The 72,089-nt window shown below is 32.4% G+C and overlaps 1 protein-coding gene across 1 annotated transcript; it reads right to left on the bottom strand.

Moving 5' to 3' along the window:
* Positions 1-15,897: 15,897 nt before the first annotated feature.
* LOC129981400 (transcriptional repressor scratch 2-like) lies at positions 15,898-63,896 on the bottom strand. The gene is made up of 2 exons (XM_056092232.1): positions 61,939-63,896; positions 15,898-25,149 (listed from the first exon to the last, which is right to left on the bottom strand). The coding sequence occupies exons 1-2, from the start codon at positions 62,063-62,065 to the stop codon at positions 24,425-24,427; spliced, it is 852 nt and encodes a 283-aa protein (XP_055948207.1). The 5' UTR covers positions 62,066-63,896; the 3' UTR covers positions 15,898-24,424.
* Positions 63,897-72,089: the final 8,193 nt, after the last annotated feature.

Here is a 72,089-nt window from a genome sequence, read left to right as displayed (position 1 = left end):
CAGATCGGAAAATGGACAGCTAATTGATATAAAAGTAAAAGAAATGTTTCTAGGCTCTTATAAAGCCATTAAACATGGCGCGGCAGATTTAGTCAACCAGGTGACTACATTATTTATCGAAAAAAATATAGACTTAAAAAAAGTGTGGGTCAAGGTTATGATGGAGCCAGTGTGATGAGCAGTGTACAAAAGGAGATTAAGGATATTCAGACTAACTCAAGATACGTACATTAATACTCAAAATACGAGCCGCTCATAATCTAAATTCGATGATAAATGATGCAATTAGCGTTTGTATGGAAATACTTTCGGAAAATTGCAAGATTTGTATAACTTTTTCAGAAATAGCATTAAGCATTGGCATCTGTTGTCAAAATTCATTTGCGAATCGGATAGCACTCTAAAAAAATAAATCCGACTAGATGGTCCAGTAGGGTCAATACGATATCTGGAATAAGACTTCAGTTGTTGTTTTTTATATATAATCAAAGCATTATCAGAAATAGTTATCTAGAGCCCCAGTAAAACAGAGATTAGTAAAACAAAAATGATAAACTTCGAGTTCATGTTGCTTTGCGAATTCTTGAACTGTGTATTGAATGACATTAATTATGCATCTAAAATTTTACAAAAGTGCGATATGATTTGGATGAGGTAAGTACAGCTTTTGTAGAGACAATAGCAAAGTTGCAAATTTATAAAATTGATTTCGAATCGTTCAAGTGCAAAGCCAGTGAAGCTGCAAGAAAATACAGTATAGATCTCCATTTTCAAGAAAAAGAGTGTAGTGATTGGGTTTTGAAGCGTAAGAAAATAAACGTTCATAGATGGCGCTAGGCAACTAGCGCGAGTGTAATTAAAAGAGTGAGGTCATTCGAGTGTTTGCTCTTGGAGGAGAAGGAGTTACTGAGCAGAGTAACTCGAACGAATCTGCAATAAATTTGTTAAGTTTTCTATTTGCCTAATTTTTTTCAAAGCACTCACGAACTAGCCACGACATTTGGCGCAGTCGACAGGATTGAGAATCGAGTGCTATTTTTGATGAACTTGAAATCGAACTTTATTCGATAAAGGTGTGTGCTTTCGGTATCGATATGGCCTTCCTAGGCAGTGCGAAAAAGGAAGATTTGAAGTTGTTGGCGGAAGAGCTGTGTGAAACTGTTTCATTAGAGATGAAAATTGTGGACTTAAAAAAATTAATTATTGGAAGTGAAAATTACGAGGAAGAGTTTGTGAAGAAACAAATGATAGTTATCATAGAGGATAGAAAAGAGAGAGAAGATCAAAAACGAAAGCAAGAAGAACGAGAATTTGAAGAAAGAAAAATTAAAGAAGAACGAGAATTTGAAGAAAGAAAAATTAAAGAAGAGTGGGAATTGCAGGAGAAAAAGGCACAAGAAGAACGAGAATTCGAACTTGAGAAACTGAAGCTGCAATATTCCAGTGTACCCGTGGATGTCGAATTACCAACTCTCAAGATAGAACTCAGGCACGTGATGCAAAAATTCGATGAAAAGAACAGTGATATCAGTTTATATTTGCTGTTGTTCGAGAGACAAGCCGAGTGGGCTCAAATAAAACGAGAAGATTACGTGTCGCATCTATTAGGATTATTGCCAACGGATATAACCCAACTCATCGCTCGAGAGCCTATCGAGAAAGTTAAGGACTATGACCACATCAAGAGTTTATTAGTGAAACGATTTAAACTCAGCCCGGAAAAATTCAGGCAAAAGTTTATGACTCATTTTAAAAGACCGGAGACTACCTGGTGCGATTTTACTTACGAACTTAAAAATTATTTTGAGCAATGGATTCAAGGATTGGAAATAACTACTTTTGAAAGTTTGTCGGGTTTAATCATAACAGAACAGATAAAGCGAAAAGTACCTACGGATATTAAAGAACATTTTATTGATGTTTGGTCACAATTCACGAATCCAAACGAAACTGCAAGCAAATTAGATGATTATGAAAATGTGCGATCAAACAGTGTGAGGAAAAAGAAAGAACTATATCAAGAGAATAACTGTTCTAAACATCAAACCTACGACGAAAGAGAAGAGAGACATTTTTCGGAACGGAAGTATGTACCCCCGCATCAACGAGAATTCAGAAACAAAAACTTCCATAAAAACGAAACTACAAATTCAAGAAAAGTAATAAGAGACTGTTACGTTTGTGGATTGTCACATTTTGCTAGAGACTGCCCAAATAGACATAAAAAATCGCAGTTGAGAGAATCTGCGGCAGAAAAGAAACGGGAAGACATTTTAACCGCGGAAATTCAGTCGGAATTAATTAATGGTGAAAAACGCTTAAATATCAACCCTTTACAATACGTTGATATTTGTGTGGACAATAGAGAACTGAAAACCCTAGTTGACTCAGGTGCTATGATACCAGTTTTAAATACTAAATATGTGTCAAGTGAACAAAAAGAAAAAGGAAAGATCATTTTAAAAAGTGCATTTGGAGAAAGGATTAACGCTACTCTTTCGAGTTTCCAAATATCATTAAAAGATAAAAACAACGAAGGATTTTCCAGACCTATTGAGATAGTTGCAGCTGTCACGGATAGAATTCAAGAGCAATTCATCATCCCCCCCTCTGTATTAAATTTATTGTGAGAAAGCATAAACCACAGCCTCACCCAAAACTCGTCTGCATTAGAGGCGCCGATGGAAGAGAGCTTTGATGAATTTATGATTTGTTGTGGAGTTAGTCAGAGCGAAGAACAACCGAGCGGAAATGAAAGCGATTCTTTGGATAAGAAAAACAAAATTAATGCGTTGAAAGAAGAACAAAGAAAATGTGATACTTTGCTGTCAGTAAGAAAAAATTTATCCCTTGGAAAAGAAAACTTTTTTATGAATGATGAATTAATATTCCACCGGGATAAAATATTAGGCGAAAAAGTGAATCAGTTGGTTTTGCCCAAAAATAAGAGACAGCAAGTTCTTAAATTAGCACATGAATCAATTTTCGGATGCCATATGGGATTAAAAAAGGACTAGTGAAAGAATTAAATACAGTTTTTATTGGCCAAATATAACAGATGATATCAAAAACTTTTGTAAATCCTGTAAAGAATGCCAGTTGAGGAGTCCGGAAAAAATGATTGATAAAATTCCTATTACTCCTGTTCTCCGTCCGGAATTGCCGTTTGAGATAGTAAATATAGACCTAATAGGACCCATTGAACCCCCTTCTGCTCGTCGGCATAAGTATGTATTATGTCTAATGGACCAGCATTCTCGATGGCCTGAGGCTATCCCTCTTCGTTCGTTAACGGCTAAAGCTACGTGTGATGCTTTATTGGAGATATTCATGCGGACTGGAATACCCAATGTTATTGCAAGTGATAATGGAACGAACTTTATTTCTAAGTTAACCCAGGAATTCATGAAAAGATTAGGTTGTGCTCCCAGATTTACGACGCCTAACCATCCAGCTGGGAATGGCCTTATAGAAAGATATAATAGGGTGTTCAAAAATTCACTCCATCACATTATCAGAACTGATCCGAGTAATTGGGATAAATACATTCCATATATGCTTTTTGCGTACAGGGAAGTTCCTAACTGTACGACGGGTGTTTCGCCATTCAAGTTGATGTATGGACGTGAAGCACGAGGACCTCTCAGTGTTCTAAAATCGAGCTGGTGTGGCGATATTGCCATTCCGTTAAACATGGAGAAATCAGTTGTGGATTATTTACAGGAGCAAAAAATAAACTTAGAAAGAGCTGCAGAGGAAGCATCTCTCATCGCTTCTGGTAAACAACAGGCATATGCAGAATATTTTAACCGCCGAACCGCTTCTAAGGAATTTAAGCCAGGTGACCAAGTTTATTTATTAATACCTGATTCATTGAACAAACTGTATGCCCGTTGGACTGGTCCTGGAGAAGTTATCGAGCATTGCCCTCCACATTCATATAAAGTAAAACTTAGCGATGGAAAAATTCGGCATTGTCATGCAAATAAAATGCGGAAATACTATCCAAGAATTAATGCTGTAGGCATGATCTTTGAAGATGATGCAGACTTTGGAGAAGTTTATTCATCCCCCAGTTATAAAAATGTATGTTACCGGAAAGAGATATTTGATCAAGTGGATTTGCGACATCTTTCTGAGGAAGTGAAATGTCAAATCCTGAACTTATTGCGGAATCATCATTCAATATTTACCGGACAAGTTAGAGTTGCAAAGGTTGGTCATCACAAGATAAAATTAGAGGATGATAAAGAAAGGAAAAAACCTTACGTGTACAGGATTCCTGAAGCGTTGAAACCTCAAATAGACTCCCAAATCGAAGAACTCCTAAAACTAGATCTAATCGAAGAGAGCTCAGCTGACATTGCTTATCCTATAGTCTGTGTAAACAAGAAGGATGGATCTATCAGGATGTGCGTGGATTATCGAGCTTTGAATGCAGTGACTAAAACCGACGATTTCCCCATGGAAGACGCAACGGAATTATTATATTCCATAGGACAGGCAAATGCGATTAGTGTGTTAGATCTTTTGAAGGGGTACTATTCGCTTCCCATGGAAGAAGATTCGCGGGATTATACATCTTTTAAGACCCATAGAGCACAATATCGTTTTAAGGTAATGCCTTTTGGGCTGAAAAATGCAGCTGCAACTTTTCAAAGGGAAATGAACAAAGCATTGTCGCCATACAGAGAATTTTGCCGTGCTTATATTGATGACATTGCTATATTCTCCAATGATATTTCCTCTCACTTGAAACATCTTCATTTGGTGCTGGATAGATTGGAAGAGCTGCAATTCACTGTTAATCTTTCAAAGTGTGCTTTCGCGAAATCTGAAATTTCATACCTGGGACATATAATTGGCTCAGGAAAGCATCAAGCTGATCCAGCTAAGTTAGAAACGATCTCTCGTTTTCCCGTACCTGAAACCAAGAAACAACTACGTAGTGCTCTTGGCCTGTTCAACTATTATCGTGATTATATTGCGAATTTCGCCGAGATTGCCTTTCCATTAACGGAACTAACAAAGAAAAGAAGCCCTGATGTATTACCGTGGTGTGAAATGCATAGTGTTGCTTTTGAAAAATTAAAATCAGCATTGTTACACGCTCCTACTCTACACACCCCGAATATGAGCAAACCCTTTGTGATTCATTGTGATGCCTCGTCAATCGGGATTGGCTCGTGTTTATCACAGAATGTTGATGGAAAAATGTGCCCTTATGCAAGTTAAAAATTAAACAAAAGCCAACAATCTTGGTCGACAATCGAACGGGAAGCATTTGCTATAGTTTGGAGCTTGAAAAAGTTTGAAACCCTTGTGTTTGGATCCGAGATCCACATTTTTACCGATCATAACCCCCTTCCTTATCTGACCAAGTGCGCTCCTCAGTCATCTCGACTACAAAGGTGGGTATTTGCCTTGCAGAGATTCAACATAACATTAAAACATTGCCCTGATTCTAAAATGCCGCATGCTGATGCTCTGTCACTTTTATTACCAAAATAGACTGAAAAACAGTTTTTTAGTACTAATATCATCTTTCTGTTTTATATATCAATATGGGATTAGTGACTATAAAATAATAATAATTTATGCTTGATATTATGTATATTTGTTTTAATGTTTTTTTTGTTATTATCATTTTCTTAATATGTTGAATAAATGGTATTCGCAAGTTTAAGAGTATAATGTGCAAAACTGTTTGAAATAGGATTGGTTACAGGAATATAACTTTTTCTAGTGTTTGTTATAAATTTTCATTCAGCAGTTTTGGTTATATTTGAAATAGTATTTGAGTAATGTTTATCAAGTGAAATCCTTTCTTAATTATGTATTAATGTTTACTAAGTGATTATATTCATTATAAATTTGTGTTTATTAGTTGATAAGTGATTATATACATCATTAAGTGTATATTAATGTATATTAACTGATAAGTGACTTTCTTATTATCAAGATGGTATTTATATTCCATTGTGCATTTCTTATTTTACCTCATTGCTTTCTTAAATGTTTGTTAGTAATTAGTTATTCATTCGAGTTAACTTTGCATTTGTGTTTATTTTTATTTGGATAATTTGATGTTATCAGATACGTTTTAAAATCCAATTCATAATTTTAATTCAGAGGTATGTTTATGTTTTCATATAAACACTACTCTTACGTTGGGGGTGTAGTGATTGGATTTTGAAGCGTAAGAAAATAAACGTTCATAGATGGCGCTAGGCAACTAGCGCGAGTGTAATTAAAAGAGTGAGGTCATTCGAGTGTTTGCTCTTGGAGGAGAAGGAGTTACTGAGCAGAGTAACTCGAACGAATCTGCAATAAATTTGTTAAGTTTTCTATTTGCCTAATTTTTTTCAAAGCACTCACGAACCAGCCACGACAAAGAGGAAAGGGAAAAAACATTTTAACGAATTAGCTTCTGTTGATCGATTTCGAAAACCGGAAGAAATATTTAAAATTGCTATTTTCAGTAAGGTGCTAGGCTCAGTTTTAGCTCAATTAAATTCATGTTTTACTGGTATAAGTGCAGTCTGTCAAATTTCAATTTTCTAACATTTCTACTAGATGTAGATGAGACAACTTTATTACAAAATTGTGACGAATTTTAAAATAAGTATTCTGATATAACAGGCCCAAACTTTCATCATCAATTTCTTAATATTTACCATCTAGTTCTCCCTAAAATTACTCAGGCGTGGACTGTTAGAACCATTTAACCATTTATGTAAAGAAATAATGAGCAAATATGGAGTACAGAAGTATTTACAGTAGTGTGATTATTTTGTACAATTCCTGTCATTTCTGCAGCAACTGAAAGATCATTTAACGAATTAAAAATTATTTAATAAACAGTGTGGACAAAGCTCGATTCCGACATTTATCGCTAACAGCAATTGAAAACAAAGTCGTATCAAGCCTGAATTTAACCGAAGCTATTGATACTTTTGCAAAAACAAAAGTTAGAAAAAGATAGTAAACTAAATTGTTAATTTGTTGCTAGTAGATGGGTCCGACCTTCATATAAAAAAAACCTTTATTCTTTATCTATTTCATTTTATTGCCTAATACCTTTGTTATTAATTGTGCGTTATTGTTTAATTTTTTATTATCTATTATATTGCTTCTCGTCTTCCGATTCCGAAGACGATTGCGCGTATCGCTCATAAAATGGTAAAATGTTAAAAGGAAAAATTCTGAAACAAATCTTTAAATGTATCTCGAATCTGTTTAACATTATGGTTTACATCACCTCTCCATTGTCTCACATTTTTTACTTGGAAATTAAGAAGTTTTGTATTGAAATTATTTTCCACATTTTAATGCAGAAAGAAAAAAGGTTATTTTTTAATTGTACATGCTGATACGCTTGCATATATGGATTTTGGTAATTAATCTTTTAAATTATAGAAAGAAAGAAAAATATCATGCAATATTAGAAATAAATAAAGTGAATAAATTTATACATAAAAAAGTTAAGTAAGGAGGAATTTCTTTATTCAATAAATAAACGTGTGTAGTCTTTGATCGGGAGAAAACGTTCCCGTTCAAAAATAGCCGATAAGCAACTCGTCTTTTTTTTCTGGCCTCCAAACGCATGTGTCGTTGACAAGTTGTTAAAAAGCGAAAAGAATTTCTTTAAAATTATTTTTAGCACATCTCCTGAAGCAAAAGAGGAAATTGTACATTTTTGACAAAGTTAAGACTAGTTAAGTTGGAATAGAAGCATGTGACTGATTTGTTTTAAAACGGTATTTCTTTTTCAATCACGTTGTGAAATTATCTGTACAAGGTTACGCTTTCATCCAGTTGAGGTGGAGGGGGTGATTATTCTCATTTTGAGATAAAATTATTTTTTGAAACTTATTAAAGAACTAAGGAAAATTTCAATCTACATTTGTACTTTTGTACAATCTACATTTGCACTTGCGAAATATGGGAAGAGAAAGTGCTATCATCGCAAACCACTTCGATTTAATTCAATTCTTCGATTTAATTCAAAAAATAAAATACTTTTCAATTTATATCTGAACACTGTGAACACGTTTAACTTAAGATTTCAACCAGCTGAATAAGAGAAATTTTGTGTATAGTTTCATCACCAAAATTGTAAATATATTTCAAATTTGTACTATATAAGTCAAAGTGCTTATTTCCCATGGATGCGATAGCTAACGAAACATACTAAAATAAATTCTGCCTTTGCCATCACAACTGTGAATCAGATTTCGTATCCTGATAGGAAAAAACACAGAAACATACTCTCCATTGTGATATGGACTTGTCCTTTGTAATCTTACATTTCAAGGACTTGCGATACGCGCAGCAATGCAGAGGGTGAAACTAAACAAAATTATTTTTTGCAAAATCTTTGATCCTTTGTTTGGCATACGAGAGAAGCGAGAGGTTTTATTCTTATTCAAGAAAGATGATATTCGAAAAAATCCAAAGATATGGCAACGCATGCTGTCTAAATCTTCTGGCAGTGATATTCTACGGAAGCTCATTTGGTAATCAGCTAAAGGATTCGGGCGAATCCTCTTTCAGAGTAATGACTTTCGATCGTTCGGTGCAGCTCTCTTTTGTTCTTAGCTCATTTTCTAAATGGAAGACCAAACAGGTGATCGTCCTTGATTACTTCCTTTCTGTAAAGATTTGAAATTGCAATTCAATCTCGGTTGTTTCTCACACAGCCAAACATCCAAAAATAACAGCAGCCCCTCCCCCTTCGTACAAATGCTAACATTTTATTGCTTTGTGATCCCCCACTTGGAAAAGAAATGTACCTGCAGATTGCTTTAATAACAGGTAAATAAAATGAACGCATTTTTATTACTACGCAGATTTAACAAATTTTACAATTATTTTAAGTAGGTTTGTTAAAAAAATGATGCATGATTTTGAAAAACAATACTTTAATTAGTTATAATTTTAATTAATAAAAATATCATGAGCAATAAATTAAATTTGTAATTGCAGCTAATAAAATACATTTTTTTTTCAAATGACTGAAAGTAAAACAAAATCTCCATCTTATTGCTTATGAGGATTGATATCTATTTGATGTATAACAATGAGCACCTTTTCTATCTGTCTTCTTCATTTTCTAGAGATCTCGTTATTGCTAATAGCTTGAAAATTTCTAAAAATTAATTCTCTAATCAATAAAATGTTACAATGTTATAAAATTTAAATTGAGGTTGCTTGAAACAATTAATCAGTATTGATAAATATAATGTGTCCAAGAATTTAATTTATGATGAATAAAATTTAGTAAATTAATATGAGCATTTAATAATCAAAAACTCTGACATAAATATTACGAACTGCATATATTATAAAAATTATTTAGAACGTAAGATAGAAATATAAATTTTAAATAATATTTAGGTGAATTCATAAATCCATAACCAGCGTACTGCAATTTAGAATGATACTGTTCCTTTGAGAATTTTTTAACCACAACAAGTTTCTCTTATAATTTGCTATACTCCCCAAAGTAATCTGTTTGAAATTTTTTAATTGTTTATAACTAGCCGCTATTAGAGACTAGCCTTTCCGCTCAGAATTTTGCCAATCTAGCTATAAAACAATTAATAAGAAATATGTTTTGCTGCAGAGCAGGTCTTGAGTCTCTAGAACATAATAGGAAAAGTGAGAATGCCCAACTGGAAGGTTTCATTTTAATTTTAAAATGATGAAAATTAAGCAAGAATATGTCATTTTGCAACTATAACTTCCGATATATTACCACACAAAAACAATTTTTACACCACCTAAAATTATTCGTAAATATTGCATTCTATTTTAAATATTTTTATGCAAAATTTTTAAATATATATTGTTGTAATGCAAATCTTAAAATCTTTAAAATTACAGTTTCCCTTTTGTTAAAAAGCTTAAACACTTAACTGAAAAATTTATATTTTAAATCCCACAAGTGTCCCCCTACCTTTTTATAAACCCAAGTGATGACGCATACACATGCCGAAAGCAATACAAAATAGTTGCATAGTAATTTTTGAAAAAAAATCAAAAGATTTCATTTTTATTGGATACAGATAATTCAAACCGACCGCCCTAAAATGATTAGAGTTGATGTGTATACACAATGTAAGCACTTAACTGATTAATATAAAATTTTATTTTGATTTCAAAATGCATAATATTCTTTATTTTTAAAAAATGCAATGCATTTTTTTTTTTGACTTGCCAATATTTTTTAACTTGATTTTTTTTTTTTTTTGCTTTAAATAAGTTGCTCTCGGATGAACAGATTTCCCATGAATGAATTTCTCCAAGAATTCGCAGCGAGTCCAAAAATAAATAAATTAATAAAATAAGGAAAGGGAAATTTTTTCAGAGATGGCGGGATTTTCGTAATGTGTTCTTTAGATTAAATGGACCATTCTGTAGATAAGGCTCTTTATGGTCACCCGTTAAGGCAGATCATGAAAACTTCACTTGCGACAGCGGTGCTAGACTTGGAAACAGTCCTCCCCGCCCCCATCTGATGCAATAGTAATCCGAAATTTGCTGGCATTGTGCCGACGTCCCATCGTTCCGAACTCGTATTCGTAGAAAAGAGAGTAGACTTAATCGCATTGAATAACATCTCTGCTGCGAAGGGTTTAGTCAAAGGCTTCTTGCACAAAAACGTATCATGAATCTTTCTTCGGAGACACGTGATATGATTTCATAAAAATTATCGCATGCATAAATTCCTAAGCATAGGCATTTTTCGGATATTTTAAAATTGTTCTGCATGTTACAGAACTCACTCAGTGAGGTCATTTGTTATCGCTAATATAACTTACAATATTTTGGTGTTGCCTTTAATTTGGTCTGGAAAAGAAGTTATAAGGCAAAGAAAGTAATATAATCTGGATACAAAAATATTATGGAAGAATACTTTTTATTAATTTATTAAGATACTAATTACACTTTTAGACAGCTGCTAAGGACGAATAGGCAGGTAAATGTGGAAGTTAGCAAATGCGGGATACAGTAAGTTTGTTGTGCGTATGCAAATTTTGGTTTGCCAAATTTGTTTGTCAGTTAATAGCGATGATAAGATATATAAAGGAATCGACACATATCGGCTGCTATGCTTCAAACGCAAAGTTTAACGGTAAAGAATCAGTTGGCGCATTTGTAGTTTTTGGTATGTCTACCCGACGCCACAGAGGATTTAACGCGTGGTCGTTTTAATGGTAAAATTGAAGAAGGACGGAAAATAACAGATGTTCCCAGGGTGTTTGACTTCAGCCACAATGCTGTTTTAAGGCTTTGGAAATTATTTCAAATAAATGGAATGTGTAGCAAACAACATGAGGAAAATCCTCTTCGCAGTACACCTGCACAAGATAAGTACAGAGCGCTATCAGCAGAAAGGAACAGATACAGCACAAATCCGTTTTTGGCTGCTACCAGAAAGCTGTTATGAAAAACTGTCGCTAGACGTTTGCAACAAGGAGGACTATATGCCCTCCAACCTGTTTCGTGATACCATTTTCCAGACGTCATCGTGTTGCCCTTTTACCATGGTGTCGTCAGCATCGCGATTGGAGCGAAGAGGACTGGGTTTGCATATTTTTCTCCGAGGGAATTAAGTTCAGCATCTCGTCTGATTGTCAACGACAATTGATCTGACGAGAAAGTCGTACTGCACATAGTATGGCAAGCATACAGGAAAGATACCAATATTCTAAAATGTAGTTTCATATTATGGCTGGCCTGATATCATGCGCAGTGATGACTGTATGTCCTTCCAGCTGGGACTATGAGTGGCGAACGAACATTATTGATGATCTGCTGCCTCTTGTTCGCATCTGTGGTGAAAGCTGATAAATTTCTATCCATGGACGACAGCACAATATTTCATCGAATAATCGCTGGCCATGAGTGTCATGTATACGAGAATATTCAACTTCTCGGTCAGCCAGCACATTCTCCATATCTGATTCCCTTTGAAAATGTTTTTGATGCTTTGGGTAGGAATCTTGCTGATCGACAGTGCTCTCCAATAAACAAGAATTTCCACATCAATGCACAAGCAGAGGAATGGTATAAATTACCCTAATACCTGCTGTATAAAATTGTGCAAAGCATGCTACGACATGTGGAATCTTTCATTGCCCTCTATAGTGACCATATCTCGTGCTGACACCTTCCGCCAGAATACCTTCAAATGGTAATTGCATTTTTTTACTTTTACGTAGCAAGTTTAAGATGACCATTTAGTCCCTTGAACACTTTTCAAATCATTCGGTATTTCAAACCAAATTATCGTTACTGTAATATTCCAACATTCTGGCATTTTATTTCACTTTGCATCTAGTTATGCGTACATTTTTATGCTCTATTTAGTAGCTTCTGATCCATTTTTAATATTTGTCTACCAGAGTATTAATATATGAAGAAAAGTATTAAGTGTACTAATATATGAAAATCTGTTTAATTTTTTTACCTCATATGAAATATTTAAAAATTTTCCAATTCAATTTGTGTTTCTTTTTCTATTTTTAATTTTTTTCCCTCTAAGCCCTTTTTTCTTTTTCCCCCCTCATTTTTTTTTATATTTTGTAATTCCGTGATTTTGATTTCAGCCGTAGTCTACTGTGGGAAATCTCTTGGGATGACGTCAGTTGTGGTTAGGATAGTAAATGAAGAGTATGAGCCCCTCGATTGCGTGTTTTCTCGCTTCAGTGCATATTGGACATTAGACGGCAACATTTGAAAGGATAATAAAGTATTAAATTTTAATTTTTGAGCCGATAACATATGGATAAAGGATTACAGTATGAAAAAAAGGACAGCGGAATTCGGACGTCAGTATTTTTGCAAGAATAAGTACCCATAACTCAATATATTTTTTTATATGAACTCAAATTTTTTGAAAATAACTTAGCTATAGAAGGAAAATTTTCCCATTAACTAATTGGCAAATCTGTATTTTTCGTAAAGTGAAAATGCCGATTCTGATTCACGTGAATACAGATTTCAAATTCATCAAAATTAATTTTTTTCTAAAAAATTTTTATAAAAAAAGTTATTTTTTATAATTAGAATATTAAAATTTATTTTCTGGAGTCAGTATATATAGATAGCATAATCGATCAAGAGCAATGAAATACCTTTAATATAGCAAGAATAAGTACCCAACTCAATGTGTCAAACTCTTCGAAAGAATATTCTAAAGGAAGCGGAAATTGAATGGATAGGCATTTTCTATGAATCGTGTCAAGATGCAGTGGCAAATCAGTGTGTTGTTACGCTGTCCCTATTGCTCCTAAAGTAATGAAACTTCTTGAATACATGCAGAGAGTCTCCTAATTTAGTGTATTAAGCCACTCTAAAGAACGCTTAAATTCGAGCAAAGTTTTTGGAATAGTTTTTTTTCCTATAAATCTTATCAAGACAAGGATAAAAAAATCGATATTTTGCTACAATAGATCTATTATAATTAATGTATTGAAAATTGCTTTATATAGTCAGAGCAGTCTCCCGCTTCATTGCGAGAAACTGCTCTAAAGAATTTTTTTAAAAATTTGTGTGAAATTTTTGAATGTCTCAGAGTAAATCTAATATTAATTTAGTTATTACAAATGATCTATTATACCAAAAGCACTGTAACTTCCACAATATCCAGAAAAAGCGTCTCAAATAATTCAAACTGGATAGTCAGAAGAGTCCTTTAAAGTTCAGGGAAATTTCTGGATTGATTATTTATTATAAAACTCTCCAAGATACAGTGAAGCATGGATATTTTGTTTATTATCACCAGAATAGACTCCTAATTGATTGCATCAAACAATTCTAAAGATTTCTTTAAAATGGCAAAAACATTTTGACTTGTAGATTAATTTTTTTTTTTTTTTGATTCTCGTCAAAATGCAGTGAAAAATCGATGTTTTGTTATAATCGATCTATTACTCATAATGCATTAAAAAGCTACTAGGCACCCAATTCATTATTCTGGAGATATCTTTAATAGAATTGTTTAATGTTGCCGATATATGGTGAGAAATACCGACGATTAAGTGCTATTTCTCCTAAATTCTTGAAATTTTTTTAAAAATAAAATCAAGGAAGGCTACCAATTTATTGTATAAAACTGTTCTAAAGAGTTTTTTAAAGTTGAGGAAAAACTTATGGAAAAGATATTTTCTAAGAATTTTACGATTTACAGTGAAAAATCAATTTTTTAAAAACATCAATACCTTATTCCTAAAGAATTGATGCTTAATATAACCAGTGTTGACTAAAATTCATTATATCAGCTTGACCAAAACAACTATATAAAATGTCGGTAAATTCATGCAATAATAATTATATAAGAATCGATGAGTATAATCGCAGTATATACTGGCCATAGAGTGAGAAGTACCGATATTTTAATCCACCTGTTGCTCTTAAAGTATTGAAACTTTTTAATATAACAGGAATAGGCTCCCAATGCATGGTGTCAATGTCTTCCAACGAGTTCTTTCAAATTGGGAGAAATTTCTGGAATACGTCGTACTCTCTATTAATCTCGTCAAAATAAATCGGAGTGTTGCTACACTGGATGTATCACTCCTAAAGAATTGAAACATGTTTAATACAATTAGTGTCATTCTATTTTATTATATCAAAGAGTTCTAAAGAAATGTTTAAATTCGAATGAAATTTTTGAAATGACATTTTTATATAAATCTCACCAAAAAACAGAGAAATTCATTGCTTTGTTGTTCCTAAAGAATAAATTTGTTTTACATATCCAGGGTGAGGAATGAGTTAAAATATAATGAAAAAGCTTTGTTTTGTTTCCAATTAATTTTTTGCTCCTACAGCATTGAAACTTATTTAACCCTTTTGGCTCGATTTTTTGCATGATTAAAATTTTAAATCCATGTAAGACTGGTTTTTTCTATAATAACCTATGCAATAAAAGTTTCTATTTACTCACTAGAGAAGTCTGATGTTTAAGACGTATTTGTCCTTTAGAGTCGAAATTATGAATATAATCAGAGAAGTTCATTTCATTATCTGAAGCTCTTCGAAAGCTTTTAAACTTTGTAGAAACTTATAGAATAAATTCTTTTAATGAATATCGGCGGGATACAATGAGGAATTGGTTATTTCTCGACAATGGAGCACCACACCCGTTTCTTTTAAATGATTGAAACATGTTTAATATGGCCGCATTGAAGAAAGGCAGTCGAATCTCCATGGCCGAATGGTCATGGCACTGGTCTTATGATCAAGAGACCTGGGTTCGAATCCCACTAGAGACAATGCGATTCATAGTATATGTAAATACTTAATTCCTTGATTTTATGTTTTCCTTTATTTCATGTTCCAGAAGATGCTGGACATTTCTTTAGTTTACCAGACAAGTGTTCTGGACTTTTCTTACTGTCTCCAGAATAGTATTCTGGAACTTTCCCTGCTAATATAAAAGCAGAGGATTTATCAGTCACTGTATTCTCAGTTCTGAGTTCATTTAATAAATCGGTTTAGCTCTATCTCTTGTTTGTGTCATTGAGTTCTATACCATAGTATCTACGTGACAATATAACCAAAGTAGAAGCATAAGTGAGTGCTTCTAGCTCTTCTTTAGAGTTGTTTTAAGGAAAGAGACACATCGCAAATGACTATTTTTTTTTACCAATTTCTTCCAATATACAGTGAGAAATTATTATTTTGTTTCAAACGATCGCACCTGAAACACTGAACCTTGTTTAATATACCTAAGTAGGCTCTGAAGGCATTATATTCGAGTTATACCTGAGTGCCTGCGGTTTTCGAAGTATTTTGTCATCAGCAAAAATCCAAACACAATACGAAAGAAAAGAAAGACGACATCAAAGATTTTTTTAAAAGATATCTTTATTTATTGCTAATTTGAAATTCTCTGTAGCTGGATGAAGACAGAACATCAGTGATATGAAACAGTCATGACTGATACAATTCAAACAGTTTATTGCTTTCGAATCGTTGAGCTATCACATTTGAAACGGTTTTATCTGCTACGAACCTACTTTCATCGACCATCTAAGTATCTGTATTACACGATGGAAATATTGTTCGAACAAACGATGTAAAACATGATTATAATGAATGTTATTATGGATGTAGTAGATAAGAAATTGTTTGGTACTTTTCGGTTATACAACCGGAGGAATACTTCAAATTTAATAATTTTGCACCCTTTAAATGTGGACATAGCGAAGGCAACAGTCTTGTCCCTGCGAACGACGTAGCAACTTCTACGAGGACTTTTCGCATCAACATTTGTGTTTATGACAACAGATGTCGGATTAACGGAAAAGTACCAAATGGGTTGAGGTTACTATTAACCATATTATTCGTTTCTTCCAAGTTAAAAAAATACATAAATAAAGATCAAAATCGTGTACATTCATTAGGTCTAAAAGAAACATGTTTCCTGCTGACAGCGATGGTTTCTTGGTAAAGGAGAAGTACGGAATCCTAGTTTTTCCAAGAAATAAAGTACTTCTGCCAAACCTAATTTAAAAATAAAATGAAGTGCTAATGCAATTTGGAGGTGCGTTTGTTTTTATACCGTTTCAGAATATTTTTCTGTTAATAATGATCGTATTTTATCTCAGGTTTTTCCAAGTTTAATTATGAAACGACAGATCATTATTATTTATTCATCAATTAAACAAAGTTTCATTAAAGTGATTTCTCTTTTTCCTGAAAATATAATTTTCATCAGCAATTTTCTTTAAATAGGCAATATTTTTTTAATTCATATAGTATATATTTTTGTATTTAAATAATTGCTTGCCTTTTATTTTTTAAAAGAATAACTGTATTTTTCAAAAACTATATGCCGTGAATTAAAAAAAAAAATTACTAGCTCATTGGTTGCAACTTAATGCAATGGAACCACCTCAGATTAGATCTGCACAGATGGTTCTGATAAAAAACTTTATTTTTTCAAGCAAGAATTCGGAATTTTTGTTTACCAAATTCTATGAATTTGGCAACAGTTTCACGCAATTAAGGTCTAATGGCCTTAACGGATGACGAAACTATCGCAAAGTTGCTAACAAGATAGTGTCATTTCAAATCTAATTAATATCTAATTAAAATATGTTGGATGCACCAAAATTTCTAGTTCTTCGTAAATTAAAGAAAAATTTAATGGCCATGAGTTAAGATAAAGTTAGAATATACCGAATAAAAAAAAATTTCAAAGTTATATGTTGGACTTGATATTTTGGAGTCTCTGTATAACGCTATTCTTTATTGCTTTCTTCAAAAGGATAAAGGTCGATCATACTACAGCAAACATTTTATTGCGAATAACAATTCATTCTTTCTTACAACCTCTACCACTAATGGAAATGTTATTGCTATTCATTGATTGTATGAAATTGTTGCGACAATGCCGCTGGTCTATATAAAAATTCAAACTCTACACTCAAAGACTTTGATTGGTTTTAATCTTATCTAATTTCTTCGTGAAATTTTTGCCGTGCTGTACATTTTTTTACGTAAGCTGTCCTAAACCCTCAGTCAGTAGTGCTCGTTCTTCAGAGCGTTTCTTGGCAGCGACTCAACAACGATCTAGGCGTGATGCTCAGTCCATAAGTATGTTACGCGATATCCAAATTGAAAATGAACTATTCAAATTTATTTTCTTACTTATCTCAATTATATGATCTATTACTTATCGGTCTTTCGATTAATGCTTCGGAATCTTTTAACACACCCAACGCATTTTTTCTTGCCATTTGATTCCTTTTCGAGTGAATTATGCACTACTGAAGATTTCAGCAACAATCTTCGTTCTTTCCGAAGTCTGTGCAACAAGATGTGTTTCCATATATATTCTAAAAATAGGGACAGTAAAAATTAATGCACTTTATTGCTTTCTCATGTACGAAATATACAAAGAGAATATGTTGTATTCGTCAAAAAATTTGACTATACTATTTTGACATTTTAGATTTCCCTAAATAAATAAATAAAAAAAAACTTACGGAATCTCTCAATCTATTTCTTAGTGGATGTCATAATTCAAAAAAGGAATAAACGAGACAGCGAAAATTTGGTATGAGGTTTCACACCAAAATTGCAAATGTCAGTCTTGACCCTATTCCCAAACTTTATCCAGTCAACGTGAATGAAGTTTGTCAAATGTGTATGTTGTTGCAAAATGACACAGAATAAATGGGAGGCATGTGCTTTTGTCAAGAGAAATATAAATATATATGAAATTTTTGGTCCAAACTGGAAGCATGCATATGCTCAGGATCACAACGTCCCAAATAAACGAAACTTGATTTGAGGTTTCACCCTTAAAATTGCATCAAATTTTAGAAGCCATACTCACCCCTCTTCATTGTATTTTCAAAGCAGAAAATTGAAAATTTTGAATAAAGAAAATTCAGATGTTTATATTTACATCCTTCCTCTTTAAATATAAAATGTAAAAATCTTTTTTGTGTTGCTAATCACCGTAGATGAATGAGCAAAACATTCCATGAGCGACCCTACGAGCTGATCATCCGCCTACATCGCTGTTCTGGAGCATGAATCCCTCCGGCGATGATAAAGTGCAGAATTTTTCCCGGAGGAACATGATTTTGTCTTTCTGCTAAAGAAACATTGCCGATGAAACAGCTTTTTTGCATGTCTTCAAGATAAAGTTTGCTCATTTTTCAACGGAACCTAATTAAAAGTATCTTGCTGCTTAAGATAAATAAAATATTATTCTTTAACTTTCATTAAACCAAATTCTTGAAATGCTATTTAAAGTAATTCTATTTAAAGCTGCATTGTCTTGACTTGCATCATGTTTTGTGAATATGGAACTTAGCGAATGATTTTTCACACGCTTCTTGACATTCTAATTTGTGCATTTTTGTGTTCTGGGGGTTATTACTCTATTTCAATATTTTCATAACTTAATTATAAATTAGCAAAATTTTGATTTCATATGAATTTCGAATGGTTCCATATGGATTTGGGAAAGAATTTTTAGGGGAATTTGTAAATTCAAGATTTAATAATCTTTAAACTAATGAATTATAAATTAAAAACAAAAAATATTTAATATTAATTAAAATGGAAAGGCATATAAATTGTACATATTTTAAAAAAAAGTGTGGCACAAAAACTATGTACATTTAATTTATTCTGTATTTTAAAACAGGCTTTTTTGCATAGGTGATAGTTTTATTGATATCCTACAAAATGACTCGATATGGGGAAATAAATTATCATGAAAGGAATAAAATATAACTTAAGAATAGAAAAGAAACAAATTGCAATGTAGATTTCAATTATTCAGGTGAGATCAAAATGACATCTGATATTTGTAAAAAGATCTATCAAGTCCAAAATTGAAACAAAAAGAAGAATAAAAAGTCCCACTCCATTTCCCACCAGCTGCAATGTTACTCAACGCAAATTTTTGATCGTCGATTAGCCAGATAATCCCATTTTTGTTGTGCCATCCTTGTGGTTTACACACAGAATAGAGACATTTTCATCAGCAGGTTCAAATGATGCTGCAGTTGAACAAAGTTCAGAAATTGATACTCAAAATTAACTTCTAAATTTTGTAATTCGACAATTACAGCAGCCTAATTGCCTGCAACATCCCACATTCATTCAATACTGAACATGTTTTTCTACTGAACTGTGTTTTCATTAAATTTCATGGGAATTCTTTTATAGTTTAAAATGCATTTCTTTGCAGGTTGCCACTGCCTTTTCTGGATATCAATCTCTCCAACTTTTGATTGTGGAGTCATCTAGAAAGGGTGTTTTAAAAAAAACGTTGGCAACCTAGAAGTGCTAAAGCTTCGCATAATACTGCAGGCTCAACAAATTAATATTAAACTTATGCAGCAGATCCTACTACTCAACTATTGGCTCTCTTAGAATATTTGGAAGGGTGACTCATTGAAATGCATAGGCCAATGATGCAAAAATAAAGTTTGAATAGAAATTATAATTGGGTCTTTCGTTTATGTCAGCTAGTTGCGTATCATATAACAGATGGTGGCGAAAACTGGAGGTTATATGTATGTATAATATGGTGGACTAACATTTGATAGATTTTTTTCTTTATAATTGGCTCCAAATACCTCACATCATTTTGTATCCACTGTGTACTTCACATTCACAAAGCAGAAGTACATGAAATAACTCAGAATTTTCTTGTTAGTTTTAACATTTTTAAAGCTTCGTAGCATTAAAAATGACTAGTTGTTTGGTAAAATACAAAATTGACTAGAAGTACTAACTTAATCTTACATAAAGCAAAATAAGATGATTTTCCGCCATCCGCACTCTTTAGTCACATATTAAGGCAAGAAATATCATTTTTCTTACTGTAGCAGTAGTTAAAATGTGTGTAGTTTAATGATATACAGCGCATGCGTTTGATTGCGTTTGAACAAAATTGCGCATGGCGAGCGCAATTTTGTTCAAATCTTCTGGCTAATGTTTAAAGAAATAGAGTAAAATGATGTCAAATAATATCGCAACATTTACGGCAAAAGAGTATAAAATGCAGAATGAAATTCAGCTAGAGGGTAAAACTTTTCTTAATAAATAATCTTGGTGTCAAATAATAAATAAACAAAAACAAAATCAGCATACTTTGTTTCATATGAACTCATGTCAGCTACAATTTTCTCTGCCACACACAGAATTCATTTTCATATTTCAGTTTTTGCAGAGGGGAACAATTTATATTGTCTGCATACAAAAACTCTATAATAGCAGACAATTTCCTTTCCAAATATGGAACTTTTTAATGCAGATTATTAAATTAATTTGAATAAATTAGAAATAAATCCTATTTTAAGCAATCACTTTGCAATTTTAAAACAAATGTTTCAAATCCAAAGGTTTAGAATTACAAAAGAACTGCCTTATCAAGGTTCAAATGATACCAAATTTAAGAGCCATTTTAATGGCATTTTTACAGCGTTGCCTATTATAAAGAGTTCCTTAAAATCATTTAATTTTTTCTGTTTTAAGTGAGTTCTCTACCAATAAACGTGAAAAGTTCTGCCATAGCACAGATTGTATGAAGCTCCAACTTCGTACAATTTATAACTTTAATTCGATGCTATCAAATCACACATGAGAAATAATTGAAGTCGTATATAATAATGAATATGAATACATTCTTTGGCTTAAAGCAGACAAATGACAATACACAATATACACTATACAATATCACAACACTATATATCACAAAAAACAAGCAAAATAGGACTAGAATCGTATCACAATAACTATAAAATAAAATCCTATAAAAATCAAAAATATTAAAGTAAATGATAAAAGAATAAAATTGAGTTTATTACTTGAAGTAAAAAAAAAGGCGTGAATTAGTACTTAATTCTTTAACACTGTAATAATTACAGTCTCTTCGTGCTCACGACACATTTTTACCATTGTAACTTCAATTCCATAAAATTTTGCATTTTTAAATAATCATTATCAATATAGGCCGCCTTGTGTTTCTTTTTAAATAATAAACATTTGCTTAAAAATAGGCACATGAACTTATTTTTATATAAAAAAAAATTCAGTATTAATTTAATATTTCCCTTTTTCTACTCTTTCTTTGGAATTCCTTCATCGAAAGGAATACCTAATTTAGCAATGCAACTGACTTTAGAATATTTACTTTCCGATGCCTATTATTACAAAACATAAAAATGTTTCTAAAATGAGCTGCAGATAAATGTAAAAAAGAGAGAATTCGTATTCCAGCACGCCTTCGTTTTCCTTAATCATCGAAATAATACTATCTTGAAATAGTGATGTCATTCTCGAGGCAAGTATGAGTTTCGAACATAATTATTGTTTCTCTTCTGGGCTGGTGGATCCCACGGTCCGCAAGCAGATTTACTTTTGATGCGGGAGGGAGACTCAAAACTGAAAGCATCATCGGTAGAAATAAAACATCTCTTGCCTTTAAGACAATATTTAATTACAAAGAATATTTGTGACAGAAGTTAAAAATTAGATACTTTTCCAATAGCTTAACGCATATTCTGAATACAACGTTCGCGCATATTCAATCTTCACGCATATTCTGAAATATAACGTCCAGAATATACGTAAAGATTCATCTGAAATCTTCAAACGTGGTTTCAATTTCCTTTTATTTCTCAATTTCAACACCGAAGAAAGTCTGCTATTCTATCTGGATATTAAAGAAACAATATTTTGATTCCTCAAAAGTAACTATGTACTCATCTTTTAATCTTACGTTTGTCACGCGAAGTGTAGATTAGATTTGAAGATTCGCTATTCAAGGCTATAAATTTATTTTACAATTTTTTTAAATTTTGGAGCAATTTTTAAACTTACGAATAGTATAAAAGAGATTCATTTTTCATTTACTTTGATACAAACAAATTCATCACTAAATCTGTGGGAGTTGCTTCTGGTATTAAATATTATTTTAGTGTTTAAAGATAGAAAATAATCTAGATTTGAAATACATTCAAATAAAGAGGGGGTTTTTTTTGCAAGTACTGTACGATTTTAAGGTTTTCTTCCAATACAAATATTCTATACTTTTGTAGATAATTTCATTTTTTTGCTGAAATGAGAGGCAAATCTATTTGAAAATAGTTGTCTTAAACTAATTTATAGCTTTCATTCTGTTTAATGGATTTCAAGGGCTCTTCCTTATCCCGGATCAATACAATAAATAATTTGGAATGTATTATAAATAATTTGAAAAACGAATTTGCTTAAACTCCTAATAAAAAACTCTATTTACCACTCCTTCTTTCTATATAAGAATTGTAGTGATACCTGAGATACTTCTGCGTAATCATATCTATTTTAAATCAATTTTAATGACTACAACAATTTGAAAACTTTTTTAAATAAATTTTTCTGCAGAAGCAGACAAATGGTCTCAGAAACTACAAAAGTTAGACCGATTTTAACTGATACTAATCTCAGTTTCTTTTCCATGACAGATACTCATAAGGTTCTTAAATTCAGCTGTCAGCGATTGTTTCTGGAAAAGATCTGCATGAAGAACATTTTATACTAATCCATAAATTTCACTCTTTAATCCTTTTTATTCAGAATCAATGATATCGCCACAGATTCGCTTCATTCCTGCTCACTACAACCGTGACTTCCACCAGACCTGCTATGCTAATCGCCGCTACCTCGACCTCCTCCTTCCTTATTGCTATGAATACAATTATTGCTATTCATCGATGAGCTCCGCTCTAAAGGACTAAACTAAAGGGTGCAACATCTAATCTCTATAGACAGCACCGCTTTTCTAAAAAGAAATGTCTTTCAGACTCACTGAATTTCATTCAGGAGGCAAACTTGTCCTTCAGTCGTGCAATGACAGAGTGGAAGTTACATTCTACATTCTCAGCATCGACTTCAGAAATCAGGGGGTAAATGAAGCGAAGATGTGGATGAGAAATCTTCAGATCTTCTTTCTGGACAGAATGATTCAGATATCCACAACATGGAACTTTGGTTCAACGAAAAACAACTTTACTGGGCATTTTAAATAATTTTTAAAAATTGATTTCAGTTGCAAATATATTCTTTCATTTACCCCTTTTGTATCTGCATAGGTTAAAAAAATAAATTAATAAAAACAGATTAATCCGTCTCTTTAATGCTTTTCTTAACTTAAAAACAAATACAGTTAAACGAACTTCAAACAATTTTAGATGAGAAAATCTCGAATTTCTTCTCATGCACGTATTACAGCTCAGCTTCATTTGTGGATTTTAGAGTGACAAATTTAAAACCATCTTTTTTATATGGATAGGAATAAAAAAATAAATTCATCATTGTTTCAAAAAAAAAAAAAAATCCGAGAATACTTAAATTTAAGAATCAAAAACTATCATCTGCGAGTTCAAGTAAATTTCTATGATCGAGGTATTCTGCTGGCTGATTGAAATGGTCATTTGAGAAATGATCATCAAAAATTGAGAAGTCATCAACTTAAATAAGACGCAAAGTCTTTTTTTTTTCATTTCATATATGTATGGTAGGAAAAGAAAACTAAAAATTTCAAAAAAAGGTGCTGGATATTTAAAACTTTAAAAGAAGTATTTGATTCATCTTATTAAATTAAAGAATTTAATCAAAAGCATCATCTCTCTTCCTGTTTAACATAATGCGCATCCATAATTTCACTTAATCATTTTCCTTCACGTTGATAAATTTTCATCAGGTACGTTACTGATACTGCGTAGGACGATCAGTATCTCTTCAAATTTATGAATGCAGGATGCATCTTTCAGCTCGAGAGTATGACTCAGAGATGCTGATCAGATTTTACAGTTCAAAAGAAAGGAATTTTTACCAAAAGACATTGTACTTCTGTAACCGTAGCAACAAAACAGCGGGGGATGGTCATCAAGTCCTAGGCTTCTTCATCATCGTCTTCTTCTACCAGTCCTTCCAGGCGGTAGCAAGCAGATTCAAAGTGCTTGTGAAGATACGATTTCAGCGTAAATCCCTTTCTGCACTTTCTGCAACGGTGCAGCTTAATGCCAGAATGCGTCTGTACGTGAGCCCGTAGGTTGGATCTGTCGGCGAAGGCCTTGCCGCATCTGCCACAGCCGAATGGTTTCTCGCCCGTGTGCGAGCGCATGTGTCCCTGCAGCAGCCAGGGCCTGGAGAAAGCTTTACCACACACGCCGCACTTGTGATTGAGTGTGTGTGTCAATACATGCATCGACAGTGCGGGCATTGACACGTAGACCTTCCCGCAGGTGGGGCACTTCTTGGCCAGCTGCGAGTCGGGACTTCGGTGCGTTTGCTTGTGTCTCGATAAGTTAGAGGAAGTGGCGTACTGCTTGCCGCATTCGCCGCACGTGTGGCGGTGGGAGGGCACAGTGGTGGACTTCCGTCGTCCAGAACGACCGTCGTCGGGGAAAGAAGGCGCACTCAGACTCCAGGAGGACGAGTCTGATGTTGGTTCCTCTTCCTCCTCTTCTTCTTCTGGCGAAGGAGGCTGCTTCTTGAAGGAAGATGAATCTGAGGAAGAGGAATCGTCGAAGGAGATCCAAGGAGTGCCGCGGCTCTTGGCGGAACCCGCCTGTTCCGTCAAGTAACCATCTGCAGGGTGTACGTCGTAGAGGTACCCTGCAAAAGACATAAATAAGTACTATGAAATAAGAGTTCTCTTGAAAGGCAGCAACAAAGGCAAGATGAGCACCCTGAAAGATGGGATGGATCGGAATCAGTGATTCTTTAATTTTAGCAATATTATATAATCAAGCGGATGATACATTTTAAAGAATTCCAATTCCATTTGCTACTTTTTATTTATGAATGGTTTATGTGATTATTGAAATAAAATCAGTGAAGAATAGAGGTAGATATCTCCATTTCATTCTATGATTTGAGAAGATGACTCACCACCCTTTAAGTCATCACCCATGACTCAATTAATTATTAAAATCAAAGGAATAAATTTTTATTACATCTAAAATTTGATTTTTTAAAACTAAATCTGCTGGCCTATTTATAAAGACCAGCGGGAGTAGTTTGCTCAAAACTTTATCGCGTACTCTCTAATGACGGTTTGATTCCCTCTCACCCCGCATAAAATCTTGGATCTTGGGAAGGCCCAGGAATTAACAAACGATAATAAAATATTGATCTTTGGCGTGGATTTAGAACTTTTACTGAATTTATCGAATGATTCTTGTCGATTAATTCCTGACAAGCAATTAACTGTAACCGAAAAGCAAATTATTCTTTTAGGAGCGTTTTTTCCAACCAATTGAAATCCAAATTTGTTTTGGAATTACAATTGTGATAACAAAATCATCACATTTAAATAGTTGCATTTTTGGGGTCATCGCGTTTACACGCTAGTGAAAATGTAGAGAGAAAATCAATCCCTTGGCGGATTTAGTTCCGAATTTGATAGATATCTACACTTTAGATATTAAATATGTGTACCAAATGTTAACTATCTAACTCTCTTAGTTTTGCAGTTGTCCATTGCACTTGTATTCGAACAGTCTGAAAGATGGATTTCGTCTGAATGGTGTTCACCAAAACTTGAGATATATCTATAAATCAGATGTAGAAGCCATGAGCTAAAGTTCATTTATCCAGCTGAAAGCGCTTTTGAGTTATTTTTGTCACAAACCGAAAATGTGTTTTTCGAACTCAGGGAGGTCACATGATTTGGTTTGGTTTTGGTTATATTAACGTCCCGTTTGAAGCAACACTAGGGCTATTTTGGGACGGGCCTCGTCATTTTGAACCACGGTCAGATGACGAGGATGGCCCCTGAGCTGACACCCCCCTCTCCACACTACACCACACCAGCGGGAGGACGTTTGGTCATGACGGATTTAACGTGCAACAGACCCTTTTACACGACGGTTCTTCAGTGGAATCGGGTCACGAACCTGAAACCCTCCGGTTCCGAAGCCGAGACCTTACCACCAGGCCACTGCGACCCGGGAGGTCACGTGGAGAATCATCAAAATCTCGAATTAGAATTTTTAGACGATTACAATACTGTTTCTATATTTCGTGTACAAGAAAAGTAAAAATGTTTGATTTTTACTGAATGATATGGGATTTAGCAGTGAGAAAGCGTATTGTATGTTGAAAGTTGATTCAATTAAAGAGAGTAAGAAAATGAAACACTTTTCAAAATCATTCGCTCATTTAATATTTGAGATACCTGCCTTATCTTCAAGAAACTTATCTCTTTTTTTAGAGGCATTTTAGAGGAGCAGTATCATAATTATTTCGACTCTGCTTCCGTACAGAATACCGATTCCAATTGCGCCTATAAATGTCTACACATTATGTCTTAACAGTGCACTTTTTTTCGTGTGCAAAATTTTTGCATCGATTTTCTTTGTTTAGACAAAATTCTAAATCGAAACAGTATTTAATTAAGAGGAAACATCCTACTGCTGTCTTGATGCGATCAGTGCAGAGCTTCGTCTCATCCTGATTGCTACTTCTTTCTCTCGAGTCCAAACGCCCGCAGTTCTTATATAAAATTTCATTTAACTAAGAAATTGCTTTTCTGAATGATCGAGTTCATTCACCCGCGAATAGATACACTAAAAACGGCCAGTTATAAGACGGGTAGTAATACAACGCATGCGTAGAAAGGGACTGATTTATATTTACCACAATTTCATAAGATAGATTTAGGTATTCCATGCATAGCTATAAATTGCTGTCTTGGCGTCCCTGAATTTTTCTTTTCACATAAATTATTTATATTAGTTTCTTAAAATAATGTATATTTACACAAAGAAAGACGGTAAATAAAAAAAAAAAGTTCAACATACATAAATTTGAAAAACCATAGAAAAAAATGGCAAATAAAATGAAAAAAAAAAAAAACTCGCATCAGAAAGAACAAAGAGCAAAAACTGTCAGAATTCATCTATGATAAATGATCCATTTTTTTTCCACGCCAAAAAATCGGCCAAATTATACAAACAAATGTGCAGTAAGAAAAAAATACAATACAGCGGCAAGTACTTGCCATGGACCGAAAAGCATTTTTCAGCCTTTCCATGCATGTACTGTCTGTCTACTGGCAGTCTTATAACTGGCCAAGTGTAAAGCCACCTTAAATCAGATTAAGAAAAGAGTCAGTGAACGGGCGAATTCGGTATAATATTAATTACAAGTTTAACCACCTTTGGCGAGCAGCTGGTTTGTCAGTATATTTATTCCTCTAAATGAAATCTTCAGCAAAATATATTCAAACTGCAAATTTGATAGATGTACCAGATATCATTTTAGAGACCTTACACCAATCTGCTCAACCTGCTGTGTATCTTCCTAATTTTCTATCATCTGAAATAAAATGAACTCTAATTTGCAATGGAAGAGATTAAATATTAGTTAATACAAAAACTTTTTTAATGAAAGTATTTAAAGATGCATATGCTTGTAATTTTGATATTTTCATCATTATCTATTTTCGAAATTAAGCCTTATTTGTAAATATACCAAAACTTCAAATTTTTACATTTCTACTGGTGAAACTATTGGTCAAATACCATCCTTTCAGAAATCGTGTACACGGAGGGGTACAGAGACTTCTCTCAATTAACAGAGTTTTCTAGAAAAAATTCGTTTGAAAACCAAATTTCGATATAAAGAACGAATGTTTTTAGTATATTTCTAGCTTACTGAAGTTTTAATTCATCGTACTCAACAACTGGGTGGAATATATTGTTTTCTCATTAAGGAAGAGAAACGAATTCGATATGTGAAGTAATCTATAATAAAAGAGAATATTAAAATCACTCATAGTATCCTACGATTATATTTCCTACGAAAAGGGGTAATGCATAATATTCATTTCATTTCTTGAATTCCAAATTATTTACTTCTTTATTTTTTTCTATTGTAGAAGAATTATAAAGATTCAAAAGAAAGATTATAAAGAACTATAAAGATGCACATCTGCAGAAAATATCCTCAATTTTTTCAGCATCATCTTCGTCTTTAATAAAGCTAAAAGAAAAAAAAAAATAGCTTACTAACTAAATGAAGATATTTTTTTTAATTATAAATATCTCATTAATTTTCTCCCATATTTTTTTTTTCGACGCAACGTTTCAAGTTCTTTCCGACACAGATACACGAGGAATAGAAAAATGAAAGGAAAAATGGAAATATTCTTTTTAGATGAACACAAGCGAAATTCTAGCTATAAAAAACGTAAACGTATTTCTTTCCCCTGATTTAATAAAAGCAGTGAAGCATCATAACTGTTTTCATTTTCAGGAGTAGAATAGCAGAGAAAATGGAACGAAGAAGGAAAATTGAAAAATGCTTCACAAGGCAGGATAAAAGAAGTGCTATTTATAATGTTTGCAACAAACTGAAGTCACATAATTCGGGAAATATTTGAGGAAAAAGAACATTGAATTGTTTAGACGCTGATCAATGTTGTAATTTGATTTTTGAAAATCCATTGTAAGAGCCTTATAAACCCGTCACAAAAGCATTCCACTAGTAACGATTTTATCTTATGAAGCGTGTTTCGTGAACTAGACGATGCCTGCTTATTTAATATAATCAATGATGACTTTAATTTTGCAATATTTATCGGAAAGTTTCTCTTGATATTAGTACCAATTCCTTCATTTCAGAGCGAAAAGGTATATTTTAACGTGTCTGAGTGAGAAATGAGGAAATTGCATCCTGTGCCTGCAAATTAATTTATCCTTAAAGACGCTTTCAATTATAAAATTACTTTTGTTAATGGCAGACGTATCCTTCTAGGAATAAACGATATTCTTGATAATGGCAGAAAAAAACAAATCATAAAGGATGTGAAATGAAAAATAAAAGTTCCAATTTCGTGTGAAAAGGGGAAAACTTTCTGCGTAGCAGTGAAAGCAATTAATCGCTTACTTGGAGACTTCCAAGAGCTCATAATCCGCTGAAAGAAATACTCATTTTAATTGTATATTAACTGCAAATGCGGCAGTAAGTTGGATGCAGTTCCAGACATGCCTTCATTTGTAATTATATTTAAGAAAAGAGAAAATTCGTATCAACATTATTTTTCACTTGAGAAATTGATTATCTGGATGTGTAATTATTAATTTTCTTCATAAGTGATTACTGTGTTTATTATTTCATTTGTTAGCATGTGGCATTATTGCAATACGGGAAATACATCGTCCAACACAGATGGAGTTGTTTCACTTTTAAGTTTACCATTATTAATAAAGCAATTCTTACGCCAAAGAATAGTTAAGAGACAGTATGAGTCGAAGAATGAAAAGGTTGACCAGAGGGTAGGGGGAAAAGTTGTTTTGGACTGTGCAGCTTCCTGTCCTTCTGTCAGGAGCTGCACAATCTGTCAGTTCTTCTGATGCACGTGGAAGATCGTTGCGTCTACAATGAGCTTGTTAAATCGAATGCGTCTGAAGGAGAACCGAAGTATAAGAAAGAAGATTTGAAGGGACTTCCGCCATAGAGAGCGTTTTGGATTAGCTACATCGCACAATAAATAGAAACGGAAAAGGATTCGTCGACTGGTTAAAAGTTTTGCGTGCATGTATATATTAGGTGAATATATCATGTACAAATTTCAATCACCTAATCATTGCGATTTCGTGTTATCTTGTTCACATGCAAACGAATCAACATTAAATCAACAGAAGATTTGATAACCCTACGCTTTTGATGATGATATTTGTAGGTCTTAGGATTCCTGAATTACCTAGTTCGCAGATGGACATGCAAGCGTGATGCCAGAAATAGCTACTTTCAGATTCCTCAAGATCTCCAGGTACAATTGTTTGATTATTAGAACTTCGTAGATAAATTCGTATATAAACATATTATATGTACTTCGTATATAAACATTAAAAACACTAGATTTATTGTTCTTTTTTAAATTTAAGAGGAACATACGATATATGTTTTCCTGAAACAATGAAATCGGCTTAACTTTCATCAAAACAAAGGAAAATATTTTTGCAAATAACATTTAAAAACAATTTTGAAATCTCACTAAAAATAGAAAAGAAAATGTGTGAAAGAAAATTTTTGAATTTTAAGACAGATAATAAAAAAATTATTTTTGAATTATCTCTCTAATACAAAATTATTAGACAGATATCAAAAAAATTTTGGAATTTATTGCTAAAATACGAAAAAGTTTTTTTTTTTTTAATTTTAGCTAATAAAAACTATAATTACGTTTTCAAAATTATTTTGATGCGTGATAAATTTTATAAATTTGATGAAGCTGTCGAACCAAAGTCTCACTTATCATTATAAAAAAATATTCAGAATAAAGAAGTGACAATCCGTAAACTTAATGAAGAGCACAAAAAAAATATGATAATGCAAAATGCAATTATATTAAGCATAATGCTATTTGGATAATACTTGAATATATTTTGTAAAACCACAGAAGACCACATAAATATAATAAAATATCTGGACGTGGAATGTTGTGTCTTATCCTAAAGCTGTGGAAAGATAGCAAAAATTGTTGCAAATGGCTCTAAATTTTTTTCATCGAAACTATCAAAGTGGACCTAACATAATCAACGAAGACAATGCAAAAATCCCAATATATCGGTTTCAAACCTACAAATCCAAAGGAAATGTATAAAGTTGAAACAACTAATTACATGATTGTTAAAATAGAAGAAAAAGGATATTCAATTTGGGATTTGGAAATTTTCTCCTTTCATAGATTTGTACAGTTCTAGTTATAAATTTAAAATATGCAATGTGAAAGGTAAGCACTAGAAAACGAAGAAAATTTTACACACACACACACACACAAATATATAGCAGAACAAAGTAAAATTTTTGTTTCCTCTTCCATAAACGTGGAATCCAAAGAAAATAACAATGAAAGCAAGACGACATAATAAGCAATAGGTAACAATATTCCAAGCAAAATCTTCAGTAATCCTGAGCAACTACCGGACCTTTAGAAGTTCTTTAAAGAAATATTAAAAAATCATAATTTGCAACAAAAAAAAAACTTACGGAAATGGAAAACAACTTAAACATTGGAAAACTCAACGTCTCACCGGACGACATCGACTTGATGCCAGCACCTATTTGTTGATACCTTTCTGGCTTAATTTCCACTTTTTGTGTGAGTCATCTGTTTATTCTTACACTTCAAATTCCAGTCCTCCTAAGCTGAATTTGTTACAAAGGACACCAGGTCGGAATTTTAAAAAGTCACCATAAAGGATGCGATGCTGCTGCAGCCTGGACTCCCTTTGCTTGTCTCCAACCGGTGAGAGGGTCAGCTGTGGGAAAACGATCTGCGCCGTAGACACACGCGCTTTCTCATTCATTCTCAGCAGCATAGCGATCATCTCTTGTCCCATTGGCGCACTTTACTATGGAAAAGGAAATATTGTTGATCTTTATTTGATTTCAATCACGAAAATTTAACCAGTGGGAGTGATTTCCGCAAGACTTTCCCACATGCTATATCAATAAGAGTGTTAAGCTCTCTCCCTCCGCTTAAAAAAATGTGGACTTTGAATAAGGCCGTGAAAGCCACAAGTGCTTCGATTTTTGTTTGCAGAGTGCCTCAGTTGAGCGTTTTATGTTTTGTAGTATAACGGGACAAACAAACAACAAACATAGTATGCACTTCAGAAGCCTTTTTCTTTTTAACAGTCTTCATCAAAATTTGACATAGAGCTACAATTTTAAAAATCACATAAATTCCTAATTAAATCTTTGTTTGTGAATTGTCTTGTTAGCATTTTATACGAACGTACAGACCGAAAGATTGTACTATCCTTTAACGGGTTGACACAGATCTATACGTTACATGCTAAAACTGTACAGAAAGAAAATGAAGATCCATTAAGTTTTGTAATTGTGTATTCACTTAAACAAAAAGACGAGCTTCATGCGCATGGTTTACGCTCAAAATTCGATAGAAACTACAGGTATGGTGTAAAGATCAGATATCAAATTTCAACCACCTAGTATAAAGTATTTTTGAACTTTCGTATTCACTGACATACAGGCATTATTCTAATTTTAGGGGAAGGGGAAAAGAAAGAGAGATGGAGATCAGAAACATGAAGATTTGTCAAAATCTCGAGGTCGATTTTTTTTTCTTTAATCGCTACTACACTTTTATTTGATTATTTATAAATGTTTGCATACTTTGTATTCTACAAAGAAAAAAAATATGATGTATTTATTCGAGTCATAGTGAATGTAATCAAATGACTTGACTCTTTACTGGAATGAATAAAACTATCTTTTTTTCCCCCTTTCTTTTTTTTTCTATTTTTCCCCCCTTTCGTAAACACTTTTTTGCCAACCTCTCTTTCGAAGAATAAACCAAATTTTCAAAAAGAAAGAACACAATTCCATCATTGATTGGCTAAGCTAAAATAAAGAAGAAAGGAAATCGCACCGAAAGAAGGAAGGACTAAAAAAAAAAAAATGACTACAGAAATAGAGAAAACAACTTGTTGCTGTTTCTTCTTTAATGGAATTGAATTCTGTGTGCTATTTTATTTTCTTCAATCGTGTCTACAATTCAGGATGATTCTTTTTTCCGCTGTTTCCTACGTAGCTCGAAAAGGGGATGTTCACAAAGCTCTTCAAATCCTTCCGGATTGCTAGATATAGAGGAAACTGGTTGAGTGAGTGGCAGCAGCCATTACTCCAAAAATTTCTCATTCTTTTCAGAGACATTATTTAACTTAACTTGTTTCATATATGCAAAGTTAAAATTTTGCTGCCAGTTTTTCACATCCTTCCTGATTTGCTAGATTGCCAATATTTTGCCAAAAAAAAAATCAGCCTTATTCCAGCATACATAAAAATGTCGTCATTTGAACTTAATGAATGTATTCTTAATATCTTTTAATTAAAGTTTCGTTAGTGACCGTCTATATATTAAAATAAGCACAAACCTCAAAATTTCCAATAGTAAGATACGTTTCTCTCTTCTCTTTTCAAAACTATATCAGAAGTTATTTCCGGAACCAAATTTCATCAGTCGTGGTCTATTCGTTTTAAAATTATAGACTAACAGAAATTTGAATTTTAACGTTAAAACAAAAGTTTGACCTTCTGATGTTTAAATGAAGCTTTGAACTTTTATTCCTATCTTGAAAAATAATATTGTTATTGATCAGAAATATTTTTATTATTATTATTGAAATATAAATTATTCTAGAGATTTTCAACACATACTTATCGTTAAAAAGAAATTTTTGGCATTAATATAATTTTTCAAAATTAGAGATTAAAAATTTTTAAAAGGCAACACACCTAAATTGGGCATTAACCAATGAACAAAGCTATTTAAAATGGAATGCAAAATTTCAGCTTATTCCAATGGGTAGTTTCCTCTTACATTTTGTTTTCTATATTGCCTCTGAAACGGTGAATTTAGGGCAGCATTCACAAATTTCAAAATATCGGTATATTTTTATTAGAATGATACTCAAGTGCTGCATTTCTTCAATCAAATATTATTTTCTACATTGTTGTGATGTAAGGATAGATAAAAAAAAATTTCATCAGGGACAAAAAATATGAAATCAAAATAATAAAGTGTTTTCCAATGCCAAAATATTACATTAATAGCCATCACTTATAAACTTGACAGCGAATCTGTCTCTATAGCAAGCTGACATTTTTACTCGTAGGCACACGTAATGTTGTGTACAGAATATAAGAAGAGAACGAAAAAGTGAATTTTATTTCTTAATAAATACTTTATACATGGTAACTATTTATTTTCACCAACGTATACAAAAAAAAAAAAATCTTCACAGACAATGCAGAAAAAACTTTATATGTTACAGCAAGGATAGGACCATTAGTACTTATTATTTTTGCTTTATGTGCTCAATATTTCTTAGGAAAGTCTCAAATTCCATAAAATTAACTTGCCGTAATTGTATTTATTATTATTATCTTGACTATAATCATTAACGTAATAAAATTTTGTCATCAAATCATTATTAGATAATGCATTTAATATTAACTAGCCGCTTTGTTCCAACTTGTTCGTTCAAATTATTCAATTTTGATGTTGTTAAATATTAATATGAAATGTATATATATTTTTAAATTTTACTTTGTAATTTAATAAGACTAGAAAACAAAAATTTAATTCAATAAGTTAAGATAAATTATAATATATGCAAATTAAAAGGTGTACACACTGCGAAGTAAAATTGAAATGAAAATCCTACTTCAGAATTAATGTCTAAAGAAGGAATTTTTTTAAAGATTGGCAAAAGCATGCGATTGAATGTTTTGATGGTTGAGCTTGAATTACATATTATTAAAGCTACGAATTGCCGGGGTCCTGGCCTAGGGATAGCGCGTCTTCCTTGTAATCTGGGTATTCCTGCTTCGGGCGTGGTTGTTCTTCACCCTGTGTTCTATCTGTCAGATGTATGAAAGAGCCCCCTTGCAAAAAGGGGTTGTGCAAGCGAGTGAGTGAGGTATCATCTTCATACGAACTAGAAGTCAGACTTTTGTCCTCGGGGGTCTTTACTCTCAGAAGCTACTGCAGCCCCTTTCCGTGGTACTGCGGACATGGCATCATCAATGCTACCAATTGTGCATTACATTGAAAGAAAATTGTTAAAATAAAAAAAACAAATATATCATTAAAAAGGTAATTTTTTGGCGGTATTACCATGATTTAAAAACTATTTTTCTGAGATAACAGTTTGGAAGATATGGTTATGGATTTCTAATGGCAAATCATAGCGATTACTCATTTACAAATGGTTGTTTATTTCCGCATCTCCTAAAACTTTGGCGCATATTTCTTGATTTCTTTTACATCATTTTCCCCCTGATTGAATAGATTAGGATTTCAGCGGGTATCATTCAGAGCATTTCTAATAATATATTTCAACTTCATTATGTAACATGAATATGATACCTTAACTGTATCTCTCATGTTTTTCCTGCGCGAACATTCTTTTATTGTAACTTAACCATTTTAAGCATTAAGCAAATAGCATTAAATACCTAATATGTTTCGTAATGTTCTTCCAACCTTTATTTTTTGTGTGTTTGCTGCAATTCTACTGTCTGCTTTATAACAGCAATTTTTTTCTGAAAGATGCATTTTGTTTTTAATAAATAAATAATCCTGATGGCGAACTTAATTTCATCCATATAGATATTGAGCTTTGAGCTGTCGTCTTCACATGTAATATGCGCGATTTTTTCCGTGGTATGGTAGAGTTTCACAGATAATTCAGGGGGTTACTGGATGGATGCTCAGTCATTGACTCCCGCGCTTGGCGACAAACTTGATGACTTCGATGACAAAAATGAAATTACAGAAAGTTTGATGAAAACTCTATTAGGAGCGAAGGTACGATATTCTTCAATAAGCTCGTTAGCTTTCTCAAGACTATAAAAATCTTCAATTGTATTTTAATTATATGTAATGTAAAAATAGATAAATTGTTGGAAAGCTTCATTCGTTACCAGATAAAAGAAAAGAACCTAATTATGTTGTTAAAATATATCTCATTGAGATATATTTTACACAAAATAATTACCACAAAAAGATAAAATTACAATGAAATCAATCCAAAGGCTGATAATTAAATTCCGAACATATTCTGTAGAATATAATATCGCCAGTAAAAACTTTAACGCATTAGGAGGTGAATGAAAAACTGATTACAAAATTCCATCTTTCCAAATATAGAATAAGTAAAATTAAACAATTATGTTAAGCAAAATCATCAATCAATAATAAACAGACTCCACAGTAAATAATATACACAGAGAAGTAAATAACAAACTCCACGAAGTAAAACCCCATATTACTCCATGGACTTCATCTTTCAACTGGAAGTATGATGTGATTTTTACTCGACTGCGCATGGGCCATTCACGTATCACACACACACTTACTATTTGGTGAGTCTCCACCTGTTAGCGGTTAATGCAATGTTCCACTAACTATACGTCACATTTTAATTGAGTGTCCTGATTTTCACAGAGACCGCATCAACTTTTATAACTCGTCTGATTTTACCTACTAGGAGAAAAACCTCACTCAAATTTATTTCTGTTCTTGAAAAAGATTGGAATTTTTAGGGAAATTTAAATTTACTATTTTATTTTTATTTACAATTTTACCAGCTTCTAAGATAAATTTTATGGAACTAAATAGAAAAACTCAATAAGTGAATCGTGTTTTCGGTGCAACATATCCTAGAAAAGGTTATTGCAACAGGAAATTACCACATCCTATCCAATCCAATCAAGTTAATCATTTAATTCAGTTTAATACAATTAAGTTAAGAATCAAGTTAAACAACTGTGTTTGATAAATGAATAGCGAATATATTTTTACTTTTATTTTTGTGAAATGATTTTTTTTATGATTTACTATTATAAATATTATGAAACCTTGAATAATTTTTTGTTTAAATTCACCACTAGATGGTGCAATTTGTATGGTATTGTAATTAATTTAACTGATATGAACGAATAATTTAGTTTTGGAAGTATTGAAAATGCTCAATGTCTCTGAAAATACATAAATAAACAAAATTTCAAAATACTAGTAAATCAGAAAGCGAATAAAAAATATATTTGTAAATTTTATTTTTAAAACATGGTATTTGCTGAAAAAACTAAATTAAATGAAAGTGAATAAAAAAAGATACTTAACATCAATCATCAGAATGATTCAAATGAATCAGCCAAAGAGCCGAATGAATTCAAATGAACGTATTCATTTGCCTAAAACTATTGTTTGAAGCCACGAAGAAAACCAAATTAAGAGCAACCCATTCCGATAAATTTCACTCGGCTCAAACTCCCCACTGATCAGAAGCTTCATCAAAGCTTTTCCAACTAACGAGCGACGGAAGAGAAGAGAGCTTTGGCTCTGAAAAAAAACAACTGAGATTTATATCTCATTAGGGAAGATTACAGAATTTGCCGTCGCCGGTAGCAAAAATGTCTTTGAAAACCATTTAGGAACGATGCATTAGGCACCACGCCCTGCACAACTTTTATTGTCACAGAATAAATAAAAGAGAAATTTTTAAATTAACAATTATAGTCGGTGTGACGTCCTTTTTAATTCTTGAGTCATAGAGAAAAATGAATGCACCATCAGAAGCGATATTAAAAAGTGAACCATTTTTACATTAATGCGTGTATTTTTAGTTGTCTTATTCTACAAGATAAAAGATTGCAAGGGATGTGCACTTTCGTGCACTTTTTAGTCAATTAAAATTTTAGAGCACCTTCATTGATAACTTCTAGAATTGTTGCCAAAAAAAAATTATTTTTGCGCTATCTTAAAATTAAAAAAATAAATCAATAAATTATGCTTCCACCATGAGAAGAGTAATTTTCTCTTAATTTTAAAGCTCCTTTTTAAGTGTGACTTGTCATCATTGATTAAAAGTCAAACGCTTTTTTCAGCATCAAAAAACTGAAAACAAGAGCAATGCTTTTTTTCTGTTTATGAGAATTAGTTCTAAAATTCCGTTCCTCTATACTTTTGACAATTCCATATTTTAGATACTTTCATTAACTGTGAGATAAAAATACTTCTAGAATTCTTTATTATTCTTTTTATTTGTAAAATTAGATAAATATCTTACAACTAGCCAAATGTATTTTCATTAAAATTAAAACTAGATTTATATGTGATCAAAATAAAGAAATAATCATCATTAAATTTCATACTTATAGAATCATTATTGATTAATTTTAAAAAGAATTAAACTCCAGATTATGATTTTAAGAGGGTTCGAATTAAAATTTTAAATGCCTGTTTTAAATATAATTATGTCCTTATTTGCCTAAAATTGGCAACTGTGTTTTTTTCCATAAAAAAAAGAATCTATATTGTATACAAATTACTGGCCAGTCTGTTTTCCCTCTATTGTTGAGAAAATTCTTCGAAGATAACTGCAAATTCCCATTTCAATAATTATTTATCATTAATAAATGTTTTTCATAAGATTCAATACGGTTTAAGGCAGAAGAAAAGCTAAGAAATGTGTGATAATGTACATTTTTATTCAAAATAATATTAGCATGTGGCTTAATCTTTTTAAGTATTAAAGCAAATTTTAATAACCTGAACTGATTGGTACTGAATAATTTATTTCACTTACAGAATATCCTTAATTTTTGTCCAAATTTAACTTCAAAAGTACTACAAGTTTTTAAAAATAATACTGCACAAATTTTTATACTTGTTTAAGGACCTGTCTCCGGAGATCGGTTGTGCCCCCTAGATTTTGCAATTTTTATTTTAGCTCTACATTTAAACAATTACAAATTTTATTAGTCCTTCACAGGGGACTTTGCACCGGCTAGTAAATAAAAATTTAGAGAATAATAGAAAGGAATTTTTAAATCTGATAAATAAAATTAAAATTCTAGCAATCTATTAGAAAATGCCAGGATGGCGGGTTTATACATGATGTTAACAGATGAGAATGTAAGGATGAGCAGAAATCCAATTTTTAAAATGAACAATCAACGTATAAAAGTGAAAATCGATCTGGAATATTTGGGAATCTTGATTCGTAAAAGGTTTATTAGCTTCACATTCCCAAGACATAAAAATGTGCAAATAATTTTAATTTGATTGTAAAATTTAAGCGGATCATTAACAAAAACCTTATAAATTTACGGTTACACACGTTAATTGAAAAAGTTGTGCTGCTATTTGGGGCTGGTCTCTCATTTTTGCATTACTATCTCGGGAGATGTTATAAAGAACCATGATCATAATGGAACATCAGGACTGGTAGTTAATCATTACCGATCAATAATTACTTTTTTAAGTTCAAATGGTTTGAAAAAATTTGAAGATTTTTAAATTTTAAATTTTGGCCTGTTACTTGAAGTCAATCTTACTTGTGAATTTGGATAATTTTGTGAAACTCTCAAATATTCTTACTGAAACCAACGTTCTGTAAATTAGACCAAATATTCATAAATGAAGAACACTCGGATCGGTCTAAGATCAACTGACTGTTATTGTGCATTCTCAAGCAAAGATTTTCTTTTGATATTTTAATATCTAAATTACGGACAAACAATAAAGGGTTGCAAGTCAAATTTTTAGTTGATCCAAAAAAAGTAACTGGAAAAATCCATTTTCCATCAAGAATTGTTTAAGATTGTCAGTTCTTGCTCAAATTTTAATTAAAAATACATTTCAACTCTCAAAGGTGGGGCGGGGAATTAACGGCCAATTTCAGAAAAAGCAAACATTTCTGGTGAAGAGATGGTGATTTTTTTTTTCTTACTCCAATCGGAAATACAAATTAAAGAGAAAAATTGTTTCCTGATTGGCAAAACTTTTATAATGATTGTCAGTTTGAATAAGTTGTTAAGAGCTCCTTTTCCTGCGTTAATCCAGTTCATGGTCTTAAGTTTGTTTTCAAATCGATAATGGAATACCAGATACTAATTGTTGTCTCAGTAGGTTGTCTTATGAAAATGTGGAATATCGGGTATGCGAATAATTATGTGCTTAAGCGTTCCCTAACGCGAGAAGTTTGGAACACAAAAAGATTTTCGGAATCTACTTATGAGTAAACAGTACCAAAAACTATATTATGAGAGCTCTTAAAATTGGTGAAAGGATCTGTAATCAGGTGGCCAAGATATAGGGTTGTTCTTTTTATTTTTTTGTGGTGCCTATCCCTTTTCTTTTTGATTATGCTTCTAATCCCTGGAATTAATTTTATTTTTAATAATTTTAAAAATAGTATTTCGCAGTAGTATTTTTTTATCGTGCCCTTTACTTTTAGAATTTTAAAATTTCACATCATCTATTTCAACCATTGAGATTTTAATGTAAATATTCACATACTCAGACTATTTAAATCTTTAAAAGCAACAAGAAAATTGAATGTGATTGTCCGAGTTCTGTATAGACCTCTAGGATGTCAAAAAATACAAAAATAATGTCAAATCATCTTTTTAATCAAAATTTGGGTTATGAGGGGGACCTTGTTGGATTCACATTAACGTTTTACTTATCGTGAATCGTTCTCATATCAGTTGGTCTGCTTTTCTATAGGGACGGAGTATTTTGACGTTGTGCGTTGGTTTGAATATTTGTGACATGAATTTTATTCTTCGTAAAGAATGAGTGGCTCTTTAAAATTTCAGTGTCAGGAAGAGGAGATATAAATGCTGCTGACTGGAAGGCGGATACCGAAAGCCGAGTTTGGAAAAATATTATCACTTCTTTTATTTCTGCTTAAATTGTTCTCATAGGTTTTTAATGACCAACAAGTGGTTAGTGAGTCATTGTGGGCAGTAGTACCAAGCCAGGCTTTGCGAACAGTAGGGCGGTAGAAATTCTGTTTATCCAATAGCTGCAATTTTTAGTGAGCCCTTGTCTTGTGAGTTTTTTGGTACATGTTTATTGCGATTTTGTTTAGTATGGGTATGCTTTGTTCTGCATTTTTTTTTGTGTGTGTGTATGTGTTAATGTATTGTATATAATTTTATCTGGCTTCATGGGCTTTTCTTCCCATTATAAAAAAGTGTATTTTGAATGGTTTAAATGATATCGATTTTTTTAAGAGGATCCCTCATACATAGCTACAAATTAGTACACGTCGAAAAAAGAATGAGTAAAATTGCTTCAAAATCAGCATAGTATCTAAATATAAATTTAATAGTTGCAGTGAATCTGGTTTTCATGTTAATGCACTTATAATAAACATTTCAAAGATAAAATAAGTATGAAAATTTAAAAAATGCATGCTATTTTTATAATAAATCGCCTCTTAAAATAAATACTATTGTGCAGAGATAAATAAAAAATAGATTTATAAAGTGTTTTTAAATATTATGGTTTAAGATTTAACACGGTTGCAATGAACAGAATTTCTTATATACATAATAAAATTTGAAAAACTTGAGGGAAAAGAAACAGACACTTTCTAATATATGGACTATTGTGAGCTATATTTTTAAAGGTTAATATATGAATTTCCGGCTTCTCGAAAACATTCACATGACTCATTTCTGTATTCCATTAAATGTCCCTGATTTTATGAGACTGAAATTGTAAAATCGATACTTTGGAGGTACAAATGCTCTCGGTTTCAATAAAAACTTTTTGTAGTTTTCAATGGCATCTGCACATCAAAAGAAAAAGGAAACCGCTAATAAACGCTTGTGAATAAACGCTGGCCGCTTGAATGAAAATTAAAGTCCTTAACCCGGAAGACGGTTCATTCAACATTTTCAATACCATCATTTCCACCGAACAACTAACTCATTTGGAAATGGGGCCCGGTGAAATGTCCCGCGATTAATAATGAGAGAGAATACGTTGAGAACGAGCTAATTATCTGGAAACAAGGCCACTAATCATCGTCTATTCCGAGAAAGCTTGCAACCGAAGAATTACCAAACTTATTTGGAAATGTTGTTCCAGACACGTGTTTGATGCAGAGACCGTACGTTGTAGAATAAAAAGTCACGGGCTGTCCCCTACAATAGAGAGTGATTGCGCACCCAAAAGCAAAAGCAATTAGATATAAAAAAATAAAAATTTATCAGTTATGGTGAAGCATGCTTGTAAAAAGATAGTCGCAGCTACTATTTCAAACAAAATAAGACTTGACAGTAATTTAAACCTATTTTCCACTCATTTCGAAAAGAAAAATAAATAGTGAAATGGGAAATTTGAATAGACGAAATTAAAATCATCGTCTATTCAAATCGGCGGAGGCTTTAATTTACAAAGTCTCTTATGGGGACTAGAAATTAAGGTTAACATAACATTAAATTAAGGATAAGGAGGCTGGGCTATTTATTGACCTTCTCCTAAAATACAATTTAGCGATTTCGAACGCCCCTGGATCTTTGCCAACATTTCAATCAGTGAACGGGAGAAGCTGCGTGCATATTACAATTTGGACAAACGATCTCCACGAAAGAACATTAGATTGGAAAGTGATTCAAAGCACTTTAAGTTGTCCTAATTTTCTTCATTTCAAACTTGGAGTGGAGGACACAAATCTCACTCCAGAGACATATAGATTGAGCACACGAAGCATCAATAAAATAGGCGCAAAGATGGTAAAACGCTATGAAAATATCAAAGAATCTATGGGACAGATTTCTACAAAACCATAACTTGAAAATTGGGTCAATGAGTTTACAAGATTCATCCAGAAAACTATACCAGCTATGAAAATACAATATGAAATAACAACTCCGAGTCCTGTGTTGGGATTTCTAATTAAAACAGCAGAGAAAATGAACAAGGGCCCTCAAACACAGATGTCAAAGATGCAAAGAACCAACTGAGAGACAAAAGAGACAAATGACATTTAAAAGAAATTATGCAATCTGCTGAGGGATTTTAAGGAAAAAAAGTCGAGATTGCTTCGAAACTCTATGCAGTCAAATCACAAGAAACAATCCATTTCAATTACCATACAATACCTGGTAAATTGAAAAGAAAACCAATATTATCCGCTGTCAAAAGAACAGGTGGTGCTAAAACAAGAAACGAATCAGAAACAATAAAAGCGATAATAAGCACTTTATTCTAAGATGATGATATTAACAATGAAAACAGAATACAAAAACTGATAAGAAAACAAACTGGAGAATATGAAAGGACACAGAAGGACAAACCATTCACATAAAAATGAGATAAGGGCAAATAATTATATGAAAATAATTATAAATCTAAATAGCAGCATTGAAAGAATAATATTTTGAATTTTACAGTGGTATAAAAACAAACTTTTGCAATAATTTTTTTTTAAATTATTGCCAAAAAATGTTTTTAAAAAGTTTAATTTTAAATTAACTAAAATTCTAGATAAAAAAGAAGATTTCGCAGAATTCAAATATATTTTTCTTAACTTTTACAACTATCCACTTGGCGTGCAGATTATGAAGATGTAGAAATTATTAACAAAACACATCGTTGTAGGATAGAGTGACGTACAATCATCAAATATAAAAAAAAGACACCTTTGTAACTTTTATATTTATTGTCGCATCTGCGCAAGATTTATGTCAATGGAAATGGATTAAAGGAACTGGTTTGTTGAGATAGACAAACTGATTAACCGAGTTAACAAATATAGTTAATTAACTACTATCTCTATATTTTTCCCTTTCAGGAAGCGAGATATTTTTAATAATTCGATTCAGCAGGCCTTTTTATGTATGCGAATTAAATTTCGTTCCAAAATTCGTAGTAATTCTTGATATATACTTAATTCTGTTTTCTGAAAACTCCGACCAAAAAGAGCCAACCAACCGAGGACCATACATTAAGTAATTTTCGGCATTTTAATAAGACCGGTAAAGAGAAGAAAATTAATTAAACATTCTTACAATCAATCTATCCTGCAACCAAATTTTATTTCGTTTGAGTTAAAAAAACATTCATTAAAAAAAAAAGAAAACAAAAGTTATATAAAATTAAAATTTTCTGATATGAAAATAAATTTATTTATGTGACTGCGATATCATAACTGCAGTTGAAGCTTGCGCTTTACAAAGAATGGATCTATAAATAAAAATAAATTTAATATAAGGTCCCTTAGAAAGAGGGCTTTGCAAATCGATGGCGAGAATTTTACACATTTTTGTCTATATTTCAAAAACTATTTGAGATATGTGGACAACTTTTTGAATTCAGACATATTAGCATGTCAACTTTGCACCCATGCAAAAATTTAGCTATGTTACTCTCCCCCCCCCTTCATGTTTAAAAATTCATTGAAAAATATTAAATCTGTGTTATTTATGCATTTATTTTATAATTTAATGAAAAAGGATTTTTATGGAAAGAATTCCCATTCATAAGTTTCTTCCAAAATTTGATAGAAATCTAAAATTTATTTTGAAAAACACGTGCCAAAGTTGTTGTTTGCTTTTTCAGCTAGTTCCGTTTTAGAATTCACTGAAGCTTCAAAAAACAAATAAATGATCGATTTTCTTCCTCTTTTGAGAAGGTTTGGAATCTGTAAATGAATTCAAATCTTTCTCTTCGTATAATTATAATAAATGAAAGAACACTAAATTCCAACTTCCGAAAAAGCATCTTCCCGCGAGCGATAACGAGCATTTCACTTCGCTTCTGCAGAGCCTTTTGCAAAGAGAAACACTCGGGAGAAGACGGGTGAAATTTTTAGCCTTCAATCGATATTCGATTACGCAAATAGTATGTCTCTTCAGAGGGTGGGGGCAGCAACAGGTGGGTTTGCTCTCGAGGGAACGACCACACATCTAGTTCGTAGTGAGGGAACGAGTTAAGGTTCGTTTGCTTGCTGTGAGTTCAGATTCCTTATTCCTGTACACACGGAGAACAGTGCTCTAAAATAGAACCATTTTCTCATTTCGTTAGAAAATTAATTTTGATATTTTTCAAAATTTTAGCTCTGCCCGATTTAAAAAATGTTCTCTCTTTCCGTCTGTGAACAAGATTTTTCAAACAGGTATAATTTGGTAGGCAGTATGAAAGCTCCGCATGAAATTTCTAATAAAGTGGAAGAAACTAAAATAACGTGGAATTATCAAGTCGAAGATCTGTGAAGTTTCCAACAGTCCGCACGGTTGCAAATTTGCTAGTGATTCATCCACATCAATAAAAATGATATTCATTCATAAAAAATCTGCTTTTTTGGAACAAAGAGTCGTAATTTCTTCACCAAGGTGAATTCCAACTCACAATGCAGATACATTCTTGGCCTCATCTAATTCCACGCTTATGTCGGAGATGAAATGGAAGCAACAAAAAGCTTTCGGAAAATTTCTCAAAACTCCGCTGGATATCGTCTTTGAGAGAGGGAACATATTTGCAGTAATTGAAAAGTTTGCTGTAAAAAGGATTAACTCCAACTTAGGGGAAATTGGAGTTACATGCACTATCATGTGGTAAAAACAAAACTTGTTTGGTGCCAAAAAGATGTAGTTCCAATTGTTAATTCTCCCGTAACTCTGGCGATGGAGCTGTCTGTCTCATTAGTTTACTGTAACATAGAGTAGCTCCTGGAGCTACCGTCATTTCTTCCCATAAATCCTGCCTTCGAAAACATTGAAAAACGCACAAGGAAAGTAGAAAGAGTTTTTCTACAGTGTTAATGTACTAGTATCATAGAGAAGACAAATGAAAAGTTTGTTGTTACTAAAGTTACCCAAGGAATGATTTTCAACTTCGTTAACCCATTAAAAGGTTTCTTCCTGAAAACTCCTTACATCCTTTCTAATGATAACAAAAGTATTTTATGATGAAATATAGAGTTTTTGCTTATGAAAAATCCCAAATTAATACAGGAAACATATTATGTAGAGAGAGTTTTGGACTGCTTTGTAACAGGCCAGTGAGAATATTCAACATCCAACTTTGTTCCGTTAATGTTAGAACAGATTCAGCCATCTTACTCCCGCTCCGTTCCACTTAAGAGCGCAAAATATAAAGATGCAATAGAACTAGCTCGCAAATACGTCCCACAAAATATGTGGTTCTACGATGGCCTACAACCCGACGACACAGCAGATGAGCCCGACGTTACAGAGGGGGAGTGTGATGAGTAATGGGAATTAAAAAAAATTTTAAGCCAAGTTGTATGTATATTTTTTAGTTTACTTTAAGACAAGTTTAGTTTACTTTATATTATAGCAAATTGCATTTTTATTGAAAAATATTTTTTGTAGAGGTAGACAGACTATTTATTTGGTTGTAAGAAAGCGGTAGCTCCAACATTCCAACAATTGCCACGTCAGCTGGAAAATATATTTTTGAGTGAAAATAGTGTCATAATATGTAGGAAAAATCTTCGCCAGGCATTTATTTAGGTCAGAAATAGATCTCGTTCTCCTTCAAATGTTTTTAAATTTTGAGCAATTTTTTAAATATAATAAATGGCAATTAAATCCGTTGGATATACATTCAACAATTTTATACAGGAGAGAGTTATGTTTCGAATTTCAACATTCCTTCAAAATATTGCAACTTGCGTGAAAATTCTCGCATCCAAACTCCTTTTTTATCCAATAAACCAGATTTTATTGAAATTAAATATTTAGCGAACTGCAGGTCTGAGGTGGCAAAATGAACGGTTTCACAATTGGCAATATTTTTTTGCAAACAACATTTGATGTTAGAGTGCCATCGTCTTGCATATTTTTCTTGCAATCTTTGATGATAAAAATATTGCTTGATTGCGACAATCAAACGACAGTTACTTGCACTATTCAATTACAGCACGTTTGAAGTCAGCAGAGTCTGCCAGAATGAGTTTAAGATTGTTGACGTAAGTAAACAGCGTGTTTTAATTTAAATTGATTATTTGACGTTAGAAGTCGATAAAATAATTTATCCATTAACACATTCTTTGTTTTCGCTGAGAATAAAAGTTGTTGAAAGGAAATAATAGCTTTAATACAATACGAACGCGTCGATAAGCAATTGACATTATTGGCATTCATTTCCGTCTTTTTTTTTTTTAAACTTTAATTTTCTATTATGTCTTTAATATTTTTGCAATTTTCTGATGAACTGGATCAGTGTGGGGCAATAAATATATAAATAAAAATAAAAATGGTCCATGCTACATAAGAACTCATAAAAGTCCTATCTACAGATACCTTATTTATTGATGTATTAATTCAGTAAAAGATATATTGGCGACATAAATAATATATTGGAGAGCATATTACATTAAATTTCATTGTCGTTCATTTCTGCTTCATTTACTTATAATTCCTAGTGAAAATTTTATTTTTTTATGATTTCATGCTACTGACTATCGAAAAAATACAGCATTATACTTTTTTTTTTCCTGAAAAGAATCGAATAATGACAAAACATCGCACAAAGATATCTGCCAACAGTATTTTGTACTCAAGCATTTCTCGATGAGAATGTTGTTGGTAAAGAAAAATCGAATATTCAGAGACAATAGAGTGATTAGTTTACAGTAGATAATTCAAGGCTGGTGAGACAACACAAAATTTAAAAAAAAAAAAAAAAAAAAAAAAAAGTGCCTCTAACCAGCTGAAATGTATGAACCAATCTTTGGCGTCAGAGTGCAGTGACGGAGCGTTCTTTCCCAGAGATCATGAACTTTGAAGCTGCATCGATCGACGCTTCACGGACAGGCTTCCCATCGACAGATTTCATCCAAAATTCGATAGAAACCTGCAAATTTGATGAAAATTCGACTTCCCGGATTTCATTCCAAAGGCATCACGAGGTTTAAACACTCTGTTCGTATAGATGGTGGGAAGAGCGCAGCATGAAAACACGCTTTAATCTAAGAATAGTAGCAAAAGGTTTTTATTGTCATATTTATTATTTTGATAAATAATGAAATTAATCGATAATTAAAACTCCCAATGATTCTGAATATAATTTCATAAATATATCAACAACTTAAATAAGAAAATACAACACTTAAACTTCCAACAGTCATATTTATATATATATATATATATATATATATATATATATATATATATATATATGGTTACGTATACTGTACAAATCGTCAATTGGTTATCGATGGGTTATAAAAATAATTCTCTAACGTCATTTCGGGACAAGGTTACATCAGTATTAAATCCTTGAAAACATTTAAGAAAAACGAAAAATTTTCTACGATATTCTTTTCAGATTTTTTAATGAACAAAAATAATTTCGAATTAAACACGCTTATTTAACAATAAGTTTTAAAAAAATTAAAAGACCAAATTAAAATTTAATTTACCTACAAAAATTAAATTAAATTGAACTTTAAACGCTCGAATTAGATCCCCTTCAAAAACAAGACGAAATGATTCCGGTCTGAGAGATTTGTGAAGCAGCGACCTGATATATCAAACCGGAACAAGTTAGTGCCAAAGCCATCGAGCGGATAGGAAGAGGGAGGGGGGGGGGAGTAAAAAAAGGCGTGGCCTGAAACGGTCGATACTGACACCTGACTTCTCGCCCTAAAACTTGTTCCATCAATCAACAGTTGCCATGGAAACGTTTCTGTCTCCCCCCCCCCACACACACACTGTTCGGAAACAAACGATCCGAACAAACGATTTTTTTTTTCAAACCAACATCTTTCTATCGTCACCTTCCTTCCAGAATAATAATTCTCGAAACAGAAAGCATGCCTAAGCACTGCGGAGATTTACTCGAAATGAAAATATTCTTACTAGAGCATCCTCCGATAGATTCTAATTTCAAAAATAGAACTCCGCTACATCGATCGATTTGAGAAGTTTTATTCACTTTAATGCACTTGAAAGCGACAGAAAATGTAAAAGAATTGGACCTAGAAATTATTGATACATTCTAGAATAAATAATAATGTGAAAAATTGCTGTTGCTATGATTGCGTAAAATAAAGTGAAATGTTCATCGTGAAAAACATTCGATATTTCTTCTTAGGAAGTACGGATCCAGCTAAAAACGTTTACAATTGCTCCATTCTTCGATAGAATCTTATAAATATGAAAATTTTTTAAAAAAAAAAAACATTTTTTTTAAAAGGACCATTATTGAAGGTTTAAAAAGCAATTATTTCATAATTACTTTCATCATTTTAATGATTGCATAGAAAGACTAATTTTCTATATGCAACTAAAACTAAATAAATAAACGGATGTTCAAAAAACGGATCCAAAATTCAATTCAAACTGAAATTTTTATGCCGAAGGCATTCAAATGGGGGAAAAAATGGTCTTATTTCTAACTGGACATTTGGAAATGTTCCTCGTGAACATTTATTGGATTCTGCTCATGTCTACAGACACTCAAAGAGGAGCATGTTTTTATAAGCTAACATGTTAATGCACTCAATGTAGATAGAGTGAGGTACACTAGATAGAGAGAGAGATACACCATATGTAGATAGAGAGAGTAAAAGAGAGTATGTTAAAATCCGCAGGTATGGTCTCCCCGAAACTTTCTCACGTGCTTTCACTTAAAAGCATAGGCAAGTTTATGAACGACAAGTTTAGCGGTTTGAGATGTGATAGGACCTGGGACCTTGTGGTTCGCAGTCCAGTAACTAAACCATTATACCAAAACAATTGTTCGGGTAGAAGAGCTGTTAACTGGCTTATATGCTATTCACCACAGACTCTCCCTCCAGTGAGTCGGAGGTGAGAGGAACGATATGGATGTTGAGTGGCGATGTATTTAGCTGTTGTCTTAATAGGCCTGTACCCAGTTGAGTAGCTCCAAGCGTTATGGCGAGCGTTTTGTGGTTGCTGATGCGCCAAGTGAGTCTGACGGCTTTGGGTTGCTACGTCGAGTCTGACGACTTTGGTTTGCTGCGTCAAGTGAATCTGACGACTTTGGTTGCGGGTAGATGGCGCCACAACAGCTGTACGAAGGTTGAAGATTCATCGTCCGAGGTATTCACCACACAAGGAAGCCTAGATTTTTATTTTAAGAGTCCCGTCAGTGATTTTTGTACTTTTAAAAAAACAGTGCGTGTATATGAACTGCATGCACTTCGCGTACAATAGTTACACAAAATAAATTCTTGGCGTGAAGCTACCGATTTTACTGCATGCAAGTGCGATCTTCGGCGATTAATCACTGGCATTCGGTTAATACACAGGTGCCAGAAAATCAAATGGTTGGTCTTTCGAATCAAAATGAAGGTTGGACGCCTTTTTTTCGATCTATGAAGCTGAAGCATTTACCAAACCCTTGGAATCTTGCTGTTGACATCATTCTCAGAAAGCTTTATCATGTTTGTTAACATTAACAGCACAATACTTGAAAGTAATTGCTAAAATTAAATCAAAAAATTCACTTTTAAGAAATACCCACATAGTGCTATAAAAATTCTTTGTGTGGATGCGCTTTAAACATTCTTCATAGAAAGTTGTCTGTCATTAAAAAAGAGACCAATCAATCATTTAGCTCATAATAAATGTAGTTTAAGGAAACTTTCGAGGGAGGAGGGAGGGGAAAGACCCATCGTTTAAGATGATGGAACTTTTCATTTAACGTTGAGCAAGAGTCTCATTATTGATATCGTCATCCGTGGTCACTTCCTTTGTTCGCGGAGAAATAACTAAATCATGATCAAAGACAAGAATGTTTTACTTATCTGATTCAGATTTGCAAGTGGAATAAATTCTGTGGACTTGTTTGGAAGTGAAAAGGCGAATTGCTATTCAAAAGTTTGTTGAGGTACAACAGAATTACGTGCAAACTAAGAATTTGAAATTTTTTCAAAAGACGTCATTATAATGAAAATATGCATCGGAACACCAATGTGATAATTTGACGCTGTAAATAATATTTTGAATTTTTTTAAAAACAGATAATTCCATATTAACATGGATGGCTTCGAACTTATTTTGTAAATCTCACAGCAAGTTTATTTAGGAATAGAAAGCATTACCAGAGGGATTTGGCGAGTTAAAAGAGAAAGCACATTTGACAGGGATGAGCGTTTTGTGATGAACAAAAATTAACTGAAAACAAAAATGATGCAATTATACGCAATACTCTTAAACGTATGTATGCTAGAAAATGAATATGATTGCTTTTAAATTTTGCATAAAAAATCTACTTTTTCACTCATTATTGTATTTATTGTATTTAAATGAATCGTGGATTAAGGAAGCAATTTTGTAAAAAGAGATCCAAGGAAAATAGGCATAATTTTTTTTCTGTAATTTTCAGAATAATCTCAGAAATTTGAAGAATGATTCATTCATTCATTTTTATTCATTAAATGTAGAACATTCACAAAACAAAATATTATGAGATTATTACAAATTGATTGACGTTGAGAAATGGTCAAAATATCCGACGGAAAAAGGACAATACTCATTTCAGGTTTTATAATTAAACTAGAATTTTGAAAAAAATATCAATCCGAAGGTCCCAGAAAAATAAAACAATACCGAAATTATGGAATATTCAGTCAAGAGGAAACAATTCAACTCCAAAAAGTAGTATTATCGAAGAAGGTAGGAAACAATTCAACTCCAAAAAGTAGTAATATCGAAGAAGGTAGGAAACAACTCAACTCCTATTCCGCACTCAACCCTACCTCTGCAGTCTGCCCTCCTATAAAAATAATTTCACCTCTGGCTCATGAGATCCAATTTATTTAAGCCGTACAATGCAGATCCATGCTTCCTTTCCGACTCTTTCGAATGGGGTTTAATTTCTGAGCAGCAGGAGCTAAAATTTCCTTCAAAATCTTGTTGGGTTAGACAACTTCCAGCTCCATAACTGACATTATAATGCACTTGAAAATGAATCATCGGTATTAATTGAAATTAACCAGTTATCTCACATAAAAACTCTTTCAGATTCTCAAATTCAAGTTTTCCCCCACTTTTTTCCGGTAGATATTTGACTTAGTTTTACTTTTCTTATTTACACCGGTGAATGGAGCTGAAATCTCGGATTAGAATAATTTGGAATATAGGTTCCACAAAGACCCATATAACCTAGTTTTAAACTAGCGTCCTTCGTTACGGCTGTTCTGGTTAATCTTCGACTTTTTCTCAGATTAGTCGATATTTTTTTTGTTCAAATATTAACTTTGTTTTATAAAGTTCAAATATTTTTATCTACTCTGCGTCAAAACTGCTTTTGTCTTGCCTTAGAGGAGCCAATTAGCCAATTTAGCTAATTCTGTAAACATTTACTTTTAAGTAAGTTAAATGCACCACAAGTGACTTAAAAAATAATCACGGCATCCATGTAAGCTTAAAGTTATTCATAATGCGATTTTAATACATGGTTCGTTTTCCACTAAAATATACTATATCCCCCACGAGATTAAAAAAGAAAAGCATAATTTTTCTCTTGTATGTTACATTATGAGCGGTAAAATCGTTAAAAGCTTATTGCTTCTATTCATTTTGAAGCAATAAGCATTTTAATGCAGAAATATTTTAACTATTTAATATCCTAAATATTTTACTATTTTAATTCGTTAGAAATTAAATTAATTTTGCAATAAAGAATAATTCTTGCACTCCTTTCATATAAAAAACAAATACCTTTGTAACAAATTTCAATACACACACACACACACACACACACACACACACACACACACACACACACACACACACACACACACACACACACACACACACACAAAGAAACAAATCCGCGGATTCTTTCTTCGGTCACATAAACTATTGGATGGCTGATTTCAGATTCAGATGGATTTTTTTCAACTTTCTATTGATTCTTAAACTTGGCTCTCGACCTGTATATACACGATGTTATACAAAAACAATATATATATATATTTTTTTTACTACACAAGAGAAAGATTTTATTTTTTGTGCTTGCCTCAACTGGCTACACATGTGATGCTTGAAATTTATTACTTTACACTGATGGACAATAACTAAGGAGAGATGACAATAGCAATGACAAGAAAGACAAATTGCAAAGTAAAGAAATGTGGAAATTATTCTAAATGCGAAATCCAATAAGATGTGTTATAAGTATGCAAATTTTGTATTGCCGCATTTGCTCGCCACGTGATGTCTTCCCAATATTCCTTAAATGATTTTACTCTTGGCTACATTATAAACAAACGTAAAAAAAAAAAAAAACTGAAGTAGCCAAAACGTTTGATGTCAGTCACAAAGAAAGGTAAGGTTTGTTTCAAGGCTTTGGAAATCATTCTAAGCAAAAGTAATATGTAGCAAATGTCACGGCGGATCGTATTCGTAATATGATGCCTGTAAAAGATAGATTCATAGTGCTGTTGAAAAAAAAAAAAAAAGAGTAGGCAGCATAGTTAGTCAGGTAGCAAATCAGGTATTTTCTGTTACTGGCAAGCGGATCTCCCGAAAAAATATCGCTAGACGTTTGTAAGGAGTACTATACGTCCACCGTCCTGTTGTTCAGACGTCACTGTACGGCCCGTTTCCAATGGTGTTGTCAAATCGCAATTGGAGGGTAGAGGATTGGATTTGCATATGTTAGTCAAAGGAAATTAAGTTCTCTCTCTTATTTGATTACCAACTGATTTGGCGTGAGAAGGGTACAACACATAGTCCGACAAGTATATAGGAGAGACATTAGTGTCCTTAAATGCAGTGTCATGTCCTGGTATCATACTCAATAGCCGTACATCCTCTATGTGCTTCCAACTGGGACTATGAGTGGTGAATTACTAATGTCCTGTGGTGTTAACGCTTACATTTTTTTCATGGACGACAAAGCAGCACGTCAGCGAGCAGTCGCTGTTTTGGAGTATCTAAAGAGCTAGAATATCCAATGCTTGAAATCACGTTCTGCAGATATGAATCTTATTGAAAAAAAATTGAGATTGGGGAGCAATCTTGCTGATCGACAGTGCTCTCTAATAAACAAGGACCCCCTTATCCATGTCCTGACAGTGGAATGGAATAAATTGCCGCAACAGCTGCAATATAAAGGCAAATATGTGCAAAGCATGCTACGACTTGCGGAATCTCCCTTGCCCTCCAAGGTGGCTATGTACCGTACTGACATCTTTTTCTCTTCGCCACTTTGTCCTTTAAACACTTTTCAAATACCCGAAAATTCAAAAATCCCGAAAAAGAATTATATCTACAACACCCAAAGCCTGAGCTTCTATAATCTAAACCAAATTTAAAGAGCCAAGACGTTAAAGTTATAGTGAATAACTTCCTGAATAAATTCTTATTTAAGAAAGAAAGGGGGGGGGCATACAATTCCAAAATGCATTCCATTTCAAATTTTGACCCAACAAATCCACCAAATTGAGAAGCTTGCTTCGTTCCGTTTTGTGATGAAATTTCAGCTTTAAAGGATTTACCCAGTTATCAAAAAGAAACATAAAAATCAGTTTAAATCTTCAACTATTAATCAATATGAATCTGATTCCGAAACCTCGACTACCTTGCCTTTTCAGTTTTCAACCTTTCTTATTAAGCAAAGTTTCTATTCAACATAAGCAACGAAAGTACTGATAAAATCAAATCCATCATCAACCATTATAAACTCCGACTCAGAATGTGTGCCTAAAGATAGCATTCTGAATAACAAAATTGATGATGGAATGCAGCTGTTACGCCATAGATTATGATTTCAATAAAACTGTTGAAGATATCCATCCTGTTATTATGAAAAAAAATTAATAAACCAAACATCCTCTGATAAGGTTACATTGAAACTAAAAAGAGCCCATTTTGACGGGTTCATTTTAGAATTTTTTATCTTTCAGCATTAAATACACAGATTCCTAACATCTAACAATACACCTAAATATTTATAAAAATTAATCAATACAAAAGATTGTAATGATTTTTTTGCCTTATGTTATCAGAATTATTTTTTTAAAAAAACTTTTTTTTTTTACCATTTTTAACTTCTGGTTCGAATCTTCCGAATAGATGAATTTTTGGTATATCCTTCACTGAGTTAGAATTCTTTCTACTTTGTGATAGTTTTGCAAGTATAGTCTTTAATTTTTAACGATATATGTGTTTTATAATACGATTTTATAATTTTTAACAATAATTCCATATTTTTTTAGAATATTCACAATTTTTTAATGCTATCGTGAGCCTATACCTCTATCATATGTCGCACAGCATGGCCAAATATACCCCAATACCCAATACAAACCACAACCAGTTCATTGGATTGGGGTTATGACGGTATAAAGAGTTTTGGACAATTACTTTTTTTAATTCCGCAATAAATTCCGCATTAATGTTTGTACTGGTGTCTGGAGTTATAACATTGGTAAAATATGTAAAAATGTCTGTAAAGTTGATGTAACATTAGATTAGTAAGACAGCATACCATCGCCTCATCTAGAGTGCAAATAAACTACATATATTCATATCTTTGAAAATTCAGAGAATATATAGGGTCAATTAAATCTACATTAACTACTTGTGATAGCAATTCAGGCATCGACGATAGTGCAATTGGAAATATACTACAAGTCTTCAGAATAAATTAGCATTAGTTTCACAAATCTAAAAAATGGCTGGCCCAAGAAATCCTTATGAAGAAGATAACAATTCACAATAGCTACCTTTTTTCTTTTTTGAATGCTTACAAACGATAGTTTAATCAGTGTAGCACTCTTTGTCGGAGAGAAACCTATCAACTGCAAAGCTTCAATTTATGACTTCTGACTTCTTTCTTCCAATGACTTCTTTGTTTTCCCTTTAACCGTTTTTCTACTTCAATCATATAAGAGATTATTTGTTTTTGGTATTACTCACTGTTGTTGTTTGCTAGCGCTTTACCCTGCCGAATCTCAGATGAATCCATGTAGTTTCTTCCACTCCCTTGAAAGTTCAGCATTAACTATGGATTGATGTTCTAAAAAGGTGAGGGCTGAAGAGGAAGAACTAGAGAAGCTGCAGCCCTCTTTGGCCAAGCTATCTGCACGCTCATTGCCGTAAATGTCAACGTACGAAGGGATCACTGAAAATGAACATCATGGAACTCTGAAATAAGCCTGAGCTTGAGAAAGATAGAAATACTTGTTTTTATCTCCTACTGTGATCCATTTGTGGAGGTGTTGAAAGGATCTGCGGTTATCCGAAAGGATCCAGAGGTCCCAAGTCATTTTCATTGAGAATCGCTTCGAGACCGTGTTCAATTGCGTTTAATTCGCTGTTGAAGACAGGTGTGAGATAAGGGTTTCGGAGGCAGATATAAAATTTATCCCTTGGCTTCTGAATGTAGATGCCACTAAAAAACTACTGATATACTTTTACCTTCATCTTGTTCAAAATCTACTACTTTTGGAAGCGAATAAGGACTAGTGTATTCTTTTATTAATTAGCACTTGTAACAATTTCTCAGATTACGAAATAATAATTATATTACCTATTATTAATAAAAAATGCGTGCCTGTGTTGGCGCTCTATAAGACATATCTCTGAATCTATAACTGAGATTTAGCATAAATAAACTTTGGAACTGGTTACATCAAATGAATTTTTTAAATTTTAATTTATTGAAAATTAGCGAGAATTTGGAGTTTTTGAGTAAAAATCCCGAAAATATTAATGAATAAAAATTTAAAATTTTATAAAAATATTTTTGCAGAATTTCGCATAATTCTTTATTCGATTGCAAATCGTTGATGAAATTCAATCATTTTTATTGTTTCATTAAATGCATAACCACGAGATTTATTTTTTTTAAGTTACAGAAGAAGGAATTCACTATTATTTGCACAATCAACGTGAAGAATAAAAAAATCAATCACTAATGATAATGTTTGATTAGTAGTAAGCAGTTAAGTAAATGATAATTTTTTTCAAAGTCATCGGACGATTCATTTAAATTGTTCGTGCATATAACGAATGCCTATAGCAATTTGAATCTTGAACTATAAATAGTTGGTGCAGTTTGCTAAAAATGGCTCTTGCGCAAAAAAAAAACAAAAACAAAAAAAAAAAAAAAACTGAAACAACCAATCTTGAGGCAGCTTAAAAAATCTTTGTTGGGAAAAGAATGAATATCAAATTATGTTTCAGAGATTTCATAGAAATTTGATACTAACAGTATCCCCAGTTGATCGTCAAAGGCCCCCAGTTCACTACTAATAAAGAAAAATTGTGTGCACACTACAGCTGGATTACCACTGTGAAATTTAGTACAGTTTCTTAAAAGTTCAAATTAGAATCTTAACTAATTAAAATTTAAAAGAAATATTTAGTGTTCTTAATGCTTATAACGTCTGAAAATCGCGCAAAAAGGTTTTTTACATCATCTTAAAATTCGAAAGCTACATTTTTAATGATAAGGATTTATTTCGCATGGAATTTTTCCCAAAATATTTTTTATGCTATATTTACATCAATAGTTTTCACTGAAAGAAATTTAAATGCTCAGAATTCCTGAAAAGAGAGGTTGGCTTTACAAAGGTATGAAATGCATTGAAAAAAAAATTACTGTACTTTTAATTTCTGCATTATTGTAGTAAATTTTAGCAGTATTCCAGGAATAAAGGGCTATTAATTAATATTCTGTCTTTTTCAAAACATTATTCCAGTCATCCATGGGGTTATGGTCATAAAAATAAAGGGCAACTGATGTACTCGGCTAGTTCAAAATAAGATCTTACAAATCATTCAAAAAAAGGATCTTGCAAATTATTTAGATTTAAAAAAAAAGAATTCTATAATTTTCGATATTGTTAACAAATAAATTTATTTCGATGTAATAAATTACGATCTGCAAAACAACACTTGCCTTTTTTACTTTCTCCCATAGGAAGTTCAGATGAGAAAAGTTAGCAATCGACATCGAGATTTTGATGAGTCTCCATATTTCCCGATAAAAAAAATGTCGGATATCTATCAAAGACTTAACATCGGTTATTTGACATCTCAATATTTTCTCCTCCTCTATTTCGAAAAGAAGTGTTTAAAATCCAGCCACAAAATTTGGATGTCGGATTTTTTAAAAATAAATCTGAGTGAGGAGGTCGCTAATGCACACGACGAAGGAACATCTGGCTGAGCTATATCGATCGCCTTTGAATCGCGGCCTGTTGATTCCACCGTGATACGAAATGATTTCCCTCCCTCACGTACGAGGGGAGAAAGAGCTTTTCAATGGAGGGGGGGGGGAGGGTGCTCTTCCCTTAGCCTCTGAATGACGTGGCTCGATCGTTATTATCATACAATGAAAAAAAAAATCGTTAAAATCGTGCTAAAATTTGAAAAGGTCTGAATTTTCCCTCTCTCTCTCGCTCTTTGTTAGCTTGTTGCATGGTTGAATGATCGTGCTTAAAATATACACAAATATAGGTATTACCTAAATTTAGATGCGTATCAACCATTTTAATCGCAACACTACGATTTCCCGTAACTCTCTTGGCACAAATATTAGTCAACGTGTTCACGTGCAACACAGCAGACTAACAAACTTTATCATCGCAAATTTCCTTCAAAATTTGATAAAAATCTGTAAAAGGGTTGTAAAGACCGCATGCCAAATTTATTATAATTATCTGCGTCTGATACGCAGTATTTTTGAGTTACCACATTTATAAAATGACAGACAGGCATAATAATTTCAAAGTGAAATGTCCTAACAATTACCAATATGTTTTAACTTCGTATAAGAGAAAGGAAATAAAAGTTTACTTTAAGGTTAAAAGTTACTATTGCTTTGTCACTTAAAGTTTTAATATGTTTACGTACCTGTTTGACACATAAGAGACGATTTTCATTATTTTGAACAGTGGTAAGCTGAAAATAGATCTGGCACTAAAGGCACTCCTGAACTTAAATGCCAGATCTATATACCTAATTTTATTAAACTGACTGTTAAGTTTTGCAGTTGTCATGCTCAACTGTAATCCGACAGCCGGACACACAGACTTTTTGAGGATAGATTTTGTGCACAATTTGACATAAATCTACAAATTTCATGTAAGTATAACTTCCACAACTTTCCATCCGTCTATCTCAAAGCGTTTTTGAGTTCTCGTATTAACAAACAGACATAATAACAAAAATATATTTTTGACAAATTCAGAGAAATCTGAAATGGGGAGATTTGTCAAAATTTCGAGTTCCATTTTTTCCCCCGATTTCAACACTTTGTAAATTTCGTTTACGAAAAAGTAAAAAGAAAATAGAAGAAACGATAAAAAAAAAAAAAAAAAAATCTGAACTTTATTTAAGGAATCTAAAGAAGTTTTTGTAAAAAAATTAACTATTGTTATCGATTTTGCGCGTAACGAAATGTTAAAAATGTGGAAAGTTAAATTGAGGCACATTGAGAAAGTCAATTGCTCATAAAATTCTGTTACCAAATTTCTAGGAAAAAATTTGGTAGCAGAATATTAATCTTACCAAATTTTGTTACAAAATTACCAAACAGAATGTTTCGCTGCACACACATCAAGCAGTAAAAACACCCTCAAAGTACAGTGGAACATCCAAAATCAAAATCTGCTATTAAATTCATGGAACAGAGAATAAAAAATATGAACCTGTCATCTTTTCCCCTCATCCCTTCCAATCACTATTGGAATGGATTTTCATGAGTTTTGTAAATGGGAAAAGCAACTTCATAACGCAATGAAAAAAGACAAACTTAATATGCTGATTGCATTTTATACTCTATTGTATGTATAATGTGCGCTACACTAGAATAAGCTCATTACAAATTTGTAATTTATGAGTAAAGAATCATTCCTTCCCTAAAAGACATTAACACATGTCCTGGATGCGATAATATATATATATATATATATATAAAGATAAAAACTAAAGGGAGATAAGCAGTAAAGTCTGTTACCACATGTTACCAAAAAAAATTGAATAAAATAAAATAAAAAAGTCAAATGACTAAAAGTAAATAAATAAGATAAATAAATAAAAATTGAAAAAATGTTTTGGGAATCGAGGTATAAAATGATAATTAAGGGCAAAGAAAACTTTTAAAGCGAAAAAAAAAATTACTTTGATCTGCCATTATATCCAAAAGAGCAAGAGTTCCCCCATTTCGTATTCTCAAACAATATAATAATATCAGTTTCATAGAAAAAACAGAGGTAAGAATGTGGCGCCCCTTTTCTGTCACTCAAAATTGGATGCATCTTGACCACATATCAAATTTCTCTATCGAAGCTTATATGTTTGGTTTCCAACTTGTTGCATTTTTAACTTATTAAGTTACATATACTCGCATGGGCAGACGATTTCCGATAAAGAAATTTTCATGAAAGTCTGCAATTAAAGCAACATCCTTCAAACTGTGTTGCATTATGCTGAATAGATTAGGAGATAAACTGAAATTTTTCGAATACAAGGAAATGAAAATGTCAAAAAATATATATATGTTTTAGTTAATTTTTAATTTTGCGTCTCTTTTGCAATTGTTTTTTTCATAATTCAATTTTGTGAAATATTCCTTGATTTATCATTCCCAATTTTTTTCACGATTCGGTTAAATAAAGCAGATTATTCTTTTAAATGTTATGCCATCCGTTCTCTGAATTTTGCTTCAAAGTCTAAAATTAAGAAGAACATAAACCATTCTTTTAAATTTATTTTTTGCTTGCAATAGCTGTTGAAAGCAAAAATTCAGACTTTTGTGTAACATCCTTTTTGTATTATTCAAATCCACATTCCTCATACTTTTCTGGAAAGTAAACAAACACTCGCGACAGCCCCCCCCCCCCGCAAAAAAAAAGTTCGCATCATGAGATCCCTCTTTTAATAAGCTATTCATTTTTACACTAGGTAAATCAGAATTTGAGTTATTTACTGTAGGTTTGATTTTCAATAAATTTGTGAAAGTGTATATCATTATTCATTGTATTATTTATCTCATGATCGTGAGACATCCTTGTTTCCATATAATATTATAGACCATTATAACAATGAATGGATGTTCGGTATTTATAAATACTGTTAAACGAGCCTTTTTATAATGAATTTTTGGTTAATATTTGTTAATCTTCTGCCATTGTGAAACAGATATATAGTTGGCAAATAATATCTTACAAAGTATTAATATTATGCTAATTTTTTATAATTCACCAACTTGCACTGTTTACAAAATCATTTTAGTAACAACTAAGCTAATAAAAATTTTTAGTGAACCTGATTGCTTCGGAAACCCGCCACGCAAAAATGTTCCTTAAGCGATATTCGTGAAATATTCCTTAGTCAAGAACATTTTTGCTTACTTTGCAATTAGGAATTGGAAGGAAATGAACTCGTTGCGAGGCAGGAAAAATGTTAACAGAAACAAACTATTCGTTCAACAAGAAAAAAAATATGTTTAAATTAAAAATAGCATTTATATTTCATATTAAACATTTTTTTTTTAAAAAAAAGCACATAATAAATGAACAAACAATAAATAATTTTAATTAATAAAATAATAATTTTTTGCATAAATTTGAAGATAAGATAATAATAAATTGAAGATTATAATAAACAAATAATTTTATGAGCAATTTCAATGACTTTTTAACTTCAATAATAACGGTAAAATTTAAAACATTAAATGTGATTTGTATTGTTTCTTTTAAAGTTCTTTGTTTAGAATGCACTGTAAACATTTTATCAAATTATTTACTCCTTAATGGAAATCATTTATTAAGTTATCAGAATTTAATCTTAATCATTGCTACTATATTTAATAAAATTAAATATATTTTTGAATTATGTATTATTTATAAAAAATAGATGCATATTTAAAATAAATCATTTTTAGCTTAAACTAAATCCGTTTTTTTTTTTTCGACTATGTACATTTTTAGATTCCGTTTTTATGAATTTTTGAGCATATCGAATTTTTACTGTATTACTATCAGTTTCGGTCAGCATTTTCCAAGTTTCGTTCTTTTTGCAAATCGTTACTTTATTTTTATAATTTGCATTATAAAGAGAAAAAAAAAAAAAAAAAACGCAGAAACCTGGTCGTCTTACCACTTGTGTAGTGAATGGTGAACTCTGGCGTCGTGATTGAAGAATCGTCTCCGGTCTCGTGGTATGGCCACCTGTTATTGTGATCGACAGGGGGCTTCACCTTCTTCACCAGGAAGGAACGTGGCATTTTTGAGCAGCAAGATCACAATTTGGAACAGGAGTTATGTTGATGATGTAGTTATTTGATGGATCAACGTCGGGGTTTCAATCTGTTAGTACTGGAGAACTAGAAGAAATCACAGATAACACACTGAATGAGCCATCAGCAGTTTCTTAATGGCTTGTGAACGTACCGAACTTCTTCCGCACCTATCGAAAGCACTCAGGCGAATGATAAAAGGAATTTTTTCTCAGAGTCTTTAGGAAATATCTGATGTGAACTTATAGAACTCGAGGCACAATTCACTTGTCAGGACAATGGATACAAATATGAAATCGAAATGGAGTTTTGTCTTTATGATAAATGACATTTAATTCATCCGGAGCACAATTCTGTCTCAAACACGGCTCGGTAAAACTTGTAGTAAATTATTTGGAGAGATGCGTCAGTCTAATACGACTCACCACAGATTAGTAATCCAGAATCGCTTCGTGTTGCTAAACGTGGTAGAAAAATAATGCTGGACATAATTTCAGGGCAATCTATTTAAAAACAACTGTTCAGAGACAGGACAAATTGAAATGAGTGAATTGTATAGATTCGTTGATCATTTGCGGGTTTATTGCTGGAGGTACAGTGTGTTTCAAATGAAGCAGAACTTTTCAAATATGTCTGGAAATATCACACTTCAATGAACTTTTCTAGTGATGAGAAATGACTTTTTAAACGTCTCTATGATGTGCATCTATGAAATGACATTACATCAATGATCTCCTGAGGAGAAGATGCGATAAAATTTCCATACTTAAGCAAAATTGCATCATGTTTATTATTTTGGATTAAGTTAAAAAGCGATAATTCAATATGAAATATCTTCATCAGTAAAAATATTCATACTCTTTTCTGCATAGAAGCACTTTCAGCATTTTTGAATGTATATTGTAAATAATCCACCTTTTGAACTAAAATTATTTAATATTCAAGGTAAAAAAAAAAAAAAAAAGTGGGAAAAAGATCAAATCGGAAGCATAAGCAGAAGTGCATAAATTCAGTCAAATAAAAATCAAAATGGCATTTGCTTAAAATTTTAGCAGAAAAGTTATTTTAGAATATTTGATTAAACAAAAGCAAATATCGAAGTACTAACACAATTATTCTTTCTTCAAATAAAAAAAATCGTGAATTATTCAGGTTTCTTAAGGGAGCTGAGATGTCGGTCGTGGAAACAATAATTGTGGAAATGCAACTTATTCCGTCCAATACTGCTTCACTATTTCAGACTGAAAGGCCAGAAAACTTTCTCTGTTTACCGTCTTCCGGCAAACATGCTCATTACTGTTAAAATATTTCTTGCACATTCAAAAGAATTTGCTTCTGACGATGAAATAAAAATCGTTGCTAATAACAAACATTCCTACTTCAGCTTCACTCCGATGTTTGCGAATACGCCTCCAATCGATGGCCTTCGCTGCTGTCCCCAAACAAATTTTCAGCCCTGAAGATTCGCGAGAACTGCTTGGTGCAGGGGAAATGACAGGCACATTTTGGCGGCTTGAGTAACACAAAACGCGCAAATATTTACACTTATGCCTTCTGAATCACTTTTTTCTGACATGCGCACACCCAGAAAAATTATTGCTAGAAGAATATATTTGGTCCAGTTTTCTCACTACTTCATTATTGCTTTGTGGAAAGGGCGATGGAGAATCGTCACATGCTCGTTGCTGTCACATGGCCTGGGGGACTTGTTGCTTCCCTTTAGCTAACGGGTGGTTTGTAGCGGAGGTCGTTCCAAATGGATGACGAAGGGGGTGGCGGGGGACTTTCGGGAAGAGTGCAGTACGGACGACATGGCGAGGCGGCCGCTCTTACGACTCTAAAAATCGTTTTCTGCGTGCGCGCCCTCGGATGGCCTTGCGCAAGCGCAGTGCGAACGTAAAAGAATGGAGCGTAATGAGGGGGGAATGGAAATCTGTCTTACCACTGCCGTTTGAAATTTGCCATCCATGCGGCGTTGTCCTTTCAGAGAGATTTTAATGATTGAAAATCCAAAATGCTGACTCAAATCATAATTCTTCTCTCTTTCGATTTTCCAATTACCCTAAGTGAAAATTTTGCAATTGCAAAAAAGCTTCATTTCCCTGCTTTCTGGAGCCTGATAAAATTATTTTTTGAACGACTCAAGAATGCAACGATCCGCACGGATGAAATTTATATTAGATTTAGATCGTCAAAACTTGAACTAACTTCAGCTCTTCGTAGGTATAGCCAAATTCAGCTATTGGATGCAAACTAAATGTCGGGTCACTTTTTACTACCCAGACTTACAAAACTAGACTTTTTTTCTAATTGTCATAATCTAAAACCAATGAAAACCATTTTTAAAGTAATACAGACAATATTACAAAATATTTCCTAAAGAGTCACCTTCAGGAGTTTCAGCATTTGGTTTACAGAAAAAGTTTATATTCAAATTTAAAGGTAACTTCAAATAAAATGATGAAAAAAATTATAGAACTCATTCTATATAATCATAAATAAATTTTGTCAATCATAAAAATCTAGATACTATTCATCTGCCATCAAATTTAAAGCCTGAAAAAAATTCTAAGAAAAATTTCTGAAACTTAAACGAGAGAACCTTTTGATTCGTAATATTTTCAAGAACATAAAATGAAAGCACAAGATCATTCTTAAAATAGCGCAAGGTCTTAGGTCTTGCCCCTTAAAGGAAGGATCATGGAATGGACGCTTTATACCAATCCATTGCAGGATTCTTATACATTATTTCGAAATAAATAAATAAATAAAAAGGAAAATAATTCAATTCTAATTGTATCTTCAAATGGACATGGGAATAAATGTGAAATTTCTGCATATCATTATTATTTTAACTGAATTATTTTTAATTTCTGTCATGCAGTTTTGTTCTGTAAATAACTATCGCGTTGTTTTAGTTGCATAATTTATCCTGTACAAGCCACAGCTTGTACATGATGAATTATGTATGATTCGAAGAGTGTGTAAATATACAAACACAATTTTGCCCTCGTCAATGAAGGTGACGGTTCTGTTTTCTTTGGAATGCAATTTCTTTCGCTGATTCTCATTTCAATTGTTGAATTCCCAATTCTCACCAGGCGAGAAAATTTGTGATTGGCATAAAACGTTTTTAATTATTTTGAATTTGCATCTAAAAAATACTGATAGCATGATTTCGTTGATAAATAAAATGCAATAACGCTAAATTGTAACAATTAAATACTGATAAAAAGAAAAAACGGAAAGAAATACGAAGAATGTAAAAACTTAATCAGTTTATAGAAAAGTAGCTCGCGCTACTGACCAAAGGAAACTGTACATTTTAACATCTCCAAATCTTTTATCATCCATAACACTCACACATTTCGAACATTTATAAAGTATTCTTATTTGCTCACGTTTTTTCCTCTGCATATTTTCGGTGAGATCCGTACCTACCCACGAGCATGTAAAATGATTACTAAAAGAATGAACTAAACAAAATAGATGCATTTTGGTTCAGTAGCTTAAACATCAGATTTGTTTCCGAATTCGAGCTTTGTAACACATTTATTTATCAAAAGGTAGTCCTGCATTTCATTCCATTCTTTTTTGTGCAAATAAGCACGATGATTTTAAAATAAATTTGAAAAATGAAATTTGGAACTACGCAATTGAATTTTTTATTTTAGATAAAGTTTAAACTATATGCTTAATGAATGTGCTCCTTTTAAAATAAGCTATTTTTAAACAAGTCAGCAATATGAAGTTTGGTACAGCGTTTAGACTTCATTTATTGTAGATAAATCATAAATTTATTGCTTAATGAATGTGCTTCTTCAAAATAAGCAATTTAATTTTACGCAAAATTCCGATCCTATCATTCGGAAGAAAGGTAACATTACGCAAGTGTTCTTATAGAGGAAAGAGTTCAGCTGGTGAAATTAATTACGAGAGAAAGCAAAGAAATTCTGTAGAAGTCGCTTTCCAACTGAGCTCTCTTGTAACGATCGAATGCTGATTTCACAAAAGACAGGTGATTCCAAACGGCCAGGAGGGGGAAAAAAGAAGCAGTTAACCATCCAAAAAGACTGTTTAACTGGGATAACAAGCATAAACAAGAGTGATCGGTAACAATTATGAATTAATTCCAGCAAGTAAAGGTGAAATTTACTGATTGAACGGCACAGCAAAACATTCGCTGACTTTGAATAATCCTTTGACTTTGAATATCTGTTTTTAGTACTTACTTATAGGCTCATACAGTGACAGTTTCTTCACCATTTAGAATTTGAACCGGAATCCGTCCAATTCAGTTCTCAAAACATATATCTTTGGTTGACATGACATTCATCCATCGGAATTTCGCTTCCACCTTTAGTAGTTTTGTAAAAAATATGGAGCAAAACTCTTTGTGATCCAGTCTCAGATATTTCAATAGTATTAGAAAATTGGAACACATTTTTTACGTCTAGGAATGAAGTTAAAAAGAATATTCAATTATTGCTGTAATTTTATCAGGATACGGTTGCACTTTCACAATTATTAATAAGAGGCATAAGTTATATAAGTGTGTATGTGTTTATGTGTGTAATAAAATAATTATCGGAAATTTTTTAATTAATTCTGCACCAAATATAAAATAGTTTCATTTAGTAAAAATAGAGCAATTTATTAATATAGAAATGCCTTATAGTTTTTTTCCTTTTAACGATTTCATTAATGAAAAAAAAAAAAATGAACAGAAAGCTATATAATATGAAAGATCCTCTCATAGATCAATTTGGAACAGCGTAACAAACACCACTAGGGATTTGATTCATCAAAAATATGCTTAATAAAGTAATAAACTGATTTTTCTCGTATTTACGTTTTATTATTTTCTCGTATTTAAAATTTTATCAAATTTTAAAGGAAATCTATTCAAATAAGGTCTGTCTGGCTATTCGAATACAAATGAACATCATAACCACAAAAAACGTAAGCAGCTGTATAGAGAGAATTTGGTGCACAGGCCTAGCAATTAAAATGTAGATTCATATCAAAATTTAGGCCAAATCTGTCAAAGAGTTAACCAGTTGTAGGCCTATACTTTCGCATATATATATATAAACTGAATAATTCATAAATGCAATGACATATATTAATTATAATAATATAATACTAATTAAATAAATATAATATATTAATTAAAATTATAATTATGAATTATAAAAATAAGATGTATCTTGGTATTTTTTGTTCTCTTTATAATCATTCATAAAATTCATTTTTACTTTATTACTTTATTAAATTCATTTTTACTTTATTAACATTTAATGTTTTTCAGGCTACTTGTACAACTACTCTCTCGTTACTTTGCAAGCTCTTTAATTGTAAATGATGCAGCATTAGTCTTTGTTATGTAATATAATTTTCTTATTTCCAATCAAAAATAATATATATATATATATATATATATATATATATATATATATATATATATATATATATATATATATATATATATATATATATATATATATATATATATATATATACTTATTATACCACATAATACACAAGAATGTTTATAACTAAACAACATATTCATGTGTTGTCTAGCTTAAAATGAAGTTTTTTAAGTCGGCAACATTCATCTTTAGAGTTGGTATTTGTACTGTCTTTCCACCACTCCCATCACCAAATGAGACATCTCTGACTCATGCACCCCATTATCCCCTCCCCCTACACCTCCCTCTCCCCATCCTATTTTGTCTCCCGTCCGAATGCAGCGGGGTTCTGAAAAGAAGGGAACCGACCCTACTCTCAATGTGCATGAAATGAAATGTTCGAATCACAAAATAGTATTAGGATTTTTTTTTAGTCTTATTGGGCTGCTCAAAGATTAAACTTCGCATGGAAGGCGTGAGAATGTGAATTTTTTTGGGGTAGGGGAGAGGAAAGTGGAGAGTTATTGAAAATATTAATATTATCACTTGTGGTTAACTTTATTTTTGATCAAAAACTGAAATAGCTCATGGTATGTAAGATTTACTGCTACAATATATAGAGCATATATATATATATATATATATATATATATATATATATATATATATATATATATATATATATATATATATATATATATATATATATATATATATATATATATATATATATATATATATATATATATATATATATATATATATATATATAAGTTTGTGCAGTAATTCTATCCATTTTCCAGTTAATGTACAGGTAGAGTAAAGTGACTATACACTACACGGTTAGATTGGTTAATTACCACCTCGTGGCAAACAGCAGTTACCTATGTCAAGGACAGTACATGTTACGGGGGGGGGGCGGTCAGTTACGAAACTGTAGATTCTCTTTGATATAGTATGAAAAGACACTTTGGATGTAATAATACTAAGAACAAAACGTATAAAATGCGCATTTGCTTCGTCGTGAATTCCAATATATCAGAAAAGCAGAAACGTTAGAAATGCAACAGAGCACTTAGTTATCAACATATATCTTCCTTTTCAGGGCTCTCCATCAGTTAGATCTGGAAACTCTTTTTTGGATTTCCTGTTGCATAATGCATTATCTAATACAAAAAAAAAATGCTCATTTTTTCTGTTTTTACCATTATTGTGCTTAAGGTGTCTTTTCGTACTAAATAAAAGATGCTCAATTATTTAATAACACACTTTTCCAAGAACGTTGCACCATTTTCTAAATAGGAACGCCTTTTAACTCTGTATCTGATCTCAACACATAACTCATGGCCTCTTTATTCCATGACACAAAGATTATAGCAATAGTTTCCTCCATTCTCGAGTTAAATTATTATAGAATGTCTTTAGCAGATATTTTGTACATAGAAGATACATATCTTTATACACTTATTTATTTCAGAGGTTATTTTCAAAAATTTATTTGAAACTGGCAACCTTTGGTGATCAGCTACATCAATGAAGATAGTTGATATTAAGGTTGGAAGTAGTGTAAATTCTCAAACCCCCATAGTTGTTAATGCCAAAATGCTTTTGAAAGACTAGCTCATTAGACCTTTCAGATGCGCTCGGGTTACGAGGCTGGGTGGCTGTATCGGCAGAGTGTGGCACTTAGTTTTGCAGGTCTTCAGTTCAAGGCTCGAAGCCGACAAATGTTTTTATATATTTTTCTTTTTTAAATTTATTTTAACCAGTTTTTCCCATCATTCCTACAGTTAAAGTGATTTATTCCAAATCATATAAGTCAAAAATAGAATTTAATTTAAAAAAATTTCTATATTTATTCGAAATTTTAGTTGCCGAGTTCACGCACATGTGCAGAATTCATTCGTATTCTTAGCATTGTGCTTTTAGACCAGATTGACACCGTATATAAAATTTTGCTGGACAGCCGTAATGAGAATCTTAGACCTTTCAGAAGAGCTCGGGTTACGAGGCTTGGTGGCTGGATCGGCAGAGTGTGATAATTAGTTTTGCAGGTCTTCAGTTCGAGGCTCGAAGCCGACAACTGTTTTTATATATATATATATTTTTAAATTTATTCTAACAAATTTTCTCCATCATTCCTACAGTTAAAGTGAATTATTCCAAGTCAAATACGTCAAAAATAGAATTTAATTAAAAAAAAATTCTATATTTATTCGAAATTTTAGTTGCCGAGTTCACGCACATGCGCAGAATTCATTCGTATTCTTAGCATTGCGCTTTTAGACCAGATTGACACCGTATATAAAATTTTGCTGGACAGCCGTAATGAGAATCTTAGACCTTTCAGAAGATCTCGGGTTACGAGGCTTGGTGGCAGGATCGGCAGATTGTGGCATTTAGTTTTGCAGTTCTTCAGTGCGAGTCTCGAAGCCGACAAATTTTTTTACATATTTTTCTTTTTTTCTTTTTTTTTTAAATTTATTATAACCAATTTTCTCCATCATTCCTACAGTTAAAGTGAATTATTCCAAGTCATATACGTCAAAAATAGAATTTAATTTAAAAAAATGTCTATATTTATTCGAAATTTTAGTTGCCGATTTCACGCACATGCACAGAATTCATTCGTATTCTTAGCATTGTGCTTTTAGACCAGATTGACACCGTATATAAAATTTTGCTGGACAGCCGTAATGAGAATCTTAGACCTTTCAGAAGATCTCGGGGTACAAGGATTGGTGGCTCGATCGGCAGAGTGTGGCGATTAGTTTTGCAGGTCTTCAGTTCGAGGCTCGAAGCCGACAACTGTTTTTATATATATATATATATTTTTAAATTTATTCTAACAAATTTTCTCCATCATTCCTACAGTTAAAGTGAATTATTCCAAGTCAAATACGTCAAAAATAGAATTTAATGAAAAAAAAAATTCTGTATTTATTCGAAATTTTAGTTGCCGATTTCACGCACATGCACAGAATTCATTCGTATTCTTAGCATTGTGCTTTTAGACCAGATTGACACCGTATATAAAATTTTGCTGGACAGCCGTAATGAGAATCTTAGACCTTTCAGAAGAGCTCGGGGTACAAGGATTGGTGGCTCGATCGGCAGAGTGTGGCAATTAGTTTTGCAGGTCTTCAGTTCGAGGCTCGAAGCCGACAACTGTTTTTATATATTTTTCTTTTTTTTAAAATTTATTATAACCAATTTTCTCCTTCATTCCTACAGTTAAAGTGAATTATTCCAAGTCATATACGTCAAAAATAGAATTTAATTTCAAAAAATTTCTATATTTATTTGAAATTTTAGTCGCCGAGTTCACGCACATGCTCAGAATTCATTCGTATTCTTAGCATTGTGCTTTTAGACCAGATTGACACCGTATATAAAATTTTGCTGGACAGCCGTAATGATAATCTTAGACCTTTCAGAAGGGTTCGGGGCACAAGGCTTGGTGGCTGGATCGTCAGAGTGTGGCAATTAGTTTTGCAGGTCTTCAGTTCGAGGCTCGAAGCCGACAGCTGTTTTTATATATATATATATTTTTAAATTTATTCTAACAAATTTTCTCCATCATTCCTACAGTTAAAGTGAATTATTCCAAGTCAAATACGTCAAAAATAGAATTTAATGAAAAAAAAATTCTATATTTATTCGAAATTTTAGTTGCCGATTTCACGCACATGCACAGAATTCATTCGTATTCTTAGCATTGTACTTTTAGACCAGATTGACACCGTATATAAAATTTTGCTGGACAGCCGTAATGAGAATCTTAGACCTTTCAGAAGAGCTCGGGGTACAAGGATTGGTGGCTCGATCGGCAGAGTGTGGCAATTAGTTTTGCAGGTCTTCAGTTCGAGGCTCGTAGCCGACAACTGTTTTTATATATTTTTCTTTTTTTTTTAAATTTATTATAACCAATTTTCTCCTTCATTCCTACAGTTAAAGTGAATTATTCCAAGTCATATACGTCAAAAATAGAATTTAATTTCAAAAAATTTCTATATTTATTTGAAATTTTAGTCGCCGAGTTCACGCACATGCTCAGAATTCATTCGTATTCTTAGCATTGTGCTTTTAAACCAGATTGACACCGTATAAAAAATTTTGCTGGGCAGCCGTAATGAGAATCTTAGACCTTTCAGAAGAGCTCGGGGTACAAAGCTTGGAGGCTGGATCGTCAGAGTGTGGCAATTAGTTTTGCAGGTCTTCAGTTCGAGGCTCGAAGCCGACAATTGTTTTTATATATATATATATTTTTAAATTTATTCTAACCAATTTTCTCCATCATTCCTACAGTTAAAGTGAATTATTCCAAGTCATATACGTCAAAAATAGAATTTAATGAAAAAAAAAAAAATTCTATATTTATTTTAAATTTTAGTTGCCGATTTCACGCACATGCACAGAATTCATTTGTATTCTTAGCATTGTGCTTTTAGACCAGATTGACACCGTATATAAAATTTTGCTGGACAGCCGTAAGGAGAATCTTAGACCTTTAGGAAGAGCTCGAGTTACGAGGCTTGGTGGCTGGATCGGCAGAGTGTCTCACTTAGTCTTGCCGGTCATCAGTTCGAGGCTCAAAG

This window comes from Argiope bruennichi, chromosome 8 (genome assembly GCF_947563725.1).
Source record: "Argiope bruennichi chromosome 8, qqArgBrue1.1, whole genome shotgun sequence".
NCBI classification, from domain to species: domain Eukaryota; kingdom Metazoa; phylum Arthropoda; class Arachnida; order Araneae; family Araneidae; genus Argiope; species Argiope bruennichi.
The sequence above is the reverse complement of the archived record's forward strand: the minus strand, read 5'-3'. Positions and strand labels throughout refer to the sequence as shown.

Coding starts and splice junctions, on each gene's coding strand:
- LOC129981400 (XM_056092232.1), bottom strand. CDS start 62,065: ATGCCACGTTCCTTCCTGGTGAAGAAGGTGAAGCCCCCTGTCGATCAC. Junction 25,150..61,938: donor CACCATTCACTACACAAGTG/GTAAGACGACCA, acceptor TGTCTTTTGCAG/GGTACCTCTACGACGTACAC.